Source organism: Chiroxiphia lanceolata, chromosome 3 (genome assembly GCF_009829145.1).
Source record: "Chiroxiphia lanceolata isolate bChiLan1 chromosome 3, bChiLan1.pri, whole genome shotgun sequence".
NCBI classification, from domain to species: domain Eukaryota; kingdom Metazoa; phylum Chordata; class Aves; order Passeriformes; family Pipridae; genus Chiroxiphia; species Chiroxiphia lanceolata.
This window is the reverse complement of record NC_045639.1, coordinates 12,711,997-12,783,353: the sequence shown is the minus strand read 5'-3', so window position 1 is coordinate 12,783,353 and position 71,357 is coordinate 12,711,997. Positions and strand designations below refer to the sequence as shown.

The following is a 71,357-nucleotide window of genomic DNA, read 5'->3' as shown; positions in this document are numbered from 1 at the left end:
CTCCGGTGGGCTGTATTCCGCTGTTCTACAGGACAGAGGAGGAGCTCATCAGGTGGATGCTGCCCACTCCCAGACCCCTGCCCAAGCATCCCTGAGGGTGTGGGGGCTGCACCAGTGGCACTCAGTGTGACTTGCCGCCTTCTTGCCAGCACCCAACTCGTTTACAAACTTTGGGTTGTAAAAGAAAGCCCCTGGTGCTGGAAGAGGGTGTCGGGGGCCCCGGGAAGGCCCAACTGCCACATGCAGGGAAAAGACCCATGCCTGCATAGGGAAAATCCTGCTTTTATCCCCCCATCCCCTAGCCTGGCCTTGGCCAAGAAAAAAATCATAGGCCAAGGCAGAAAAGGGGACTAGAGCAGCCCAAGCCCTTCTGCATGCACAAATGAACACAGGCAGTGCATTGGGGTTTGCAACCCCCACTCTGCTACCTCTGTGGGTTTTTGGTTTTGCTGCACTGGCTCCTCACCACCAGCCCCAGGCGGTAGTGGAGGCTGTCAGCAGGGCTGGGAGCTGAAGCGCTTTCAGGCTGGCAGAGTCCAGAGTGTCCACTCTGGTGCTGCCACACAGTAAAACAAGCCGGGGCAAAATCTTCTCAGCTAGATGTACCCTGAAGCACTTTCAGGCTGGCAAAGTCCAGAGTGTCCACTACAGCTCCCTCACAGTAAAGCGGGCCAGGGCAAAACCAGTTGCTGGATTCGCCCTTCTCCTTGCAGCCTTTCAAATCCACACTACACCCTGGGGCGAGGCACTTTCCTTCTCACATAGATGGACTCTCCTCTTCCACTCTTGCACATCTGTCTTGGGAACCGTAAAGAGTCCAGCAGCTGAGCCCACGCAAAATATCCTAACCTGCAGGAGAATCCTATAAACTTTAGATAAGAGACAGAGTTTGTAAGCTTAAGAGCATTAACCAATCAGCATCCAACATTCAAGGCTGTGAAACAACTCATTAGAAGCGAGAAGATACAACAGTAATTTATGGACTAGGATCAAAAGATGAGTGCTTAAAAGACCATGAAAAGGACTGTAAGTGCAAAAAAAGGACGCTGGATGGCAGTAAAGACCGTGTAATAATTACAGCTTTTTCTCTCCACAAACTTCCCTGGGAGAACTGGAGCTGAAAAATTTTCGCCTTACAAGAACACAACGGGTTTTGGCCTGGCTGGTTTTGCTGTGCGGGAGCTGTAGTGGACACTCCAGACTCTGCCAGCCAGAAGGTGCTTCAGGTTACACGGAGCTGAGAAAAACGTGCAGCGCAGTGTTGGGTGCGTGCAGTTTAAAGGCTGGTGCCTTGCACTTCCCTTCTCAGCTCTCCCAACTATCTTGTTCTGTCTGTCTTGCAGTGTTCTTGTAAAGCGAAAATTTTTCAGCTCCAGTTCTCCCAGGGAAATTTGCGGAGAGAAAAGCTGTTAGGATTCTGTTCCAAACTGCACCCTTACATATGTTGCCAGGAAAAGCCCCAAATCACAAAATCAATAAGGCTGGAAAAGACCTCTAAGATCACAGAGTCTGACTTTTGACCAAACACCACAATATCAACTAGACCATAGCACTAAGTGCTATATCCAACTGTTTCTTAAACACCTCCAGGGATGGTGACTCCACCACATCCCTGGGCAGTCCATCCCAATGTTTAATCACCCTTTTTGTGAAGAAATTCCAACCTAAACCTCCCCTAGCACAGCTAGGGGAATCACCTATGTCCCCTTGTCCTGTCACTTGGTGCCTGAGAGAAGAGGCTGAACCCCACTCAGCTCCAACCTCCTTTCAGGTAGTTGTAGAGAGTGATAACATCACCCCTGAGCCTCCTGTTCTCCAGGCTAAACAACCCCAGCTCCCTCAGCTGCACTTCAAAATCACTGATGAGGCAGGGATCCCAGCATCTTCTAAAGTGACCTTCGTAATCCCACTTAGAACCAAAGAACACGGGACAAACCCTGATGTAAAACCACCAATAATCATGGATAGTATGAAACATCTCTGAGCACGTAGTTGCTCAAGGCACAAAGTCACCTTCCTCAAAACCAAGACTTGGTGACAGAAGACACACTAAGATGGCAACATTCCCTAGAAAAAGGCATCCCCAAGCTAAAAAGGATCCCCAAAACCCCATGTAAACTTCTCCACCTGCTCATCTGCTGGTTCCAGAAGAAAAAACATGGAAGTTAACACATGGAGAGCATCACAGGAAGCAGGAAACCACAGCAATAAAGTATGGGCATGCAACACTCCAAAAAAGCCAGGGGTGAAGCACTGCTCCAGAATAGCTCTGTAAAGTGCCCCAACATACACCAGTCACTGCAGAAGTCAAGAGAAAAGCCATAGAGTGAAACACCTCAAAAAGAGGTGGAAGCCTCTGAAAAGCCAAAGAAATAAAACAAACAGGTCTGAAGGAATACTCCAGGGCCACATGGTGATGCACTCCAAAAAATACCAGGTAAGGAAGGAAACAAAAGAATCAGTGGGCAATGTGCTAAAGAAAGGCAGAGAAGGACTTCTCTGTGAGGCTCTGATGAACGACTCCAATTAAAGTTGGGCAGTAAGGCAAAGGAAACCAACCTAATACGAGATTCCAAAAAGAGCTGGGCCTTGTGGCAAAGGTCTCCTGCAGGGACAGTGCAGCACATCACAGTGTAAAACTCTTCAGGGATGGCACAGTGAAAGACTTTTGTGGGGCATCTTCTCAGGGTGGACAAGGTGAAGGTGGCTCCAGAGGGTCCATGATGTAAGGAGCTGGCTCCTGAGGTGGTCAGGAGCAACAACATGGTGGTCCAGCAGGTCTGGCCCATGGCTTCCAGACTGGCTCACCTGTCTCCTGGCCCTGAGGGCAGCAGCTTCCCTACCCAACACAGCCCCAACATGGTGGGAGCAGGAGGGCTCAGGGCTGAGGCCACACATAGCTCGGTGCAGGAATGGCAAGGCCCAGGCACTACCGGATTTGGTTTCCCTTGGCAGATTTTTCCCCAAGAGGAGCCTCATCACAACAACAAGGGCATGTGAGCCTGAGTCAAAAAACCCAGCATGAGTATTGTAGAGGACACCACATCCACAAAGTCCTCCTGAAAAGTCCATAAAAACAGCTGGAGTGTATTTGGATGCCTATTTGCAGCCACACAAGAACGATTCCCCTGCTGAACTTTAGGACTGTGTCCGGCTCCAGTCAGCTGTCCCAAAACATACTAAAACTTTTTAACTTACTTTCTAGGAGGTTCAGGGAAGTGGTGAACACACTGAAGGCAAGATATTCCAACGATGTCTTTAGAAATCACAGAGACACAGTTACACATCTTTCCTACTGTATGTTACAAGTTTATTTGTGCAAAAATACAGTCAGTCATCAAGACTTCAGCTTTGCTGAGAACTGAACACAATTCCAGTGATATACAGGCATGGAAAGAGGTACTGTTGTAATTGCAACAAATACACCATAACTGCTGTTGAGCCAACCAAGTGGTTCAATACACTTTGAGATACTGTTCTCAAGTGATTTAGACAACCTGTATTTAATTACTGTACCTCAAGAGAACCAACAAAATGATACCTAAAAGGAAAGCTGGGAGCAGAATAATGAAGTTTACAATTGCACTAACTCAAAGGAACATTAAAAAATGGTTTAGGCTTTTCTAATGCCAGTACTTCTTTCAAGCATAGGGAGATGAAGTTTTACCAATCTTTAAAATTGTATTTCAAAATAACTGTAAAACAAATAGTTGAAGAAAAGAAAGAAAAAACAACCAAAACTTTCAGAGCTCCATCCTGTGGGTCCACCACTTAATAAAAAAAGCACCATACCACCCCCAAAACAATACATATGGACAAAAAGGCATTGCTGAATCCCCCGGCCCCACTAAAATCTTCCTGTAGCTCCTACATCACTGAGAAAAAGTTTTCAAACAATTCCTCTCCTCTGTGCAACCATGTTTTAACAGAACCACATTGGACACTCATAGCGTTGTTCCAAGCAGCTATTTTTTGGTCTTAACAAATCTACCTGCTTCTTGCACAAGTGTTTCGACATCCTCATTGTCCTTTTCTTCTGAACTTGGTTCCCAGTCCGAGTCCTCATCAGTAGCTTCACACTCCTCTTCCTCATCATCTATAAAGCTGTCATTGAGGTCATACTCATTGGCTTCACCATCATTGGCACTGTCTTTCTCCACAGCCCTTTTTCCTGTAGGGACAAAAATGTCATGTGTTCCTGAATCATATGTGCAGAACTCAAGAGCCCTCTCAGAGCCCACCAAGTTAAGTCTCTCTCCTTGAGAGGAGAAGGAATCACCTAAACACATCTATCTTCTGATTTACTTCCATGGTTACTTTGATCCTAGATCAAAGACGACTTCTTCATCCATCCACATATACTTAGGGCTACTTTATACTTTCAGTTTTTGGAATCTGACATGGCTTTTAATTCCTACTCATTTCTTTCCTGAGCTTCAGGTGAGAGAAGAGTGTCTTCTATATTACTTGCCTCCTACATTCTCCATTTGGATCCATGCTGGATAGTCTGTGCTTCCTTTCTGAACATGGGTTAAGGAAACAACAAGTGCTGAACACTTTCCTGAGCTGGGGACAGCCTACCTGTGTCCCAGTTCAGTCTGTTATATCTCACTGCTTTCCAGTCTGCTTCCCATCCACCTGCTTCACAACTTACATTTTGTCATCAAATTGCCTTCTGCCTTCACAGCTTTTCACAACAGTCTTTACTGGCAGGAATCATACTTGGAAACCTCTCCTTAGAAGAAATGGATGCCATTCACAGCATGCTCCACAACTTCCTTATAGTTTGTCTTGCAGCAGTCTTTGCATTGTGTGAACGTGTTGGCACACAATCATGTCTTATTCTGCCATTAAGTCACACCTCTGAGATAAGGCCTCCAATTTTTGCATTCTTATCAAGAGATAACCTCTCAATGATATAGGGACAGATAACTTATCTGTCGAGCAGTTATCATCAGCTTTCAAATGGAACTATAAACATGTATTTTTTTCTCAGCTACAGACCCCAGTCCAAATCCTCACGTTTATATTAACCATAAGCACTTTCCAGCAAACTCTTAAAGCTTTAGGTCAGAGTTTCAGGCACTCAAGCTGTGCGTGGCGAACAACCACCACCACTGACACCTTGTGTAGTCAGACCACAGCCTCTCTCAATTACACTTTTTTATTACTGGGAATGCTACTGTTCCAGAATTATTTTCCTTTTATTGCTTGCTAGTTTATTGTTTAACAGACTTCAGTGGAAATTAATCATGGCCATGTCAGCCCATACCAGCAGAATTTCTTGTAAGATTCATCACAGACTATAGTTCTGCAGAATGAGCTATGGCTTCAAGGGGAGGGGCCAAAACAAAGATGCTGAATGCAATAAGAACAAAATCCCACTACTCAGACTAAGCTTATGAGAATAATAAGCCCAAGAGCTGCTTAGCAAAGAAAAGCTCTTCTTCACTTTCACACCACTGTGGGGACATTTTACAAGAGAAACAGGAATTCTGGCACAATACTTATGACTTCTGTATTTTTCCTATAAATGCAGGACTAGCATACTATGTTCTCCCTCCCTGTACACCCATGCTTTTGGATTTCAGCAGGGAACAATGCACTTCCTTCCATGTCTTCCCCATCCACCTCTTTTCATTGTAGTTTAATAAGCACCACAGTCCCCAATACTGCTCATTAAGCTCAATTCTGCCTCTTCCCCAGTGCTGTATTTATAAAGATGACCTTTAAACTTTCTCTGAAAGTATCTCCTTCACGTAGGGAGAAAAAGCTTGCTGACCACTCCTCCCAAAGAGTTCTACTTGGAAGTGAGCTGATCAGCTTGCTAGAAAACCTACAAAGAAGTGTGTAGGAGAATCCTGCATATTCCATGGTCACAGCAGGTCATTCATCTCAGTAGCAACAACACAATGAGGTCATTCAGTTGTGACAATTTAATGACAGCACAACTCTTGACTTTTTTTTTCTTCCTCCCTCACAACTACTCCCCCAGTCATTTGCCTCAGACTGTTTCTCGGAACATTCTCTGCAGGCAATTCGTAAACCCTCTGGTAGCAATTAGACTAAAAATGTTAAAAACCAAACATGTCAAATGTCACGTAGAGCCTCTTCTCTTGGCTGGTGGAGTTTAAATACACATGTAGGGAAATTAATCCTGCTGTGCTTAACAGTGCAGTTGTGCCAAACAGCACAAAATAAAGGTTAATGAAGCCCTGACTGTTTGTGTGACCCTGCTTGGTACAGCTGCCTCAGGTGTGAACCTGCCAAGCACTACACTTTTTACAAGAGAGCCACTCAACATGATATTTAAAAATTTTTAAAAACACAGTAAATATGAACAGCACTTTAATGAATTAATTCCCTTCTTTCCCCTGTGCATGGAATATCAAGTCTTCCCCAGTTCTTACTTGGTAACAAGAGTTGAATTTGACAGATTTAGACTTTCAGATATGCACACAGCCCAGCCTGTTTCATTCCAAAATCTTCATCACTCACTGCTCTTACACTGCTGCCAACAGCTCTGACCACTCTGTAACACATTTATACAAGGGACCTCTGATCAAGATGGGGCTGGTACTTGTATCACAGGATGCACCAAAGCACACAGGTAACAAATACACCTCGGAGTATTCTGGTGCACAGATACAGCCATAGCAAGCATTTGGTGAGAGCCAAAGTGCACACATGTTTGATAAGGAATTGGCATGGGAAAGAAATTTCTCAGCAGGAAGTTTAAAACAACCTCCTGCACCCACCCACAACAGAAATGAAGGCCAAACCACTTTGCCTAGAAAACTAACTACAACTATTTGCACTTTTATTTATTTTCTCTAGAAGGCAGACCTCATTTGAGGAATTCTTTAGGAAATGCCCAGCCACACCTTGGTGATCTCAAGGAAGACAAGCCAGTTCCCACTCCCACTCAACATGCAGCAGTTCCACACCTTCCTGTCTTGCTCAGGCCAGTGAAAGCAAAGACTACATAGCATCACACTTTCAGACTGCTCTTTAAAGCCCACTTTTAAATTATTTTAGAAAGAATAAGAAGCTTCACATTTAGAAGCTGAGACACAAAAGAATCCTGGAAGCAGCCCTAAAGAGTATTTAAAACTAGAGTCTGTGCATCCACAACATATAAACTTCTTTCACTTTAGTCCTAACAAGCCAGTATTTACCCTGAAATATCAATACCTAATTGTAAGAAAAGTTCATATGCACAGATTATCACTTGAAAGTTATTTCAAAGTCAATGGAATGCAGAAGGAATCATGTTCAGAAGTAATCAATCTTTATGGGAAAACCTTAACATATTTTGTATGAAATACTGGATTCTTTTCATCCTACTATGGCCCCTGTGTAAGGAAGGAAGAATTGATTTAGCCACATGTGTCTCCCCTTAAAAAGCTTGTTTGTTTGCTTGCCTGCTTCCAGGGAAGTACAGAGATAATTATCCAGAAAGCCTGGCACAAGTTCAATTGAAGCAGTATCACTTGTAAAAAAAACTAGAAGAGTTTTTACTAAAATAAATAACAACTACTTTCTCCTCAGGTAAGTATTAGCAAGCATCTATAGTACTACTAAATGCCAAAAAACCCACAGCAGACCAGCTGTGCCCCATGCTGATATGCCCATTCAGAACTTTAGAACACACTCACCATTTCTTGAAGTTCGTTGTCGGGTTCCTCTTTCAGTTCCTAAAGAAAGGGAAGTTTTTAGTCAGGACAGAGTGAACCCTGACCTAAGGGTTATGCCATTAAACAAATCCTGCAATGGTTGTGCTGCACTTACAAGTATAAAAGCTACTCTGCTGCCCAAAACCAGCAGAGTTGGGTTGTCTTGAATCAAGACAATCAATGATTCTCTTGAATAATTCCCAAGAGATTATCCAGACGAACTGTTCTCAATGTTATGACCCCTGCCATCTGTAGACAAATGTCGCCAACAAACGTTGGGGGTTTTTAAGAAAGCTGGAGTATTTAAAAGCATTTATATATTTTACACTATTGTTTCCATAACTGCAGTTCCTTCCTTAGTAATTCACAGTAAAATACATTATCATTACAATTCCATAACTGCTCTGCTCTAAACTACTGTTTATTGTATTGGGATTTCATGTGGAAAAAAACCCAGATTCAATAATCTAGAAAAAGCACAAAAAAATGTGAAGTATCTCTTTCAATTCTTTAAGAACAGACAAAATGTAAACAGCACATTCCCCTGTGTTTTTCAACAAGCCAAGTTGCTGGAATATGAAAAGACTACAGAGTGTTAGAATAGGAACTCAAATTCAGTTTTAGGCCTCAAGAGAACATATATGCAAAAATTAGTTCTCACAGTAAGAAAATCACTGGTCACCCCTCAAAAAAAAATACAGAAAGATGACAGATATGGTTGTGATGTTTGTTTTAGAGCATCAAAAAACTTTAAAATTGTAACTTACCCGAAGAAAAAAAATCCCAGGAAAAAAATAATTCAAATACAGAGTAAGATGTAAATTTTATTCTCAAAGTAGATTAAAGCATTTTATTACAACTTTTGGGTATCCATCACTGGATTTGGGTTTTTTTTTTCCCCTCACACTTTGAGCAGTATTGAACAAGTTAGCTTACCTGGAGGCGCAGTGTGCTTGTATTCCAGCTTGTGCTGAGGGTTCTTCCTGCAAAGAAGAAAATAGCAAAAGCTTGATTCATCACCTTGTTCCACACTTAACAAGTCCAGAATTCCCTGGTATTTTATGGATAATTTTCAAGGCATAGCATTTAGATCAGTTGATTATGTTCCCTTCAAGCAGTGGCCAACAGAGGAGGACAACAAAAATAACATGAAAAAACCTTCAAATTATATCTGTTGCTTTATCAAAAGAATTATCAGTTTCATGGGCGCCTCTTTTCCTCTACACCCAGAGAATGAAGCAAATATTAAGAAATTACCAGCTAATACAGCACAGAGGTTGTCTTATCTGGAAGGAGAGACAGTTTGGGGTTTAGATAAAGTATCCATTGTAGTCCTGAAAAGCATGTTGGCAATTTCATTACTGATATAAACCTACATTGCTCAGCCTGAGATGAAAAGTCTCATAGAATTTTATAAGAGAAACACTTTTTTTGCATTAGCTGAATAGAACCATGGCTTTTTCTTAACAGCTGCCCTTGTTTTGTTAAATTCCATGGAGAACATGCTCTTTAGGATCACCACACTTTCCAAGAGAAAAGGTTTCTCTGCAGGAAGAATCTTTATTAACAGCAGCCCTTAGTTTCAACATGGCCCCACAGAAGTCTTATTGCCTCAAAACATATCTTTTTATCCATTGTGGCAATTCCACAGCAGTGAAACTCTCCTAAATAAAAGTGTAAAACCTAGATACTGAAAAACAAATAGAATAAAACAGTATTTCGAGGAAAATCAACAGTGCTTAAAAGAAAACAGCAGTCAGCCATAAACTGGTGTTTATTGTTACCTCAACTGTGCTTTCTAACAACTCAAATACCGATTAAAATAGTTTTTGTACAAAATCTCGACAAACACTTGATCAAAATTTAAACTAAAAGCTACATATCAGGAAGAACACCAGGTAACAATGAATTATATATAAACAATACATTTATATAAAAGAAAAGTATACTGAATGCTGAAAATAGAAGAAGTGTTGACCGTCAAGTCACTGAATAGGTTCCAAGAGTCAAGTTTTCATTTGCCAGCTGAAATTACTAACAAAGCAGTGATTTTTACTGTGTCACTATGCAAAATATGCACAGTCCCAAGTGCTTTAAAGGTAGCAGTCTGACCACGGTACATTTCAGAAGGCTACAGTCAAGGTTTAACATCAAGAATTATTCTCATTATTCTACTGTCATTTTGCAACTGCAGGGGAGAACATTGTTAACCTGTAAACAAGAAGAGCCACTTTGTGCAGTGTTTCTCACCTATAACAAGCTGTTCCATACGGACACTCGGGCCGGTTGTCGTTGTTATCCTGAGATATCATCTCCGTGTCATGATAGTCGTCATCATTAGGGTGACTGAACTGCTGGAAGTGAATGGGATTCTTCCTGCAAAAGACAAATATACACAAAAATCTGACTGTTCTGCTTCGACACAAGAAGCAAAGACAAGAAAGCTGTTACTGAATCAGTAACAGCTCATTTTTCTGTGATTACGTGAAGAGGAGCTTTTAATGTTTAACCTGATGCAGACCGTAGGACCTGCTTTCAGGATAACAGAAGAAAAGTTTTGTCTCAGCTGCAACAGAGGCCAAAATAAGAATTTTCCTATTTGCCATCAGCTTTAAGTTTCAAACCTCCAGCACATACACAATAGCTTTTATCAGAACAACAGATCACCACGCTGACATGAAGCTGAACCATAAGATGCAACAACCGCATGTGTAGTTGAGTCACATCAATGTTGGTGATGAGAGCACATGACCAGCATCCACAATTTCCTGCTCTACAGCACTTGAATCCCAGGTGAGCAAGTAGGGAACACAAATACATGCATCACTGAAAGAACGTTCCTGCTGCTTCCATGCAATAAATTTCCACACACCACACAAGACAAGGCAGCCATAAACAGCATCACTTATAGAAGAGTTTTTCTTTCATAGAACTGCTGCAAGTGATGTTAAAAAGAATACAAAAAAACATGTTGTAACTTCAGGAGAAATTCATGTGACAGATCAAAACATGCTACAAAAAAATACATCAAAATGAACATAGTGGTACAAAAAGCAAATCTACCCTTTCCCCATGATTTCTGTTAGAGATGCTTTTTTTTCTGAGCATAATCTTTAAAAGCAAGAAATGTGAGACATTTTAATAATTTTTTTTTCCAAAAGATATCCACAAAAGACTTCAGTGTTTACCAAAATTATTCCCAGAGTACATAACCTGTAGTTTGTTTGTGCATTTTTCAAAGATCCAGTATCCCTTGGATCTACTTCCATAGCTGACAAGCTTCGTGTCCTAGTCTTTTCTGTTATTTCTGCAAACTCTAGGGTAAATAAAATAATGCTTCACTAGAAACCACTAATAAGTTGCAACTACCAATCTTTTATTCCACAAGTTCTCATGAAACATTACTTCTTATGCCAAATTCAGACTGGCTGCCTATTTCTTTTCCCATTTAAAAATAAATGGGATGAAACCAAGTCATTTTAGAGCCTATTTGCTTTGTTTTCTCAATGAACAGAGCTAACAAACTAGCAATAATAGCAAGAATTCTCAGTCATTTGAAACACAATTCATCTTCTCCAAAGGATACAGCAGCAACTAATGCTCTTTGAAATAATTTTAATCTGTATTCCTACAAGACACATGTAGCATCGCAGTCTCCAAGGAAAGGCCTTGTAGCTGTCAATTAGCCAATTTATTGTATTTTAGGAGATATTCTTTTTCCTTTCAAAAATTTACTTCAAGACCTATACAAACAGCCCTTATTGGAGGACAGGAAAAAAAAAGAAGTAAGGGAAGAGCAACAAAAGGGTCGTGACGCACAAGACCTCGTTACCAGGCTTCAGGAGACTTTGGGCCAGTGGATGGTGCTCCTCAAATTATACATTTTCTGTGAAGCACCTTGAACGTGTCCCATCGCAGAGGCTCAGGACTAATAGAAACATCATATTTTATCTTACCTTTACCTGGATAATTTGTACTTATTCTACTTCTCCGTGTAGTGCAACAATACCCAGCAAAATAAATGGAAGCAGAAAAGTGCATAGCTAATATTAAGCAAATATTTTCCCTTCTTGCAAAAAAACCCCTAAGGCTTCTTCCTTAAAAGTTTTGTTTGAGGTTTTTTTTATCATTTATTTTTAGACATAAGATATTTGAGTTACAAGAGCACATTACCACACTGTAAGCTGCACAAAGTTAAGTTTCATAACAAAGCCTCACTGCACAGGGATTTGTTATTCATTTGATCAAATCAAAACCATCAGGCCTTACTTGCACAAAAAGCAACCAGTTAGAAACCTATTTTAAGAATAAAGTTTTCTGACCATTGCCTTCATATAAACATACTGACACAGTAAGTGCAGCTTTGCTTTCACAGAAGCTCTGAATTTGTATCCTCGCACTTCATGATGCAGGAAACTATGCAAACAAAAACTATGCAAATAAAACTTAAAAAGTTCTTCACCATCAATGCAGTCAACTCAAGCAGAAGTTGGGAAGTATTGCTCAGTGAAATATTTAAGACAGCTATTCATCTATGCAGCCACCAAAAGCAACTTTAAAAGCTTTTTCTAAAGCAACTTTAACTGACCACTTCAGAATCCCTGACTCCTCACAATCCCATGCAGAAGACCCACAGCCATCTCAAGGGCTTATTTTCTCAGCTACTGGAAAAACTGGTAGTGAAAATGTAATTAATTACCAGCACTACTAATAAAGCTGTAGAATTCAAGCCTGCAGTTATGCCATAACTACACATAAGATGTTTCTGAGTTCTAAATTTTAAGTCTTATTAGAAGACAGGACTCAAAAAAAAAAAAAAAAAAAGACAGATGCAGGTCTTTAGCCACTAGACTTACAAGCTTAAGGTGAAAGGAAAAATGCTTTTATAAACAAACAAATAGCAAAGTATTTAGAAGAACACACAAATCTAAAGGTTGGTTGACCATCTCCTGCTCTGACAGGTACAGGAGAGATTTACACACCCCCATTCTGCAGAGAACTGTATCCCAGGCTATGGCAAAAGGAATTGTGGACAAAATTTGTGAGTTCCAATGTGAGAACAAAGTTCAGGTCTTCTGTACCCCTTCTATGTGGCCTTTGATAAGGGGAGTGGTGGTGAATTTACTTCTATTTTTAATTTCCTATTCTTCTAACTTCAGAAAAACAAGCAACAGACAACAAAAAGAGCACACAACAGTATTCAGAGGGTGAGTTCCTTGACAACAAATATAGGCAGCTACAACACGTACAGAGCACTTTGTGTCTCAGTGGTAACAGCAGTTCCTTTCAGTCTGGTAAAGCTTCAGGCCAGCTCAGAAAGAGAATATGACACTGCAGGAAGGTGACAAGAAGATTCCTTGGGGTGAGAGGTTCCATCAAGCTTGGTTCTTTCAAAACCAGTAATTTCAAATTCATAAATGAAGAAACTAAACTATGGGTTACAAAATTATTTCCTAAATGTTTAAGACAGGTATAAAAGATATCTAATCAAATTAATAGATTTAATTCTTAATCTGTGCTCTAACACAGCTCTGCACCAGTGCACAAACAGCTACTTGGGGGCCTTGCATTAAAAGCAAATACAAAGACAGACAACAAAGCACATTTCTATTACTGGAAACAGGCAGGTTCAGTCTCATGACATTACCTGAAGATCAAAGCTGATATTTTTGATACTCCCTATTTACAAATTTCTTTGACTAAGTAGGATTAATATGTGTTATTTCTGAACATTCTTTTTTTCTTATAAAGCAATACTTTCCAAAAGTATTCCTGTCAAATGTTTTACAATCAAGAGAAGAAACCAAGAATCAATGTGCACATGTAGATTCCTACTCTCTGTTACCTGTACCTAAGATTAGGAATATTTCAGCATATCAGAGCATTAAATCACCTTAATACCCATACACGGGAAAACTTGTCTGAGCAAAATTAAACGTAGTTGGAGCAAAACAGAGGCTGCATTTGTAGTACTGAATCATCTAATGAAATTAGACTGAATTGTCTAATGAAACATGTTTTCATCATAATCATTAAGGGAAAAAATGAGATACATGAGAACTGAAGTCACAGGACTCCCTGTTTCCCAGATTAACCGTATCTTTTATGTTTACAATGCACATGAGTTTATCTAGAACTCAAAACTTTGTCCTAAATTTAGTTTTTAGGTCACTGGGCATTTTCTAGTCTCAAGAGCACATCTGGATTTCCATCTTCCCTTCAGTATAAGAACATAGGACACCACAGATCTTTTCTGGGCAGAAATAACTAGCAGAAGGCCAGGTACCCAGCATTGGTGTTCTGGAATTTCGCTGGAACATTTGTATGACAAATCCTCCACTGTGAATTGAGAAGATATGAGTGGGAGAGAAAAAGAGGGAAAAACCCCAATTGTTGCAGTATTTCCAAAGACACTGACCAGTTAAGGGTTAACCTGGAGTTCCTAAGTATGCCTTGTTCTGGGTTTAGGGGGAAATGAAAGCTTAAAAAAAAAAAGCACAGAAAGGTAAAGTTATAATAAAAGAAATTCTTGATTATTTAAGGGTGACAAATAGTACGTATTTTAAACACTCAGATCACAAAGCAGGCAATAAATAATAATAAAAAACAAACAAACAAACAAACAAACAAAAAAAACCAACAAAAAACCCTTCAATAAATACAATCATCTTTCATATAAGTCTCACCTGCTAATAAAATAAGCCTACAGGGTCTATGTTGGGCATTTCAACATTTTACATCTCTTCTCCCTGCTGGTTCCTGGTACTGTACACACAGGTCTTTTATTTCTTTTTAAAATGGACCTTTGTCTCTTACTTCCTACAACACTTCATCTTTTAATTGCTGAAGTACTTCATCCCTTGTTTGGGCTACATTAGCAGATAGCAAGACATCTTGGCTCCTCCTTTTACCCTTCTAAAATTATTGTTCTGCCATTTGTTTCTCATCAGCCCCCTGTTCACCAAAAGATCTTTTTTCAAATTAATACTTGTAATGAGTTTACAGTTTTCTCTTCCACAGAGAAATGATACTAATACATTACTTCTAAATAGCAAGCTAGCCCAAGCTAGTTTTAATTTTGCTTTACCTGTAACAGGCACTTCCGTACATGCAAGGTGTCCTCTTATGCTGGATCTTTTTGGAGCTTTCTGAAGCATCTGCACTTCTGGTTGAATCAGAAATCTCAGTCTCGCAATCCATATTTGCATCAGGCTCAAGAATCCCTTCCTGGGCACCACAATATTGAGAAGTCCCGCCCCAGTGAGCTTGTTGGCTTGTAGAACCAGTGCTCTGCTCTTTGTTTTCTGTTTTCTCAATTCTATTGTCTTTACTGGAGGTTTGACCTACTCTTTTAGAACATTTGCTATGCGGCTGCCTATCGTTTTTTTCCAGAGAACTTCCGGGGTTTTTTGTTCCGGTCTTGCCATTTCCTTCCATATCTCTCGTGGTATTCTCAAGAGGAAATCCAGATGTATTCTGTGGAACAAGGTTACATTTTGAAGGACTTGATAATTTACACTCCAGAATTCAAAGCTTTAAATGTCAAACTGTGCCTTGTCATTCCTGCTTTCAAAATCAGAGAACCATAGAACAGTCCAGGTTGGAAAGGATCTCAAAAGATCATCTGGTCCAGCCTTTAAAATCTTCTAATCCACTTTCCAAGCTCAAGTTCACTGCTAAATAGAGCTGCTGAATGAAAGGCTGGAGTTAAGAAAACAACACACAACAAACTTTAAAGAAAACTTATCCTAAAGCTCCCATTTTTGACCTCAGTTCCCTCACAACATGAACTCCTCTCTCACCACCTCAGTTTATGAACAGTCCAAGGACTTTAATTTGAATTAAATTCCAATCAAAAGTAGTCCTCTTGAAAAAATTAATGGGCATTATATAGAGGAAGATACAGTAGACTCTAGAAGAATGTACACTCCTACAGTAGAATCAATTTTAGTCTGTTAAGTACCAAGATATATGGAATATATATATATTTATCCATATATGGCAGATATATGGGAATTCATGATACACACCTTGAGCTTAAACCCACCCTGATACATCTTAAATGCTTCAGATCGTGACTAAATCATAAAACAGTCTGTCATAGATACCATCAGAGAAATAGTTCAGCTTTGACACATACTGCATTTTAAATTTTGGAACAAATGTACATTTAAAATGAGACATGTGTTGTTTGGAAAAAGAACACAAGACAAGAACACTGTCCTGACAACTGAGACATCACCTGGAAGCATATCTACATTGAAGGCTGAACTACTGTGATACATCACAGAACTATTCTAAGATCTCTGCTCTCTACAGGTTATTATCCAAGTTTCCCCTCCAGTAAATCTATACTTAGTTTACACAGATGTGTTTGGCAGAGCTTGAAAATCAGACGGTGGTTTCCTGTTTGATTTTGTTCCTTTTAATGCAAGCCTCATAAAATTTTATCCAAAAACAGAGACAATTACTTTTGAGCAACAACGTGATTAAGAAAGGGCAAAGTCAGCATTAATATCAGATGATCCTGACAGCAGCACATTTAGTAACTCAACTCACAGACAAAGATAACTCTCAAAATAAGGCTCAGCAAACAACTGCAGCTTAGGAAATCAGCCTTCCTTTGCAAAGGGAGGCACGAATTACCCTAATTTGCCGCTCCCACTTGTGACTCTCTACTACATTCATTGCCTGTATTGTACTTAAAGAGACTAAACACAATTATTAGGATCAGCTACACACCAGGCTGTGATCCAAGGAAAAAAAAGCCACCCGCACTCCAGCACTGGGATAACACGGATGGGCCCTCAGCGCTCTCTGGCGGCTGCTGCCGCTTACAACAACTTTCCCTACAGAACCTTTTCTCAATCGCCTTAAATAGGACAACAGGACTGTGATTTGGGCTTTGATATCAAAATTACCGTCTTTCAGAGCTCTCCATGATTATTAATTTCACTTGCCCTAACCCATTAGTTCTCCTGCAAAGTTACAAATGCAATTTCTTCCACTGCGCTTGAGACTGAAATGATTTATGAAATTATTAGGTGAAAATAAGTAAGGCTTCCTACTTAAAAATCGAAAAATGGAATAATTAATTATGTAGTCACTCACCTTATAATTTGACAAAGAGAAAATAGCACAGCAGCTGTTATTAATGCACCTAATGAACAGCAAAGCTCACCACTTGGAACACTTTCCCAGACTGACCACTGTTACACCAAAACTACTCTGAAGGGTTTGCTCTCCATGAGCAGTTCATTTCAATTAGCTTTAAGATTTAATTAAAAAACCAAACAAAATCAAAACCCCAGTCCTTTTCAGTGCCAAAATCATACCAAATAATACTGCCTTAAGTGTTTTTATCAGATCCTGGAACAGATCCATGCAATTCTAATGCTAGACATTATTAACACCTCTCCAGGCTTTTCACTTAGAGGATACAAGTGAGAGCCTCAGTTTGCTCTCACCAGCATATGCTTTGTTTTTCTTCAGCAGTGATCCTTCTCTTTTCCTCACTTGCAAGTTGTTGTCAGTAAGGATTTGGCTGCCTGTAAACTGCTGTGAGGTCGCACAGACAGTGACCAGCTGGACTGCAGGGTCTGCTCACTCATTGCCACAAATCGTTTGGGATTTCAGGTTATGGGTTGGGGTTTTTTGCCCTTTCCTTTTTTTGACTCAGATTTTGAGACAGTGGCATAAGAACACCCCATGGTACCCTTCCTTTGAAACACAGCAGCTGTTGAGCCACACGCCATCATTATCTGACCATAAAACTTCACCTACTAGAATGGCAATAGCCTGGGCAAAGCCCATCACCTATCCCCTCGTGGTTCTCAGGAAAAGAAACCACACACACCAAGCCACTCCTAGGACTTGTGCTTTGGACCATGTCTTCCTGCCTCTTGCTGCAAAGCTCAAAGTCTAGTATTTCTGTGGAACATTTTGGGTGCGATTCCCAGATTCCGAGGAGGAAATGCAGAAAACCAAGTCACTGAGGGTTTCCGTGATCCTTGCTACAGAGCTGCCCAATGGACTGGTATTTCAAAACAGCAAACCATGAGCAGAACACAGTTATGTTGTAGACCTAACCTTCAACATGACATTGCCAACTACATTCTCATTTTTTGCTCTTTCCCGAGCCAAAAAGTTACCTGAGATGAAGGAACAGGGATGGAAAAGCAGCTCCTTTTCCCTTCATCTTGCTCTTCACCTTCAAAGTGCTCTACAGTTTCTCCAGAAGCTAATCTTTTTTTCTGTTGCACATTTACTTCTGATTTCAATGACTCCATGACACTTTCTCCCCTTCTGTGGCCTTTTTTCTTTCTGTGACCTAAAAATAAAAAGAAATAAAAGGGTACTTTTGGAATGCAATTTTTTCAGTGAAATCCTGACCACATTAGAAATCTATACCTACATCAAAGCAGGACACGGGGCAAATGGCATTAGAAACAGCAGCAGTTGTGGCTCTTTCAACAGCACATTTTACACTTACTGCTTATAGGAGTAAAAAGTATGTTTGAGAATGAAACAGACACTTGAGGGGGAATTTGGAGGAAAACAGAAAATATGTGGCAAAGGATATTCTGGAGCGAATGTATCAGTATGAGTGATAATAACTCACTTTACACCACAGAGGTGTAAGGATGGCTTGCCACAGACCTTTGGTGTCACTGTCCCTTCCGACCACCTGTTTATACAGGCAGACATTAATTAGGGCACAGCAAAATCAGAGTGTGCCCATTTCCCTGGGCAACCACATTGTGGCTGATCATTTCATCGACCAATAACCAATACAGAAAAAGACAGTGAAATAAAGTTCTGTCTCTCTGAAAAAGTTCACATCTCAGGAAACCTCAAGATCTCTGCACTGAAGCAGTATTTTCTGGATATACAGCTGGGAGAGACCCAGGGCCATCCTCCTGATTTTGCTATAGCTTCATCTGCTGCAAAACACACTCAGAAGGAAGATACTTGATGCCATTTTAAAAGACTCCAAAAACTCTCTTCCTTCAAAAAAATGTGCCAGAGTGATGTGTATGAAGCAAGGAATTTTCCCAAATTTTAATGTCTGATTTCAAACCCACAGATCAGTGCTACCTTTCTAGGCAGAAGATAGAAAGGCATAAAAGAGCAGTTTTTTGGATTTCCTCTCTACCTTTCTACATTCCCATCCAAAATCACTCTAAAAAGATGCAAACCACTACACAGTTTTAAGAAAATATTTTTGATTTGCAGAAGAGATTGGCTGCGTTATCAAAGCATCCCATTCTAAGCTGGAAAGACCTCATCTAATAACTTCTTTAACAGCTCCAACAGAGTTTGCATGTAACCCTCAGCTCCCTCACGGTCAGGCCTTCAGATACCTCTCACCCACATAGCTCCAAATCTCAATAGCAGCAGAACCACAACATCCAGTCTTTGTAAAAAACATTACATTCACACATATAACAAATGTTATAGTGCTTGTAGAGAAAAAAACAAACCAAACAAACTCCACTCCCCCAAAAATACAAAACAAAACCACAAACATAAGAAAACATAAGAAAACAATCACACCAGCACAGGACTCAACCAGCTGAAGTCCTCTGGTACATGCAATTTTTACATCTGAAGGAACAAGCCAATGAGGAACAGTCTAGATTTGGAACAGGGAAAAAAGAAAAAAAAAATCAAAACATAAATTTTCTTTTGCTTCTTATAATTTTTTCAAAACTAGCTTTTGAGGAAAGGAATAGGTAGAGGTGTGGATGGCACACGAGTGAGGTGTTTAAAGCCACAGTTGCCCAGGTCAGTGCACACAGACACCTGTATTTACTACAGGAGAGAAGACACTGCACGAAGCACTCCAGTTGGGCTGCTTGGGCATCAAGAACCAAATCCACCACAGCATCCCAGCAGAAACAGCAGCTGGAAAGAGAGACACTAAAGCAGAGCTGCTGCACACAGAGAAGTGGACACACTCACCAGCCACAGTTCATAGCTTTGGACTGATTAACAAAGGAAACTCAGCTGTTCACACCCGAATCATCTCATACCTCGCCACTGAAGGACAAGCAGGGTGGGTGGGGTGTGCTGCCTTCAGCACAGAGAAGGACAGAAATGCCAGGGGAGCTTTGCCAAGTCATTTTCCTTCTCTTCTCTCCCTTCTTTAGTGCTCTAGTTCCACCAACTAAAGTCATCAGGGCAATAAATGCCGTGAAGTAAGTTCGTCTAATGGCAGCTTAAGTAAGAAGCTCCCAGAAACAAAGTTGGACATGCTATAAAATTTTCTTGAGGTTTTGCCAGTGCAGCACCCTTGTGTGTCCTGCTGACAGTGACTGAACACAGCAGCAGCAGTTCAGTAATTTCCTTTTCCTGGAAGAACAGGAAGTAATGCAACACTATTTTAGCCTCATGTTGTTAAGAAAGTATTATACTGTGAACAACTGCTCCTCCAAGCAAGTTACTTTGGACTAAATGATCAAGTTTGATTCATTCATGGTTAAAAAACTAACACCCAGCACCACTCAAAAAACCTCCTACTTTAAAAATCTGTGAAATTAGAATCTAAATTTAGAAGGGCAAAACATCACTAACTTAAGTGTGGAGAAGGACTGGAATTAAAGGTACAGAAATTACCTAGAATTTACACATGAAATAGAAAACTTTATAAGAAAGGGCTACAGAATATCCGATGCTCAGATGTCCAAAGGGAGTTTATTATCTGGTATTAAAAAAAAAAAAAGAACAGAAAGAAAATCAACTGATGAGAAAGAGCTCTATTGCACCCGTAGGACTGATGACAAAGGAGACAACATAAGTTGCTCTCCATCAGCTGCCCTGCACAAAGGATGGAAAGAAGTAACAAATCAACACTTTCAACCACCATCATTGTAATGGAAGAAAATTACATCAAAGCACAGAAATGCATATTGGAATGCAATTGTACCACACTGTAAACCTACCTGCTGTCATTATAGGCTCAGACACCCTCTGCACCAGAAGATCTCCTTCCAGCATCCAAGATGGAAGAACTCTCTTTCTCTGAATAGATTTTGACTGTTCACTGTCATTATCATCAGAAAGAGGAACCTGAAACAATATTTGCCTTTAATATTTAAAAGGTACTGTTTAGTACCTTTATCCAGTTACAAAAGAGGGGAGGAAACTAGATCACAGTTTCTACACAGTTGCAGCCTGGGTGACCACTTACTTTTTTTTTTATAGTTCCTATTCACTCAGAAAAACAAAATCTATAGAAACCCTCTTGCAGCAGAAAATCCCCTCTCCTTAGACCTTTGGAATAAATATCTAAAAGGCTACAAACTGAAAATTTCATAGAAGAGCTTCACCAGCACCTTGCTCTAGAGTTTCCACATATAGACATAAGAGAAAGAGCAGGTTTAACAAATGCCTCTTTGTCCAAAAAATCCCAAACAATACAAACAAAAACCCCATAAAGAGAAAAGTCTTGCTAAGAATTGTAGGAATGCTAGTGGCATTCCTGCAATTCCCTTCTCCAGAATGCAACCAGACTCTAAATCCTGTCTGCAAAAACAATGTAAATACATCAAAGTCACATTCATTATTTACTGAAAGCAGCACTATCACATTGAACCTCTACTTACTGACAGACAAGTAAGTGTCCACCCCAGGGATCTCAGCTACAGCAAAGGCTGACATTTCACTTGTCGTGTGTAGTTGTTACCTGCTGTACCCCAGTATTGACCAATGTGTTGCTTTAGCACTGGATACACAACAGATGGTGTTTAACAAAAATCCCACCAGCTCCCCACACTATTTATCAGACTGTCTGAAAACCACTGGACTTGGCAGTGTTCTAAAAAAAAAGAAAAGATGCTCACTTTGAAAACTGTTTTACTGGACAGCCAGGGAAACACTGGGGAGTTGTTTATCCATGTGTTTGTATGGATCTTGACAACACAACTCCATCCCAGCTGACAATCCAAATGAAACAGGCTGCCAGGACACTACAAACAGATATTACTTATAGCCAGTCCAAGACACCCAGAGTCCAACTCCAGGCTCTCCTCTCTCCTCTTTCAGAGGCTTTTGGGCTGGTTGGAACAGTCATTCATTCCCCCAGGCCTTCACAGATACTCAGGGGCAGTTACTGATACGGACCAGAGAGCAGAACTGGACTTTGTTCTGTCGTACTCAGCTCCAGTATCGAGTCCAAAACACTCCTGTAACACATTTATGTACTTGCACAGCACACAGTCCCAACCAATAAAGCAACAAATGTTGAGTAATCAATTTTGACTGCAGTAATTTACCTCTCAGGGGGGAAAAAGGGGTATAGAAAGCACAACACCTTTGTAATTTTCAACACACACAAATAATGAATTTCATTAAAAAATTAAGTACCCACCAGATTTCTAGAGGCAGCATCATAATTTCTCATTTTTGCAGCTCTCTTTACCTCAGAGCTGGAACACGATGGTTCCATTAACAGTGGAATACAGGACATCTCAACAGCATGAACAGTTGGTGCTTCTTCTGCATCAGCCTCCTGAGTTTTTTCTGACAAAGCAAAATATATTTTAGGTACTCACACATCACAAATATAAACACGCACTTTTGACTCAAACACAAAAGTCTGTCACTAATAAATGCACTTTGAAACTGAACATCAACATCCTATTACACCAACTTACAGAGGAAATAAACATGCCTTTCTTTTACCTCACACCTGAAGTATTTTGAACAAAAGACTCTAATCGCTGCTGGCCCCACTGCTGTGGTAGTTTGGGGCTTAAGGACAGAATTCACAGTGGTCACTCCCATGACAAAACTTTGAGAAAGCTGAAATTACAGCTCAGAATTTGTTTTACTGTAAATCTGTGCAATTCCCCAAACTCTGGTTCTACACTAAATGTCAGGCAATGATTTTAAGATCTGGTTTTCAGGGTCAGATGCTCAATTAATCCAGCACCTTCTGGCAAGTTCTCACTACAGGCTACAAGTCTGCAGCTCTCAGTTGCCACCAGCTTACTTGGATGCTGGTTTCAAAAGCCCAGTTCAGAGCTACCACACCCAAAATGCTTTTTAAGTTGTGAAAATGCACCCAAACTGCAATTGTTTTTCCTTCAAGACTTTGCCCTTCCACTACTCAATTCACTGCCACAAAGCATTAGGGAAAAACAAGTCTTAATTGCTGCTGTATTCTCTGCACAGCCACACTGGGGAGTCACTGCCACCTGTTCCTCAGCTCTCTGCACTCCAGGGAAGGCACCAGCTGAACTTTCTCTTCATTGCCTCATGAAGAGAAGCATGAGAGGCCAAGAGAAGACAGGCCAGGCTCTGCCCAAAAAGGCCCCTCCAGGGGCTGCTCGGGAGGTTTTGGCTCTCCAGGGGCTCACAGAATCACCGAAAGGTTCAGGATGGAAGGGACCGCAGTGGGTCATCTGGTCCAACCCCCCTGCTCAAGCAGTGTTATCCCAGATGACGGGCACATGGCACAGGATTGCATCCAGACAGTTCTGGGATATCTCCAGTGAAGGAGACTCCACAACCTCTCTGGGAAACCTGTTCCACTCATACAGTAAAGATGAACTCACACCGTGAGTTCTTCCTCACTTTCAGGTGCAACTTCCTGCGCATCAGTTTCCGCCCGTTGCCTCTTGTAATATTGCTCTGCGCCACCGAGCAGAGCCCGGCTCCATCCTCTTGGCACTCCCCCTACAGTTATTTATACACATTAATGAGGTCCCCTCCCAGCCGTCTCTTCTCGAGGCTGAACAGCCCCAGCTCCCTCATCCCTTCACCCTAAGAGAGATGCCCCATTCCCCCAACCATCCTCGCTGCCCTCCGCTGGTCCCGAGCGCCCCCCGCCACGGACGCGGCGGTGCCCCGAGCCCGGACACGGGGCCGCGGTGCTGCCCCTCTAAACCCCAGCGGACACGACCCACCCCGGCCCTGCGAGGGGGTGTCGCTACCTCGGGCCCGCGGCTCCGCGGGGCCGGGACGGGGCCGATCCCGATAGGAGCCGCCGCCGCCGCCTCCTGATGACGCGCGGCCGCCCCGTGACGCGGCGAGGCGCCGGCTCCGCGGGTCCGAAACCGCGGAGATTCGCCCCCAAAGAGGCGAGCCAGTACCCTCCCCACCCGGACGGCAGGGACATGGCAAGGGGACACCCAGCCCCGGGCGCTGCCGCCCACGGCAGCCCCAACACACCGCGACAGCGGCCGCGGTGACGCCGCCCCGCCCCGGGGCCGCGGGGATGGACGCGGAGAGCGCCGGCGGCCGAGACAGCGCTGCAGGAGCAGGACCGGGAGGAGGAGGAGGAGGAGGACAGGGGGACTTCGTGTCCGCCCTCCCTCCCGAGGTGAGCTCCCGGATTTTCGGCGGCCTGGACGTGGAGAGCCTGTGCCACGCGTCCGCGGCGTGCAAGGGCTGGCACCGCGTCATCGAGGGCAACGAGCGGCTGTGGCGGCACCACTGCCTGGCCGTGCGGGCCGTCTGCCGGCGAGAGATCGACTGCGACCGCGGGAACGGCTACTCCTGGAAGGTAAATCCCACCTCGGGGACGCGGCGAGGCTTCCAGCGTGGGCGGTGGGACTGTGGAAGGAAATGACATCGGCGCGTCTCGCCCCATCCCAGGGTGATGGGAGCAGCGCTGTGGTGACAGCGCGGCTCCGTAGCCGGACAGCTGGTAAAATGGACTGAGAAGGAAGGCAAGGCTGTTCTTTTTCCTACTCAGGCTGGCCTTTTTCCTACCTGGGCTGTCCTTTTTCTTGCCCAGGACCGCACCAGTGACATCCCGGTTATTCCTCACCCTTCCCTGCACAGCCTCAGCGCTGACCCTCGTCCCAGCAAAGCCGTAACAGGGGACAAAGCCCATGCAGACAGGGCTGGGAGGGAGAAGATAACATAACCCTGGCTAAGCAGTGTGTGCTCTCTGGTTGTATTTCGTGGGAATAGGTGTGCTTCCTGGAAAATCATCCTGGATAGCTCTGCCTCGATACAACTTGAGTGACACGCATCCAGGAGAAAAAAAAATTTGGGGTATAGAAAAGAAAACAAGCAGGAGCTTTTAAAGGCTGTCTCGAAAATCTCCCCTAACACAGTCCCAGTTACAGTTGGTCTGAGGAGTTAGGGGCAGGTTCAGCTCCAGAACATGCTGGATGATTTCTCAGTGTTGAATCCGGCCTGGAAGCTGAGGTAGATCAGGAAAGGATCTGCTAACAGGTTCCACAGGGTACTCTGGGCCAGGTGATTCCCCCACCTTCAACTGAGCTGGTGTGTTTAAGAGCGGGGGGGCAGTGAAAGGGTGAAAAGAGGGAGAAACAGCAGCAAAAGAAACCAAGGAAGCCACAGTTCTGGGCTCTGACATTTCAGTAGAGTTGCTGCACTGTGAGGCAGTGGTTGCCCTTTTGGTGTAGAGATCTTAATACTCTTGCACAGCAATTTCTGGAACTCCCTACACTGATTGTCTGTTTTATCTGGAGGGGATTTGAAATAGAAGCAACAAACACGCCAAGTCAGCATTTTCTTGCAATAAAAGGTTGACGGAAGAAAAGAATCCAACCAGCCTCCAGAGTTAAAGGTCACAGATAACCTAAACAGGAAGAGAAAGTGAAAGGTGTCTCTTTTAAAGAGTAAGATGAGTTCCTGGTTTAGGTTTTTCATCTCGACCATCAAAGAATTGAGGCAGGAATTGATTTTCCACCCAACTTTGAACAGAAAAGTTGGAAGTAGATCAAGGTCTGCTACTCAGCAGCGCTGCACCTTCCTGGGCTTAGTGTCTAGAGATCCAAAGGCACATTCCAAATCCTTTTTCTAGGCTTACTCTTCCAAGGCAAAACTTACCTGTATTGAATGCTGCTTAAATTGTTTCATTTCCAAGATCTGAGCAATTTGTTTTTCCACCAGATCACATTATTGAGGAACTACTGGAAAAGCAAAGTGAAGCAAGAATGGCTGAGTGGGAAATACAGCAACATTCCTTCGCAACACAGCTTGCCAGAGAAAAGCATGTATCCCATGGACGTCGACACATGGGGAGAAATCTTGGAAGCAGAACTTGAAAGATGAGAAACCAGTGCTGATTCTTGCAACTCAAAAACCTTTTGCCAATGACACACAAACTGTTTGGCAGTTGTCAAACTGATTTTGAGTGATTTTTAACTGATTTTGAACTGATGATGAGCGTTTCTCAAAAGAAGTTACGGGTGTCTTTTTTTTTATTTGCACTTTATCATATTAATTTTATGTAAAATTCTAAATAAGACTAATGTTCAGTTGTAATTTATATTTATAAATTTAATGCTCTGCTGTATTGTCAAAAATATGTTGATTGTACTTTCAATTTGCACTTTTTCTTTTGGAAGAGATGACTTTTATTTAAAAAAAGAAAGGTATGTTTGACTTGAAGTATCCTACTAGCAGCACATGAGAACCCACAAAGGAACTCTGGGTTACCTCAGTATCAGCTGAACATTCCCAGTGACCATCTCAAGGGACAAAGTCCTCAGAAGGATCTCTGAACTTGCACCCCAGTTTTTGGCACCAACTTGAAAAACTGCTGCTGGTAAAAGAGGATGTACCTGTCACGTTATCTAACATAAAAGTGACCACAGATTCAACTTATTACAATTCTCTTTGAGTATCATCTTTCACTACCTTTTTGCACTAAAGTAATTGGGGAAAATGTTGGGAAGGTCTCTGTTGCTCAAGGTATTCCTGCACAATTCAGTCACCAGTGTGGCACCAGTTTTCTATAGGAAGACTTCTACCATGGTTATGAAACTTAGTTATTTAAGCCTTACAGAATATCTGGTGAAAATATCTGGTATATTTACTCCCCTTTATTGCAGGTGTCTGGGCTCACAGGCTGTTTGTTGTAGGTGCTCATATCTACAGACCAAGCAAAAGACATAACAGCCAGGTGAAACAGGTAGATCCTTTTTCTAGTTTAGAGCATTCAACAGATTTCCTCAAAACTGATCCATGTCCCTCAGCTTCCTGTGTGTTCCCCATTAGAACAGGTCTTCAGTAAATAAGCACTAGTACCTTTTCTGAATCATGAATAACATATTTAAGTGAGAGCTTTCTCATCAACAGCAGTGCGTAACATGGTGCAACTATTGGATAATGTTTTTTACACATCTTTTGCAATCTATTCTTTGTAGATAAGTGTTAGTTCTAGGAGCAGGACCCCATTGCACTAGGTTTTAAAGATCTCCTTTTAGTGCCCAAAGAGTTGATACTGTTCTTGTGGGACAGTTACTGCATTAGCCAAAATGGATGCAGTACCCAAAATTCACTGAAGCTTCCGCTGTCACCCTGCTACCAAACATGACTGAGGTGTAACTCACAGCAAAGAACCATTGCTAAGTATAGGTGCGATGCAAAGCTCAGTGAATTGCAAACACTACTTCCTCTATTATTAGCTATTTTGCTCTAAGATTATATCTAGTTAGCTCAAATTAAAAAAGAAAAAAAAACACACCAAAACCTGCACCCAGGCACATCAGTTTTTCACCAAAGTTGCTGCCTTGCTCCCTGCTCACAGCATTTATCACCCCAACTTTAAGAGCACTAGAAGTGAAAAAAGTGCATATGAATTCATAAAGAAAATAACACTAGCAGTACATTTTCACCACCTCAAAAGTACCAAATTTTTTTAGTCATAAGATAGGGAAAGTGCATTATAACAGATCTAGTCCCTCACCCTTCTCACCCAGCCTCCTTTGTTGCCTTCAGTCTCTTAACTCCCAGACGTTTATCCCCTATTCCTGCTCCTTCCATGCTCCTCAGCTGTCAGTTCTCATATATATCCCCTCAGGATACAGTTTTTACATAGAATAAGTATTCTGGCATAAATCCTACCACAGTTATTTCACTGTGCACTTAGCTGTAGCTTCTCCCCCTTCTCATATGAGCATAGGAATCTGCAGTATCTGTTGTACCTCTACCTCTGTTCAGATCAGGTGGCTGTGCCTCTTTAAACACGAGGAATTAAACACTCGGCTGTGTGATTAGACAAGGCCTGGATCTTTAAACCTGCAGTAAGAGTGTTGTAAGTTTCCCATGGAAAATCTATTACTGAAAAAAACCCGCAAGTGTTTACGTACAAGTTCTCATAAAAACAAAGGTTATTTCCCCTCCCCACCTTGACTCTTTCCTTTAAGGGTTTTAATTCCCCCTGGAGATGTCATTACATCAATTCCTCTCTACCCCTGCACCACCTACTCAGCCTCTCTGCTCCTCTGCAGGATGGATGGGTCCTCTTCCCTTTAAAAGACACCCCAGCGGCATCCATTGCTCCAGACAGTGGCACTCCCTACACCAGCAGGTTTGGGCTCAGCTCTTTCCCCTCCTACCTGCCAACACCAGCCACTGAAATGCCAGCAATAGGAAGATTGTAGCAGTGCCTAAATTAGCACTCATACGTGGGTATCCTTCCCTAGAGAGCATCCTCACCCCACCTGCACCCCAGGGCACACACCAGCTGCCCTCACACCTCGGTGCCTGGTGAAACCTTTTTTCCGCTCCAGTGCCCACCTCTTACCCACATGTTTTTGAGGAAGTGGAAAGTTCTACTTTAGCAAACCCCACTGACCTTCCCACTGCATTGACACGCCACTTCTATCCTCCCACTCAGAGACCCTGTCAGCTGCAGGAAGGTCCCTGAAGCATCCATTGCCCAGGCTTCCCATCAGCCACCTGACCTTCCTGCTTCCCCAGCTTTCCTAGGACAGAGAGGCCCTTTGGAAAAAGCATGTGAAGCTTGTGTGGTGCAGAACAAATAGCAGATGTCCTCTTCCCACACACCCCAACTGTGCAACATGGGCTTAAACCAGCCAGGCTTCTGTGGGGAAAATAGGTTTCCCTGCTGCACAGAATGTCCTGAGCTGCTGCACGCAGCTGGACGTCAAAAAGGCCAGCGCTGAAGTCAGCATGAGGTCAGTATTTTGTTTCTGCATCTCCAAAACCACTTGTGTTATAACCTTCTTTGCAACTACTCAGTATTGCAGTGCTCTATTTCTGAAACAAGGAGCCACAGTGTGGCTTTATTTCATCACGGTGCAGGATGTGGCTTTGGGCCATTGCCATAAAAAACTAAATGAAAAAGCAAGCATGAGATATTTAATCACCACAGACTTTTCTTCATTAGACCACTCAAATTTCAAGGGTAATTTTCTCAAGTGTTTGTGCCAATAGGCAGATACATGCAGATAGGTACGTCCCTATCCTGGTCATCTTTGGAAGGTTCCAAGTAACAAAGTTATTGCAACTGAAGACAGAATAGTTGGGCTCAGGACTGGGATCAGCTACTTCAGCTCACCAGGGCTGACAGAAGGCAAGAAAAGCATACAGCTGGGAGGATTTGGGTGGTGGGGGAGGTTTTTTCATTTTCTCTCCAAATGAACTTGGGTTGAGGCATATCAGATTCCCAAGAGCGTGCTGACACTTTGCAGTTGTTTTTCACCATATCGCTCATTCAGAAAAGTCTGTCTCAAAAACCACAGAAGAATTCACCTGCTGCACTTAATACCACAAGTCAGCAGCAGCTTCTGATCAGCAGAACACTCCGAATTGGGGGTTGGGGGCAGGTTCAGGCCTCAGTGCTAAGGGCAAGACCTACTTCTGCTATACTGGTAAACCAAAAAACCCAAGCTACAGCTGTGGGTAGAAAGGGAAGGAGGAGAGAGATGATGGTCAGCAAACTCAGAGATCCCACAGGATCTACCAGAATGAAACCCGAGAGGACAATTCAATGTATGGCCACAGTGAGCTGCAGCCTCCCCTAACTCCTCAGAATCACCCTGTCCAGCACCACCACCCATGTCCAGCAACTGTGGATTTACAAAGCCAGATGGGAATAAAAACCAGCCTGCTAGAGCATGCAAATTAGGTACAACATTAGCTTTTTTTGACCCACATTTAAAAATGTTGTGAGCACAGCACATGCTCATTTTGATGCACTGTCCTTAACAGGCAGAGGAGCTGCTGTGTGCCAATACAGAGTGTAACTGCACAGGCTGTTTTGTTGCTGAGACACCAGGCACTTCAAGCTGTACACAAAGGCTTCTCCAGATGCCACAGGACACCAGTGGCCATGAGATAATGTATCAGCCATAGCACTGAACATTGCTTTTAAAGATCTTGGTTGTGTCAGAAATTAAAAATAAAAGACCCTAAAATGCTGCCAGCTGCCTATGGGAGGATTCAACTTGAAGACTGAATTGAAAGTTGAGCAAGTTGGGAACAGAGAGAAAACTTCCAGCAAACAAACTAGTCACCTTAAGCTTTTAATCATTATAGGGGGAAAAAAGAAAAATTGAAAAAGGCAAAATGATTTTTTGCAGCAGTATCTTACAGCTAATAAGTGAGATATAACAGTACTCCATGAGAACTTTACTCATCTGTTCAATTGAAGGAATATTTTCAATAGCTTCTACTACTTTTCTGTCACAATGCTAGAGAACAAGAGCACTGAACAAATGTAGCTAGGAGATCCTAACACCTAGATTTCACCAGGTACAGGATGCAGTATTTGACAGCATGGCCAATAATAGAAATGTGTCTCAAGTTTCCTTTAGTGTAGCTGACCAAATTAAATCAGCTTTTCTAATGCACCTTTATTTTTGAACACCCTAGTCTGTAATTTTATCACTAAATTAGACTGCTCTTTAAAGTCATTCCAACATATGTACTTAGAGATAACAACACTGGGGACTGCCCAAATAGGGAGGTTATAACGACACCCAACACACATAAAGGAACCCCACACGTAAGCATGAGGAGATGAGAACAGGTTTTTGCTGTTCTAAGGGGGTAACTAAAGATCACACAGTATCTTGTAGCCATTCTAAAATGTCACTAGGCATTCATGTTTACTTATCTGAGATCCACTTTATGATGCCTAATAAGCAGAGACAGAAGCTCTCTTTTAGGATGTTTAGGTCGAAATAGTTTTAGGCGTGCGGAAGGAGGAGAAAGGGGAAATTGAAAATGTAACTTGGGAAAGAAAGCCTTCCTTTAAGCAAAAATATTAATTAAAAAAAAAACCAAACCACCCCCAAACCACAAACTAACATTATTTTACAACTTATATAGTTCCTTTTATTGTTCAGAAGCCTGCATAAGGGGGTTATAAGTCTGATATAAACAATTCTTCCTGTTACTCAAAAATACCTCATAATGTTGATTTTGCTACTGTACTTTAACCATCATATACTTGGGAAACACAGCAATTTGAGCTTTTAAAAGCAGGACACCTACATACACATAGCAGAAGCAGTGAAGGAGAACAGTGGTTTCTTGGTTTTCTTTTGATATGCTTTGCTGCTTAAGGAAGGATTTTTATGCTTTTCCTTTTTATGTGGAAGAAGGCACATGAAAAGACTGATTTATATAATTGATACTCTATTAGTCTGCAATAGGTTGTTCTACAATATTTAATAAAGAGAAAGGGGCTAATGGCAACACTCTATACAAGTTCTCAATGTCCTTTTGACATCGGAGTCCAAGGACATAGGAAGATTGGGGTGTCTAGTTGTTTGGGGGTTTTTAATGACACTAGTCAATCCCCAGTTCCTTCTCCTCTCCCTTGATCACTCTGGTTTACCAATATTCAAGATTTTGGTGAAAGACACACTGCATGCAAATTTTAAAAAACAGTAACAATCTCTCTCCCTTTCAACTGCTGGAATCAAAATTCCATCAGTTCCATCAGCATTTCCCTTTGATTCTTTTCCTCCTTCCTTCTCAGCCATCTTTTAGCAAGTGGATGAAACAGAGGGAAAGGTATTGCCATCTTAAAAGAAAGGCAGAGTCTATGTAGGGGAGTAAAGAGTTTTACTATAGCCCAGTGGAAGTCCAATGAAATAAAAAAAAAAAGCAGCATTTTACTCATCTTTCATACAGTCTTACTCTCCCTTTCACCAAACTGGGAGGAAACAAAAATTAAGCAACCTACAAGAGCCAGAAACAAAGCGTGGAAAGCCGCAGTTTTGGTTCTAAATGCAAAGCAGGAAGTCTGCGTTCTAATCCAGAAAAAAACCCCAACCTTATTTTGAAGCCAAATGAGAAGCTCTATTTCAAGAAGTTTCATGAGTAACAACAAAAGAAGAACTTGTTTTCAGTCAGAGTTCACAGTGAGCACAAGAAAAATCTCTATACATCAATGAGAAGACCACAGATCAGAAGTGAAAATAATGTACACTTTCCAAAACACAAACTGAAGGCACCCACAGAAATACCAACAACCTGAAGAACACTGTTATCTAATCATTTTGCTTTTTGAAGTTCCTCCTGTAGTCTCCTCCAGTTTTAAAAAGTACAAGCTGAAAAAGAACAACAAAAAACCTTAACCCATCCTCACACCACTGCCCTCCCAAAAAACTCCCACCCTACTAAAATGTTTCTGGCCCCCACTAAAAAGGTCATTTCAGGAAATCTTTCTGGAATTTTAATGCTACCTAAGCCTGAATTCAGAACAAATAGAGGCACATTGCAAACAATTAAAAGCACTTATCAAGAGCCCTGTGGAGCAAGTTGTTTAAACTTAAAATAACTTATCAAGTATTTGAGAACAAATTAGGGGAAAAAAAGAAATAATTAGCATTTAACATTTGTAATAAAGTGATCTCTAAAACAAAGACAGAAGTAGTACTACTGCACTGAAGAGTTATCTGCAATATTGCAAGAAGAAATGAAAACAACAATTTTGTCTAAAATACAAGTTTGACAGTAAATGTTTGATCATACCTTGTTTTTTCCTCTTTATGAACACACTTTGATTATTACTCAATAAACTGTTCTATTGCTGAAGTATATTTTTAGTAGACCTTTAACACTGTTAACTATTCTTTCAAATAGAAAGTGAAGACAGAACATTGCAAAGAACAGCACCAATATAACTACATTTAGCAGCAAAATAATACTGGCCTTACCTTTCAGAAGAATACTGCAGGGCAGGGAAAGTTCACAGCTCTTGGAAACCTCTGCCAGAGACTATTAAGCCAGAACTACCTCCATATGTGGTGTTTGCTGGATTATAAGAAGCAGTAACACCTGTGGCTGAAAGCTTGTTGGGCTGTTGCAGTCCCCATGGTTGTTATTTTTTCAGTGCATGTGTGTGTGGTTTGCTTTGTCCTGTTTTCTTTTAAACGAGGGAATTAGGAGTGCTGTGTCTACATGGGTGTTTTTATGGGTGTGTGGTTAATAAAGGTTCCCAAAAACCTGACCTTAACTGCAGTAAGCACATAGTTGATATTCCAGGAGAGGGAAAGCTGCTCCCTCCAAGATGTGATAAGTCAAACATTAACTTAAGAGGATATTTATAGTAGATTATATCATACAAGTCTTTCAGTAAGAGAAGATTATAAATATAGTCCTTATCCAGAATGGTTTATTTTGCTGTTCTCTGTGAAAGAAAGGCTTAATTCGTATGATAAGTAAGATGAAAGTAAAGTAAAAATGAAACTGATGTTGCTGTAAAAATTGCTGAGGGTGTAGTAAAAGTGTGATTTAAATAGTTAGAGGGTGAAAGTTAGATGAAGCATGACACATGTAGGTCTACTCTTTTGTTTTTCTCCATTTAATCATTTGTTCCTTGCACTAGGCCTGCTATCTCTTCTCTTGTGCTGCTATTCAGGTTATGTGCCTCTTCCCTTCCATGCCTTCTAAATAACTAGGCTGGCCTCATCACCTCTGACAGACTTGTAGGTGCGTTTTAATACTGAATTCCCATGGCCAAGATCTTCCCCCTGCTGCCAAGAAGCAGAGGCACCCTGCAAACCTTTGTTCAAAAGCACTGCCTGTGAGATTAGAGACCCTATCAATATAGTCTGGTACAAACATCAGAGCTCTTCCATAAATACACTGATGAGCATCCTCTGCCTGAGAAAACACCATTCACAGGTGGGCAGGGCACGAGGAAAAAGAACAAGGCTATAGACTGTTAAAACATTTTAGTTTTATTAAAAAGTGGCAGTCACATCCTTCCTTTGGTAAGCTGGACAAAGTTTCTGTTGTTTGCTTGTGAGGGGTGGGGTTTTTTCTATTTTCCTGTGCCCTTGGGTATTTTTGGGTTAGTGAGCTCTGAAAGCAGAAATAGGCAGTGACAAGCAGCAATTATCAAGAAAGCAGGCCAGGAAAGCAGTGTATCTTTTCACCATGAGTCTTCCTTCCTCAGAAGGACACACCAGGCTTCAGCCACCCTGTCAACTTGCATAAGCAACAGGAAATCCCTGCCAGAAGCTGATTTCCACCAGCTGTCTTAGATGGACATGATGATCCACTGTCTCCCAGCCTACTGTCCCTGAAAGGCTGTGTTTTCTTTGGGATAAATAACACAAGGCAACAGAGCTTCAGGCTCATTAGTTCAGCTACAGGTATGATTAAGCAGAATTGAAGAGAAACTTTAGCTCCAGGTTTATTATTAGACTGGAGAGATCCAAATAAGAATTTTTAAGGATAAGGTACCTTATTAGGTCTGCAAATGGAGGTTTAGAAGTTTTGAAGTTACACTTGGAAAAGTCTACTTGCAAAATCTGACATTAACTTGACTTTCAACTCCTGCTTGGAGTTTAAGACTGAGAAGTTTGTTTGATATACAGTCAGATAAAAATACAAGGATAGATCAGGTAAACTGATCCTGTCAAATAATAACATTTATTTCAGTTACAGCAAGCACAAGGTTCCTCTTAAGGTATAGAATCAAGGACTGAGTTTGTTGCTGAAGGTTAAAAAATAAAAAGCTGGTCAAACCCACTTCAATCAGTAGTTCAAGTAACCAGGTCATGGATCGTTTCCATTTTCCTGGAAGATTCTTAATTCAAGTATATGGACATGACATGGACAAGTATATACATGATACCTTAGCAACTGCTTTGCAGACCTAAACAAAGGGATACAATGGTACTACTGCAGATTCTTGTGGAGAAATTTAGCAAAGATCAAAGTTGGGTGATATAGAAGTTGAAGTGAATTTGCTTCATGTTTGAAATATTGTGGGAAGAGACTTTTCCTCATACTGCTGTCATTGGGCTGTACTTACTTTCCCCACGGTGATTCCGTAGTTGCTTGTGTTCTTCCCTCCCTCAATGCTGACAGATTATAAAGGTGTCCAGATTATAAAGGACACAGATCAGGTGTCCAAGTGAGTTGATTTCTTTCCTTTAATCTATGACATTACTTGTACAGGTGAACAAGCAGGAAAAAGATCTGGTAAGGGAGAAAGTGTAAAGCTTGTCTGAGGAAGAATTTGAAATGCATGAAAATCCTGAAACACAATACAGGCTGAATGGAGGGTGACTAATTGAGCTCCTGAGAGGCAGTGACATGATTCTGTCCCCTGTTAATGGTGAAATTCTCACTCTCAGCTGTGGCAGCAGGGAAAGATACTTCGTACAACCTTTTCAAGATAGGCTGATTAAGCAGCACACACTAATGTTCTACTTTATAATTTAGTAAAATATTACCATAACACAAGTGGAAAAATGTTAGTTTGTTAGTGCCCACTGTAGAATGGAAAATTCCTACCTGTCCTCATCCCCAACCCCCACGAGCCTTAGAACACCTCTCTGGATGATATTGCTTTCTCTCACTGAAATGCTGAAATTCTTGTTCTGTTTTGAGTAACCAATTTTAGTTGTCTGTCTTCCCACTGGCAGGTCATCTTCATTTTCCAGTCCTAGCAACTGTCTGGATTGCTTTGATCCACTCTGAACGCTCTGAGGATGAGGCTGCTTGCATATAATAGTGGGTTTCATTTGCTGTGATGATTTCAAAGAGAATGTTGTCAACATCGTACTTCTTGGCTACAAGGAAGAAATAAAAAAATCAGCTATGAGAGAATAAAGTCTTGTACTTAAAATGTTTCCTCCTTTAAACACTGTAAGGGGATGTCCTTCCTTTCTGCAGCTGAGCCTGATCAGGCCTTCACAAAGATTGGGTCCAAGATTGCAAGACTGAGCCAAGAGATAGATCTCTGTCTCAGAGAAACCACCCACGAATTCTGCACATTTCAAATTCAGGAGTCTCTTGTTAGGTGTTCTCAAATCATGGAAGGATCTGCAATCCTGCAGACAAGTCACGTTCCCCTCCCACGATCAAGCTTGGCTTACTTTGTCTAAAGGCCAGTTATCCTAACACAGGGATGGCATCTTCCTTTTGACAAGCCTTCCCCAAAGAATTGACAAAACACAAAATTCCCTGTTGCTGCCTTTACCACAGTATCCTACCCAGTAATTCAGACAGAAGAGTTATTAGAATTACCACTTATTAGAATTACCAAATCATTGTACATATATTGCTTTTGAGTGAAAAACACTTGTGATTTCAGGCAGATTGAAAGAATGTACCAAAAACTTATTACACAGCTCATTTGATATGGTTCCTTACTGTCTGGCATATCTTCCACTGCTGTCACCACGCAGCCTCTCAAGTGAATTGCTCCCAGTGGTTCTTCTCCCTGAGGAGGACATGAAATCAAAATGAAATGCAACACTTCTGAAACCGTTCACATGTTCATATCTGGCTACAGTTCCAGAACAGAAACAAAACCATTTTAATCAGTATGTTGCCCGGGAAAACAGGAGGTTCTCAGTCTGTGTGTGACACAGAGGGCAAGGGGTGTGGAAGACTTGCAAATAAATAGGGAATCACTTTGGGAATTTAGAATTCAAGATCTGCAGAGCATGGGAACAGGAAGGTCAGACACTCCTCAGCGTTGATTCTCCAGTGTGTCTAGGCTACCTTTACCAAGAAGGACAGCACAGCATAAAGCATCTGTAACCCACAAGAACACTGCTGCTGCACAGTGCAGGATGAGATAAAACTTGTGGGCTGAATCAACCCAAATGCCAGTTTTTGAGGGGCACTCTTTGCCCATAGGACTGCTTCATCCTTTCTTAGGGCAGGATTTGGCCTGTTAGAATTACACAAGGAATGGAACACCCTGTCTCAGCCTGACACAGCATATTTGCTCAATATTTGCTCAAATATAAACTGCAAAATTACTGTATTGAGGTCATTTGCACTGAGTTTGTTTTGATCAAATGAGAGTACACACTAATTCTAATTAATCACAGATAAGAGGTGAGAGTACAGTTCAGTATTACTTGTCCCCAGGTCTGAGTGGCATTTGCCACAGTGACTTGGAAGCCCAGAAGCCATCCTTCACTCTGCTTTTTCAGAGGATGTCTAGCCCATAGGAGCACAGACAATCCCACTGTCCTACCCGGTATTCCCTGTCACACATTCCCACATAAATACTCCATTCAGATATTTCTACAAGGGACTGGCTTTAAAACAAACAGGGAAATAAATCAAATATGTCTTACTCCAGCAGGATCATAGTAGTGAAGATATGCAGGATCATCTCTTAAAACAAACTTTCTCACTTTCCAGTTCTTCCTCCGATGTCCCTAGGAAAATTCCAGAATAGGAATGTCATTTACTGCTTTGCCTGCATACAGAGTTTACCCACACAAGAGAACATGCAAAAACAAAAGGGAAAAAACCTGAATATTTTGGACAGGAAATACTCACCAGACTAGGACTTGAACCTGTCTTTGCTACCTTCCAATGTTTTGCACAACAACTGGACTATCACACTGTTCTCTTTTTATTTTTTTTGTACAAAGCAGAAGAGCTTCAACATGGGAGATTCCCCTAAATACATCACATAGTCTGATAGTTATGACATTCACATGACGTCTGTGAGAACTGGGTTTAAATGCCTGCCAGAAAACAGAGCTGCTAAGTGCCTTGCAGGAAGGTACCTTGAACTACTGGTAAGAATGAGCTGAAAGTCCTTCTCTCTCTGCAAAGATAACAACAAAAAAATGCTTCTCTAGCTTAAGCACCCTGGAGGGCTCATGGCTGAGAAGCTCAAGCAGAAATAACACCACTCTCTGCTATGGACGTGGTGCCCAATTGCCTGTTTTCAAGGCTGAAAGGATGGGTGTGGAAAGTCTAGATCTGCTGAAACCATTCTTAGCAGAAGCAGTGACCCACAACATACTGAGGGTGACCGAATGCAGATTAACACTGGTGGAAGATTGCCATGAATCACTTCCTCTCAGCATTTCAAAATACCAGTTTCTCCATTAGCTACACTGTTTACAAGGAAGCTCTTGCTAACTAGGAAGATGTGAATGTGACAGAGTAAAAGAACAGCAAGATGTGGGTCTAATTTCTTCCATTGCTTTTGAGTAATCTGATTGAGCAAGAGAAATACATGTGAGCACCATCAAAAGGTTCTTAAGCCCTCGAGGACTATTCTAACAACGAAGGTTCAGATTCAATATTAGGAAATATTTTTTTAGAGAGAGAGTGCTCAAAGAGTGCAATAAGTCAGGTCAGTCCTGAAGTGGTCAGGCAGTTGTACAGATGATTGTTGTAGAGTCCCTTCCACCTGAACCATTCTATTCATTGAAGCATCCTGGTTTTGCCTTCAGTTCACTAATATCTGCTTGCAATGGCCTTGGAAAGTAAAACATTTACCATGACATTCACTGACTGCTTAAAGTTTTGCTGGAAAGGAAGGTATACAGTTATTTTCTGTCTTACACATCAAATGTGCTTCAAAGCAACTCCTTTGCTCAGGTATGCTGAAAAAGCCTGTGAAAACTGGCAACTGAATACAGTTGTGTGTCCAGAGAGACACAGGAGTGGCAGCCTTTTTACCTAAGTTCAATTTTGCATTGTACCAATGAATTGTCACATCTGCATTAGCACTCTTTCCTAATTAAAGCTATCAATTGTTTTATTTTGTGGTAAGAGTAATAAACCTTGCAATGCTGGGCAAGGCTCCTGCTGCCATGCTACAGCAAGTGTTCTTTGTGCAAAGGCAAGAGGGAAAGAGATGAAACTTGTCAACTGTGGAGATGACATAGGGTAGTTTCTCTTCTTTCTAAAGTTTCTGGGTGTAAAAGAGTAATCTTGTACCCACGTAGCATCATCCTAGTGACAGGATGGAACACAGGCAATACTGACCTGTTTCAGCAAACATCCTTGTTTGACAATTGTGCCTCTGAATTCCTCTTTCAGGACCACATCATCATCACTGGAATATCCCTCGCAGAAAAACCCACTGTCTGGCTGCAAGGGCACAAGAGAAAATTCAGAAGTTACACAGCAGCTGAATGCTTATGTACATGTACCAGTATGACTGCTCTTTGGCTTCCCTTCACCCTGTTTTTTTGCCATCCAAAAAAAAAAAAAAGAAAAAGAAAAAAGAAGAAAAGAAAAAAAAAATCAACCCTTATACTGGAAAAACCTCCCAGTGAAGTTGAGGAGCAATCCAAATCGCCATGGCACCATTTTGGTGTGAGGTAGGACTACAATTCTATGACACCAGCTCAGACATTGACCTGCTCACACCACCTTGGTATTGAATCGAACTAGAAACAGCCCAAAAGCAAGCAGAGCACACATGGGCTGCCATCACAAACTGTGGTGGCCAAAAGGCTGCCTTCACCAGCAGTGTCTCTGCTTCCATTGCTGCACACCTAAAGTCTCCCTATCACAGATATATTCTAGGAAAATAACTGAAGTAAAGGAAGAGTCATTTTGTTGAAGTCAAGTGATTCTATGTGGTAATTTAAATAGAATTGTAGTATCAATTTACCTGGTTTTACTTGACAGAAGGCATACTTTTTTGTTAGCATTAAGTCAATAAGCCAAAGGTCTTTAAAACAGTATTCGACTGTGATTGTGACATTGCAAGTTCTTCAAATCAACCCACAGAATATGAAGCAATAAATGGAAAAGGTTGGGTATGATAACTAGGACAGGTGTTACTGGGGGTTATTAAAAACTTTTGCTTCTTTGCTCATAGGCAAACTGTGTGTGTGTGCACACTCACACGGAGTCAGATTTAATGGCTCTGCACAAAAATGGGTTTGTAGCTTGTGTCACTCTGTGAAGTCCCATGATAATGAATAACTCTTCCCTTCCACTGAATCATCAGGGAAACCAATGGTTAAATTCTGGCCACCAGTGCAATTACCAGGAACAGAGTCTAAGTTAAAAAGAACTCAGCTTGGTCTCAGCACTCAATTCACACTTAGAAAGGTGTTAGGAAAAAAAAAATCTCAGATACAACTATTAAAGTGAGCCAGCTCATTTTGAACATCACAAACACAATTAACATGGATCTCGCCTTTTCTGAACAATCTTTCCTCCAGGATTTAAGAAGCCCAACAGGAAGCCTGAGAAAAGCAAAGAAAAGTCTGAGACAATAAAAAAACCCACAGAATGCAATGCTCACAAAGTAATAGTAGGCATCACTGAGATCTAAGAAGGGGGTGTCTGACAGCCCCTCAGCAGCAGCCTTGGATGTATCCCCAGCAGGCTGGAGGTAACCTTCACTCAGGAGGGAAGAGGCGAGCAGGAGACCTTCTCTGCGGTTTCGGACGGAGTTGCTGGACACCAGCCAGTCAATCACACAGGTGCCTGGTTACAAAGCAACAAAATATCAGTCGCAAACCAAGACAGACATGAAGAAGCCTAAAAATACAGAGGCAACAAGCCTACTCTATCTATGCATCAATCTCCTGAGAAAGGTTCTTAGTGGCAACACAGGGAGCTAATCTGGGAAGGTTCCTGGGTCATCCAGCGAGGTACAGCCTCATTAAAGTTGGGAAAGACCTCCCAGATGATCTGTCCGACCATTAACTCTGCACTGCCACGTCCACCACTAAACCATGTCCCCAAGTGCTGCATCTACATGTTTTTTTGAACACCCACAGATTTGACTTGGAGCAGAACAGGAATTACAATGTGACACTGTTTGGTGATGAAAAATTCAGAATGGAATAATTCTTCCGGAGTTCAGTGTTTCACACAACAATCTACTGAAACGATTTACTTCAATCTTCCTGACACTGGTTAAATTCCATTGCTTACCATGGTCATAACTGAACACTTTATCAAGATTCATCTTTTGAGCACTTCCTGGGTTGGTCAAGAAAATATCTGCCAGACTTTCTTCCCAACTTCTGTGTTCTACAGAGCTTAGAGCTGTTTTATCTATCTTTAGCTTCTCAGTGCTGTGCTCCCTTTATTGTATGGAAAAGAGGGACAAGAGCTCCTTACCTGTAAAGCAATGATTGTACACTCTTTTATCTTTTTCCAACTTCAACTCCTTTATTCCCTTTTCGGGATCTTTCATTGAGATGTACAAAGCGCTGTGTGTAAAAAGAACCACAGAAACTGTTAGCAAATAAAAAGGTTTTGCCGGTTTGTAGAACGTCATTGTCATTCACGGGGTCTTTGTGTTTGGTTGGCACATGGCTCCCTGTAGAGCTGGGGCATGACTTGTTTTCATCTCCTGAAAAATTCAAGTTGAAAAGCCTGGAGGTATCACTACATCACTGTCACAGCTGTGGGAGCAGAGGGTGGAGGGCACAAATGGCTCACCACATCCCCCTATTTTGAGAATGCAACTGCTTGTGGTGACTGTACTGTGAAGAGAGGAACACCGACTGCTGAGGCACGTTCCCAGGGTCCCACGGCCTCAGTGCAAGTAGGAGAGTTCACTGCTGTGCTCTGTGTTTTCCCCAAAGGTCCTGAGCTGAGCAGAAAACCTGTCACTGTGACATTCCCAAAGCCTTCATGCTCTCAGAGGCCACAGGTAACATCCGTGAAGGACAAATATTAAATGTCACAGGCTAAGTTCTTTGGCCTGATCCTCTGATGAAACCTGTGAAGCCAGATTTACTTGGATCTTGGCCCTGTAGAGTTTTACTGTCTTTTAGGGAGCACTGCAGGTTTGTTGGTATCTTGGTATTTACTTCTCAGAGGCAGAAAATAAGTTGTCCTTCCTTTTTTAAAGTACTAACAGATGGCTTCCTGTGTGTGCCCTTTATCTTGTTTCTCCCTTTGCCAGTTCCATGTTCTCTGGCAGGCACTGCACTTCCCTTACCATCCAAAAACTAGGCCAACATCAGCATTTCTCTGGAAAACAAACAAAGGGTCTAAAATATTTTTTGAATAAATTATATATTGTATAAAAATGCCTCTCCTGGAAGAATCACACTTTGGCTGGGGGGTCTCCGCTTGCACTGCAGTGTGCCCAGAAATCTCCTTATCAGCAAAATCCTTTGATAAATAAGCGTGTTCTGGGTAAACAGTGACATTTTAAAAATGAGCTTCCCAGTTCTGATTGCTGGGTCATTTCTGCCACACTGCACACACTGAAATTTTAGTCTTTCAGAAATCATGAGGTATCATGGACGGACATGCTTATGGCTCTTCCAGACCAAAGTCTGCCAGCTGCCTGCAAAGGGAAGTACACAGGGGAGCAGAGCTACAAGAACAAACCTCAGGTTGATTGTTTCAGGCAGTCTGATAGATTTTCTTGTGGATTTTCTGGCAAACCTTTGGCCCCCATCTATGCAGCGAATTGCTTTCTTGATATCCCGCACCCAGGCATCTCTCTCCTCCAGGTAGGCAGCTTGAAAAAAGTGGTCCTGCTGCTTGGCTGCAGTGAGCTTGAAGACAAACTGAAATGATAAATTACGTGTTTTTTTTAAACAGTGTTACTTTGGTGTAGCCAGTTGGTCATGATTAACCAAGTACCCCCATGACACACAGCCTACCTGTGCCTAAGGGACTATAGAAAGTGCTTTAGAGCCACAGCTAAACTATAAAAACTCTGAAGAAAAATATGAACAAGCACTGCAGGTAACTGAATCTTTTTGTTATTTCCATGGGAGTGATCCTGACGCTGCCAGTACAGCCAAGGTGAGTGGCATTGATATAGCTGCTGACTGTAACTTTTGCTGGGAAGTTCAACACAGCTGAAAGGCTGAAGCACTAAGCCCTTGCAGAGTTACAAAGGGTGTAAATTTGTCTTAGTGTTTAAAGACATGTGAACAGTCTGAAGGAGCAAAAATACCCCACATCATGTCGCTCAGCTACTGACTCACAAAGAGAGAAAAGGTCACAGTCACACTGGAGAGTAGCTGAGTACGTTTGCAGACTAGAAAACATTTAAGGGCTTAGTAGAGAGACGGTACATGCAACCCTTGGCTAGATCTTGGGATCACTGCCTATAAACACACTAGCAACAATGAAAAGACTGTATTTCCCAAAAATGAGAAAAGATCTTTTAAAGGTAGTGGTAAAGAGAAAAAAATAACACCAACCTGAAAAAAAACCCCAAACAAATGAAAAAACTACCCTATAAAGTTCACACTTATTGAACTCATTTCCATCCGGTGATCTTTTTGGATGGAAAATCTAGATCTAATTTCTAATTACTCAGGCAAGAAGGTTTCCACTTCTAAAATATAGTTCCCCCGTAAGTGAAACTAATTTGTTATGTACTTGTGCTAGAAAACCAACCCACTGAATGAGTCTACTGAAGCCCATGTTTGTAAATGGTACATTTCTGAACATCCCTAACATGCATCTTCCAGATTATGGCCAACAGGAAAAATTCTGACACCCTGAAATTGTGCATAAGTCCAACTGACCTTCATGGAAGAGATTTCAAACTTACAAAGCAGTGGATAGTCAAAAACCCAATTCAGATTGGATTTTTTTTCAGACCATTTTTTGTCTGACACTGCTCAGATTTCCAGCAACACCCATCTTTTCTATTATGCAGTAATACATAGTGAAAAACAATGTTCATGAAAAAAGCAAGCAGATCTCTCTAAATCCCAATATCCAAGTCATGCTAACCCACCAGATTAACAGAATGAAATGTGAAAGTACTAAGACATCTTTTACCAGAAGAAAAATTAGCCTTCTCAAGAGGCTGAGAAATAACGTACAGTGAAACGCTAAAGGAGAGTTTTAACTTCCAGTACACAGAGGAGACTGGGAAAGCCCTTTCTCTTGACTTTAGCTTCTAGAAAGCTAGGCCACTAAGCTGGACTTTCAGGCTTCCTCTGAAGCTGGTGGAGTCTCCTATCCTAGAAGTGACCACACCTCTCTCTGATGATACATATCTGTTTGTACTTTTGAGAAAATTAAACCATACAGGATAACTCTATCCAAAGAAAAGCCATGGGGGAAACAGAAAAAGCTGAAGTATAGCAGAATTAATATTATGTTAAGCAATGATAAAACATCAAATCAAAAATAGTGAACAGTGGCGAATGCATTTTGAAATATAATCTCAAAACATGGAGTTGCGGCCTCTTCTGGACAGGCTTTGTCTCTGCTTAACAAATCCAGCACTGCTTCTTTTCCCCTCAGCACCTACATTCTGCAGCTGATTTACTAAACAAAGCATGTTGGTGATGTGCTCTGAGCTTTCAAGTGAGGCCCTGATGCAGGTACACAAGCTGATTCATAAAACTGAAATCTAACCAGAGAAATATAAAAGTCAGCTCCTGGCCCAATAGTCCATGCTCCAAACTGGGCCCAAGTGAGACTAGACTTAAAGCTCACCTAATGAGAATTATCCCACTTTTTGCCCTACAGAACTCCTGTCCTAAAAATATACTTTCATTTTTAGCCATATGAAATCAATGTATGGAAACCACCTAAGAACCAGAATTATTCCCATAAGAGGAATAACTGTATGCTTTGACCACATAACCAATGAGAAGCCAGGATGGAATGCAGAGGCACTGGATTCAGCTGTACAGTAAAGCTGCAAACTGTAAGATGCAAAAATGAAGATACTTTGTTTTCAAGAAATACATGCAGAAATTTAGGTTTAATCATGTCAGGCAGTAACCACTCTCAAGAACAATCCCAGCAATGGCTTTGCTCATGTGAATGAGCATGTTGAAGTTTTGACTGTTTGAGTGATGCAAATTTTAAGAGAAAATACATCCCCAGGGCTATTGGTCTACGGACTTCTGAAAAATGTCACCAACTCCATAAGGAGGATCTGCTCTGACACCTGCTGAAGTTGTTTGGATTGTTCTCACTGACTTCAGCAAATCCTTCATCAGATGTTACTTATGAAAAGGTGTTTTGGGTGCTTCAACCCCTGGGTCTCAGATTCTTCCTTTTGTCTTTATTCTCCCTCAGAAAAGACCCCCAGCAACTAAAATGAAACATAAAGTAAAGCTCATTAGGTTAACTTATAATGTCAAATGAAGCATAATGTTAAACTCATTGCAGCCAAAGGAATGATCCTCAAAGACTTTGTCCCTTTTCCATACAGATGAAATGCATCTTCTGCAGACTGGTACATCAGCAGCCCTTTGGGCAGGTGAGGATCTCTCTCTCTTTGCCTTCAGCAGACACGGGATACTTCAGACCCCTCTGCCTATTTTACAGAATGCACATATGCTGGTGAATCATTTTTCCTTTGTTGTTAAGTGTGTTACTGTTAGTGACATTTCCAAGCAACTATTATGGACCAATACTGATGGCAGTGCCTTTCTGGGAGTTAAAGGAAAAAAACAAAACCTCAGACAAAATTGTTTGGAAATGAATGGTTTGTGAGAAAAACTTAATTTCTCCCATTAAAATGTAGGATATGTGATACTCTTGAACACAGTACCCTTCTCCCCACGGCTCATACCTCATGTATAGAGTAAGGAGTGCTGTGCTGAGGGTTGTTAATTAGATAATTAGCACAGGATTAACAGCAATCTTTATTCTCTGCGCCATCCTTTTCTTGTACTACCTCAGTATAACTTAAGAGTCCCTTTCTGTCAATGGATGAGACTCAGTAAGAATCAAGGTGGGGTTTTTCATATAAATGTGAGTTCTGCACAAAGAAAAAAAAAAAAGAAATAAGTTGAAGAAAGAAAAGAGAGCAAAAGGAAAGCCAGCAGGTTAAAATCTGACACGACTGACTCCACTTATCACAAAACCTAAAGACTGGTCTAATTCTCCTCTCTTAACTTAAATGAGAAGTGAAGTTTGCTGTTTCATGCAGTCTCCCAGACTTTTTTCCCTATTTTTCTAATGCTCTCAGAGACTTCTATCTTCAATAAGGCACCCCTATGGAAAATTGCTTTAAACTGCAATTGGATAATTTTCCAGATTCTGGGGGACCCCTTTGTCAGAGGAATTCCTGGGGATGTAATACCTATTTGATGAAATCAAGTTGACGAAATAACAAATTACTGACTAAAGGTATGATTCTTTGCTCATACTAGAAATCCTGTTTTACCAACAACTATTTTTCAGGAAGCCTATAATAAAATATGTGTGTCACAGCATTTATCTCCTTCCTGTCTAAGCAAGCCAGTTGTTGCTCTTTGACAATAAATGCTTCCACTGCTCATGAAATGGTTTCCCACAGTTTTATTCTATGGCAGTTTGATTTACATTTAACACAGGAATTTGTTGACATTCAGCTGCAAAGTGTCCTCACACCAATAAAAATTAGCTCTACTCTCTGACAGACCCAGAGATTGAAAAAAAAAATCCAAAATAATAAAAAAACCCCAACACTTTCTGAATTAGACCTCTTGAATTGCCTTCAAGTCAAGTACTACACAAGTCCAAGCCTGCTTGTGACTTTCTGAGACAAGTGAGAGTCACCACTGGGATGAGTGCAAGGAATTTGTGACTACCAGCCTTTTGCCCCCTCAGTGCCTCCAGGGGCATAAATATACTGTCAAACCTTGTCACAAAATAAGTACTTACCATTCTTCTGCCAAAATCTTGGCATGGGCTATTTATAGAACTCCCTTTCAGTGGGATCATCCCTTTGGGAGTGTTGTCAGCCTTCCTTTTGTAGAATTCAATTCCATCTTCTAAGAGCACCACCCACATCGGCTTCCAGGTATTAAACATGCTGCCCTGCAACAATAAATCACTGTGCATATTATGTTCAATTAATCAGTCTTCACATGGTATCTAATGAAGATATGACCTCCCAGGAAGTGTCTGGCTGACGCTGAAGTAACTAGAGTCAGTGTCTCAAGGGAAACATACCACAACCACACCCATCTTACATGAAGATAAATGTTATTATCCATCTGACCACCACTAATTTCCCCTTGCAGTCACTCCAGACACGAGTTTTTCCAAAATTGCATTGCAGATGTTTCTCATCAGTATCAATTAGCCCCAGCCACTGTGTTCAAGATGATGTAGTGGCATTGCTGTGAACAACCCTCAAAATTTCTAAATGTGAACTCTCACATTAGGACTGCAAGCATACTGTGCTGTATTTAGGACTTGATGCTACAATACAGTCAGTCACTGAGGCTTGGCTGTCTGATAAGAAAGCACACATCCCAGAGGATTTCTAGCCATTTAAGAACAAACTGTAAGAGTAATGAATAGTTTAAGGGCCTGAGGCTTCAGTCCTCCGACTGCAGTGGTGAGGAATGGAAAGGCTTCATTTCACCTTTTAAAGCTTTTGCTTCCTATTCCTGAAACACAGCTGTTAGGTGCAAGAAATACAGAAATAAAGACAAGTCTGGACTCTACATAGAGTGAAACACACAGCAAAACTCTCAGAGACTGAAACAACCTGTTTCTCTCTGTTGAGCACAATTAACTGCTAGAATTGCTAAGACTTTTGCACTCCAGCCACACAACCTCTGGTCCTGCCTGCAGCCAGCTTCAACAGCAGTCACAATCCCAGATACCCAGGTGACTTAGTGCTCAGCCAAATGAACACTTAAATATTCTGCAAACCAACAGTTCCCCTGAAGACTTAAACAAAGCACAACTAGCATTGGTGGGTCCCAAAACAGAGACTATTCATCAAAAATATTAGCTCCCCTTGCTCTTTCTGTTACAAAGAGAGACCCAAGTTTATCCTCCCTCTGCCACATCACTATTCACAACATCCCTGTCCTACTCAAACCATGGTGTCTGAGCAATGTTAAAGCTGGAGGTAGAAGCCAGGCAGCCACTGTTGTGCTGTGAAAACAGCTTGTTATGATTTCTTAAAACTGAGAGCTGGGCGGAGTTATTTACATTTGCATTTTCTATTTCTGCAGGAGTCAATGGGATAGAGACATACCAAGTCATTTTTGATTTATTCTTCAAACGAACCTGTTGCTTATCACATCCTTTTTTTCTACTCTACCTTCCATGAGAAGGCTTTTTCACTCTGAATCAGACCTTACATTCAATTACAGGGTAGGGATGGAAAATCATCAGCCAAGATCTTATTAAAAGCAGGACCTGGACCTTCCTCCAGCCTCTGCAGCCCTCACTGGAAGCACAAGATGCCCTACAAAAAAAATTACTGTTCTGGGTGTTCTCTCAGAACTCAGCTGAAGGGAGAAACAACAAAAAGGAGTTTCATCTGAGTTTCATCTGCTAAAAAAATCAATTAAAATTATAAGAACTGTTGCAAATTCCTTTTGTTTGTGGGTTTACCACAGGTTACAATATTTCTGCTCATAACCAGACAAGTCCAGTACTTCCTGAAGGCTGGACTCTGACACACTGTACCAGTGGAAGCCACTGCCAATTTCAATAACAATTAAGGTTTTATCCTATGGGCTGTACCACAAAAGACTACAGAGCAGTGGGGCAGCAACTGCCTTCCCAAAGAAGTGATGTGCCCATGACCCCACGCACTGTCTCCAGGCCAAGGTGATCCACCCTCTCTGATCTCACTATTCTTCCTTGACGTTTAACTCAGTTAAGTGCAATAAAGTAGGCTGTGGCTATTTCCAGCTGTTACCTGTTTTGCCAAACTTTCACATCATGTTACCTTACACCTCCCCAGCCTGTTCAGAGTTAGTTTTCTCTTCCACTCAGTCCAAAACTGGCCACTTACCTTCTTTACCAAGTAGCCTTCCCTTATGCGCGTCGGTTCTCGCTCCATGTCTTGGGCAATCCTGCTCTCTAACAGTTAAAGTTCCTCTGGCAGCACAGTCTGTGGGCCGGGGCGTTTTTACAGTACAGCTGTGTCATTTCACAAGTTCCTCTGACTGCTAATCACAAGCCCATTTCCTCTTACAGACCGAGAGAGATAGGGAAATGCAAGAAGCACGTGTGTATTTATAGCCTGCCTCTGACAGCGCAGGCAGCAGCCTGACAAAACGCTCCATCGTATCAAACACAGCCAGCCTTGTTGACAGAATCCTGGGAAATTAAATAAGCACTTTGGTGCTTAGGCCCACTCTGCAAATACATGAACTCTACCAAAACAAAAACAGAGTACTTACTGTGCTGCTGCTCAGTGTGCGCCCAAAGTATCTCAGAGACAGGTTTCCAACTCACCAGTGCTCTCACGTCATCCTCTCCTCAAAATCTCATTCCCAGCAGGTGAGCATGTGGAGTCTGCCAGCAAGTTGGAGGGTCCTCGCCTGGTTAGTGAGGATGCACCCTCTGCTGACACAGGAAATTTGTTTGTCAGACTTGATCAGTTTTGGAGGTCGATGCTGAGGCCTCCCAGAGAGGTCAGCTGTCAAACAGGCATAAATGGATTAGATCAGAGCACTACATAAAGCACCGACCGCAAAGTGCCACTTTCTACAAGCATCTCTTACTTGCTGCAGAGCTCCTTTGGCTACATTTGGGAAAAGACAAGGCAAATCCATAATTTTTTTATATATATATCAGTCACAATCCCTCTTCCCCATACAGAAGGGAGTGGGGATGTATGGGAGCCAATAAGGAAAATGCTTCATTGGCAAGAGCCAAATCACTTTTGCAGCTAAGCCCATTCAGATGAGGGTTGAGCCCAGGGTGACTCCATCTGTCACCTCTGCCACTTGTAAAGACCCCCAAACAGGGACTTTTTTCAGACAGAAATTCCGGTTGTCCATTTGCCTCTGTTTGTCTCAGCCTTTACTCAGAAGTACATAGAAGTCTGACAAGCTCTGTGATAGAGGATCAGAGGGTTAGCAGAGCCCTCAGAGAGGGCTTTTCTAGACATTCCTCACTGATGCCTATGTAGTGGTTCTCCCACAGTTGAGACTCCACTCCTTCCTTGGTTATCTGTATTAGTGCTTTACTATACCAACCACTGGATGTTTCTCCCCACTGTCTGAATGGAGATTTTCCTTTCCAGACCTTTCTCGACTTGTTGTTGCTCAAATTACACTTCCAGTCTTTCTGCAGGCAGAGCACCTGTCTCCACCACCTATCTCAGGGGAAACACTTTGAAGTGCATTCTATCCAAAGCACACCTTTTTGTGATGATTTCATGTACCCCTACATTGTTTGGGGTTTCTAAAACCTACAATCTCAGTAAATTGTTCCTTTGCTCATGTAAATCATGATATTGTGAGGATCTGACTGCTTAAAGGCCCTGTTGCTGACCTAACCAATCATCCATTAGGCACTTTGCAAATCAAGGACTTTATATATGCTTTCCAATTCTCTGGCTGTCAAGTGTACTTAAAGTCAACAAACAGATTTTAAAATTATTAGAGACAGAAACTCACACAGAGCTAATAAAACTTCATGCTCTTCGGAGCTAAAAGTAAAAATTTACCATTAAAAAGTGATCAAAAAAGCTTGTGTCACATTTAAAGTAGAGAATTTGCCTACCAGGTCCAGACCTTGGAATGAAGATGCATTCCCAGAGAGGAGATGATCTAGCTATATTCTGACTTATATATGAAGGCTCCCTTCATTGCCCATAAGCCTTAAAATGATGTTTGATGGACTGAGGAGATTGGAGACTCCTCCTGTATAATGCTACTAGCTCCTTTTGCTTAAGAAGGTGAATTATTTCCTTCATCTTCCCTTTCATTTCAGTGGTTCCATCCTTGGGAAAAGGTACTTTTTTTTTTTTTCCTGATTAGATAACCCAAAAATACAGGTCACAGGCAACAATTCAAATTAAATACACCTTTCACGGTGTGGCTGGAAGCCTAAATATCCCTTTATTAGCTGCCTTGAGGCCATAATGCTACAGAGCCTGGAGCAAGGATTAGAGACCAAGAATGGGATCACAGTTAACTCCTTCTTCTGTCTCTAGTTTGCTTCACCCTTCAGGCCTGAGGAAAAGAAACCACTTCCCCAGCTGGAAGGACTTATGGTGAGCAAAGTCAAAAGAATATGCTGACATTTTCCTCCCTGCGGGCATTCTTTCCCCAGGTTTTCCTGTTCACCTGCTCCTGCTGACTCAGTATTTGTGCTGAGTTGGGATGACTCAGGCTCACAGGATGCAGGGAGAGCCCTGCACTGATGATATGAAATGACCAGGGATCCTCTCCAATAGAACATCTATATGACCTTATACTAGAAAGGGGTTTAATGCAAACAGAAAAGGTTACTGACTCCTCAATTTCACAAAAGTTCCATTTCTCATTTACCTGCATGAAAAGCCCTTGGAGGTGTGAAATATAATTTTAAACACAGCCAAAGACTCAAGAATTTATCATTAACTACCTAAGCAACTCAGTGTCAAAGCACAAAATCACCTCCATCCAATATTAGCTGAAAGCAACCACTTTTATAACACTTTGCTCTATGCTGTTTCTATTTCATCTTCAAAGCTCAGCTCGTCCTTTCGCCGTTCTACCTTACACATCTGGAACAATCCTTTTCTTTAACGCTGAGGTTTGGTTTCATTTGTCACACACCACCTCAGGGGAGTCAGCACTTACCTCCCCCGAGGCAGAAACATGCTGACAGCTAAATCACTCATGTGAGGCAAAATGGTCCTTAACCACGCGGTGGCCATGGCGGGTACGAGGGACAGCCTGGACTGTGGATGCAGATCGTCTTTGTCCAGCCCTTCCTGAAAAGCAGCACCAGGCATAAGATAAAGGAAGAGCTGTATTTCTTCTAGCTCTCCACAGAGGGGAGGAAGAGCTTTGTCTGGCAGAAAGACAAAGTAACCTGCAACGTGGAAAACTGCTGTAATTTACCTTGCTCTCCCAATTTCTGTCTGAAGTAGGTAAAGGTGTGTAATGTTGGATCAGCAGCATTTGTCACAAAAGCACAATCTGCAACAGAGCTGAGTACCTTAGCTCAGTTTACTGGTGAGCAATCTGTTCTTGTACAGGAGATCTTGCTGCCATATTTCTTCAGAATATTCTGCTTTGTTTCTGCTACTTCACAATCCAAGCTCCCGTAAGCATTAAAAAAAAAAAAAAAAAGTGATCAAACACATTTATCTGAGCAAGGGATCTATCTGAGAGACCTGTGAGTGTTTATATAGAAAATTGAAGCCATATCTTTTGCAAATAAATATGACAGCTGCAAGGAAGGCAGGCACTTCCTCAGTTTGTTACATCAGCTTCACTGCTCTCTCCATGAGCCCTTGCAGAGCTGGTTCAAACATGTTTGTTGTACTGTAAATGCCATAAGCTCACCCCATCTGTAACAGAGCACATGAACTCTCCATAAATATGCAGCACTACAGCAGATCAAGCTGCATTTCCAGGGGAAATTATAACAAATGCTATATGTTCAAAATTATTGTCTGCACAGGAAAAATAATATACACAAGTGATTTGCAAAGAAGATAAAGAGTGTCCAGCTGATAGTTCAGTAAAGCTCTTTCTCACTTCTGCACGGAGACAGAGGGCTCAAAAGAACCACAGTATGAAATTAAGAGCTGACAGGTGCAAATCTCAGCACAATTCCCTTTACAGGGAATCACACATATGGCTATTTTTAGTAAATGAAATATTGTGGCTTTGCATCCCCTACTTGAAAAGAAACCCCAAATTGCAGCATTTCCAAATTTAGTGTTATATTAAGGAATTAATCAAAGAGGGTATAGCCCATGTCACCTTAGAATCTAAATGCTGTGGTTTGACTGCCTTAAATGAACCATCGTGATCTGACCTCAAGGCACATTTTATTTATTCAATGATTGTGGAACTGCGCAGCAGGATTAGTGTATTAGCAAGAAGGTCTACCTGCGTAAATGCTAATACTGAAAAGCTTATTCGGTCGACATATTATCATATCTAGAGAGATCACACTCAGTGGGTGCACTCAAGAGACCAAACTGATTTCTCCAGAATGTTTTCTAGACAGCTTGGACCGGCACAAAACACAGGTCAGGGCTTATCTACGTATTATCTCTGACCTTTCATTGAATGCATCCAACCTCACCTCTACCCTACAGTAGTTCCTCATCAGTGATAAGTGCAGGTGATATTGACACAGCAGGGAAGGTCCAAGCACAAGAAAGAGGTCTTGGAGGACGTAGCTGCACTGTGAGAAGATTTTCCTAGTTTTAGGAAGACACAGAGAGATGAGAACTGCTGGCTACAGCTCACTCAAAAAACATTCCCTTCAAAACCACTGAGGAGTTTACCAGGGCACAGGTGAGTGCTGCAATCTTCCTGCTCCGAGGGGGGGGAATTAGCTTAATATACCTTGCTGACACCACACAACAGGCTGGGAAATGTCAGGTGCCAGAGGAACAAAAAGTAGATTTGAAGGACTGAAAAAGCAAAAAACCCTAACATTTCCCCCCCCACCACCCCAAAAAAAAAAAAAAAGCACAAACCAGAAAAAGCAGTTTTGTAGTTTATAAAGACATTAAATATTCCAACCCCACCCCTCAAATGCAGGTGTAGAGAACAGAGGAACAGACACAAATGTATCTCTTTCCTGGAAGTAAGTTACTGCTGTGGCTTAGGAGAAATAGGACCTCCTCCTAAGTCTATGATACGTAATCTATTTAGAATTTTGTAAAAGTCAGCACATTTACTCTTCGTCCACGACTCCTTCTTCCTGCAAGTATTTTCCTCCCTACAGAATATCAAACAATTAATATCAAGTAACCATGTAGGAGCCTGGGGGCTGGAACCCACAGAAAATCCCCAGGGGGATTGGAAGCACATGGGTTTCGACAGCCAGTGCACATCCCACAGCATCAGGCACCTCCATGGGGATGGGCTGAGGTCAAGCCAGGTGATCAGTCTGCAGGTCAGGATCCAGGGCATCCACAGCTGGATATGTCTGTAGCAGAGCTGGAGACCAGCAGCCCTAAGCATAATTCAGGAAGAAGCTAAACCTCAGGACTGAGCTAGAATAGGGCCCATGGACAGCCCCAGGTGAGGCTGGTCAGGGCTGTTAAGGTGGGCAGCAACAAAACGAACCTTGCAGAAATACTTACCAAAGGCAATCCCTCCCCTTGATCTACACTAATAAGGAGCATCTGGTAGGATCGGATAAGTAAATGCAGTAACACATGTGAAGTTATTGGATCCATAAAAAGAAAGGTCTTGCCTAAATTTAAAGTTCCTTCTTCATAAGCGTTCTACTCTCGCCATGTTTCACTTTCACATGGTAGAGCAGTTGCTCAGCCTACACATACACAATCCATAATATGATGCTTTTTTTAGTTGTCCCTCATGTTTTCCCCTTTTCCCCAACAGTGGTCTGGAATAAACTCACAGCCTGAGCTGTGTCCATAGAAAGATGATCATTCAGGCAGAAATAATAAGGGGAAAAAACCTCGTTATAGATCTGACCTCTCATGTACTTGGGAAACTAATTGCAATCAATGTCTTCAGCTACACACAATTTACTACAACATGATACGTCTGGCCCATGAGGCAAGTAAAGCTGATCCCTGGCAATGGCCATCACTCTTCACACACCACTTCAAGTGACACTATCAGGTTCCCCACGTGTGAGGCCCCTGTGATTTTGTAGTGAATAACATTTAAACTTACAGAAGCGGGAATTGCTGCAAGCACAACTTCCAGGAAGCCACAAAGTGTAGTAGTTTCCACAGAATGTAACAAAATACGAGAATTCTCTGAGAGTCAGGAAATAAGGAGAAATGCACACGGAGACACTTTTTTTTTTTTTTTTTTTTGTGTGGAGATGCAGAGTTCTGAGAGGCAGAGATCATGTCCTGCCCCTATCTTTGCAGAAACCTGTCTGGCTGAACACATTATGAAGCCTATGTTTAGCTGGATACCTAAGTAAGGCAAACACAGTAGGATTTTTTTTTTTTCAGAGGCTTTCAGCAGAATGTATTATTTTACTTAGTGTTCATAAGAAAATTAATTCACTAAGTAACTTACATGCACAAGGGAATGCAGCTGGGCAATACTATATCTTCCATTTGGCTTAGCAATGCATTTCACCACCATGTGTACATCCTAGCCTTAGAAAAGCAAATACATCAGGTACAGTGCAACATGTAGCTGTGAAATTCTCCTAACAAAATAATTAACTCTGGCACGGGACTTGGGCCACGGATATATTTTTTGCTTGGACATTATGGCAGCCATAAGGATGCTGTAGTTTTAACAGCAAACAAGAACAAAGGCAAAAATGGGAAAGATGCACACACGTGCTCCTGGGTTAAAAGAAATCTCTAACTGTTGGATGGGAATGAGACAGACAGAGAGTTGAATTATTGCACAACTTTCAGTTGCAGAGATCTTTGTCCTTGAACAAATGGTACCAGCTATAGGTAAAGACTAGCATTAAAGATATGAGATTCTCATCTGATACTGTAATTACAGTGGGATTTTTTTTCCCCCTCCTCATTTGAATAAGAAGATTGCAAATTAAGTGATTAAAAAAATCCCAGCAGAAGCCCTGACCTGCTGATGTTGAGGCAGCAAGACACTGACCCTCAGTCCGGGGCATGGTGACTCTGACAGTCAAGAAAGTGACCCTTAGTCCAGGCATGGTGACTCAACAAAACCCTTTTGCCGCACAGGGAGAGAGAAGAGCCATAGAACTACAGAACCACGTCTTTGCTCTCCGCCCTCCCCTCTCTCTCGGGCAGCTCCGGCTCCCGCGTATCGCTGCGCAGATGCTTCAGCAGGGCTCTGTCAGCCCAGAGGGCTCGATCAGCCCTCGGAACGCGTTTCCCTGGTTGATTTCGGGAGGGGGTTCATCCGGATGAGGGGATCTGCGGGATGATTTGGGGGCTCCCTTCGGCCGGAGGAGCGCTCGGGGCTCTCCCCGCCCGCGCCGCTGTCCGCGCCCGTGGTGCTGAACGGGCCCCTCGCGTTTCCTCCGCGACCAACCGCGGGATTAAGGCTGCAGTAATCGGGGCCGGATTAACTCCCTGGAAACCGCCTGCAATCCGAGCAGCTGTAAATGTCCCCCAAACCGGGATATGGGACGGGGCGGGGAGGGGTGGGGTGGGGGGGTGGTGAGGGCATCCACCGCCCAGATGCTGCGCCGCGATTAGTGGGAGAGAAAAAAAAAAAAAAATAAATCTAGTATCTCATCCGCTGCTTTTGGGAAGGGCTGGGCTGGCTGGGATCCGGCAGCCCCTCCTCTTCCTCCTCCCTCCTCCTCTTCCTCTCCTTCGCTCCCGTCCAAGCCGCCTTTTCCGCGGAGGGGGCGAGACGCGCGCAGAGCCCGCAGCCCCCCCTCCGGCCGCAAGCGATGGGCGACATCCCCGGCCTCGTGAAAATCAGCGTCTCCCTCAAAATCCAGCCCAACGACGGGGCCGTGTACTTCAAGGTGGACGGGCAGCGCTTCGGCCAGAACCGCACCATCAAGCTGCTGACCGGGGCCAAGTACAAGATCGAGGTGTCCCTCCGGCCCGGCACCGTCCAGGCCACGTAAGTGCGGCCGCCCTGCCCGGGGCGGCTCCCCCGACCCTGCCCTGCCCTGTCCTGCCCTCCCTCTCCTCCCCTTTATTTTTAGAGGTTTAATGTTTTTTCCTGGCAGGCTGACAGCGCGGGATTGCCGTGATTTCTGCCTCCCCGCCCTTTTTGCCTTGGTGGCCCCGTTTCTGTGTTCCCGGCCAGCTGTTCCCGATGTTTGCATGGCTGGCTCGGGAAGGAGGGAGGGAGGGAGGGAGGCTGCGTTTTGGAGTCGCTTCCTTCCCCCTCTCTCCCCACCTTCTCCCGGAGATTTTTTCGAGTCCAGTTCCTTTTCTCCCTCCTTCCCCGCGGTTTTTCCTGGAGGAAGAAGTCCCTGCAGCATGCCCAAGCCTCGCTGCAGCGTGGCAAAGCAGGGACTGGGACCAGATGGGGAACCAGCTCTGGGTGGAGGGGCAGCCCTGCGGAAGAGATTCGACTGACCTCTCCCCAGCTACTGGAAATCAGATCCCTCCTGCCTTTCCTTGCTACTCCTTCCCTGTGTGCCTACAGAGCCCAGACATTTTTCAAGAGCCCCAGTGAGTCAGCAGCACATGCAGGTCTGCTAAAAATCCCTGAAGCATCCCCCAGCACAGAGGCTGCCAGGCTGCAAGCCCACGTGCTGGCTCCAAGCTGCCAGGGAAGGGGACATACAGGGCTGAAAGGCTGGATCCTGTCTCTTTGCAGGACGATGGGCATCGGGGGTGTCAATGTCCCCCTGGAGGAGACATCGCGGGATGCACAAGTGGCCTCTTACACAGGAATCTACGACACAGAAGGGGTGCCCCACACCAAGAGTGGGGAGAGACAGCCCATCCAGGTCAACATGGAGGTATGTACACCTCCCAGCCTGGCATGGGAGGGCAATGGAGGGCAGCAGGGGGTTGACTCCCAGAGAGAGTGTGGAGGTGAAATATTCCAGGGCAAAGTCTGATCGCAGCTGCAGCCTCCTCTTGCTTTGTGTCAGTCAGGCTGCTGACCAGAATGTAGTCCTGCTTCCTTCTCTCCCCAGAGAGCAGGAAGGGCCAGGGAGGAGCAGGGGATTTTCTAGAGACCTGCAAAGCCCTTTGGGGTCCTGCGGCAGAAAGAATTATGAGCTGAACCTCTCACCTCTTCTGAAGGACTTAACCAACTCCCACCAAGTTCCCTGGCTAGAAATCCAATTCCTTGGCATACAGGGACCCCTCTTCCTGCCAGCACTACCATTTATTTTGATGCAGAGCATGCCCCAAGCACAAGGGGTGACTATTCTCCCCTTCCACCTGTCATCTGCAGGATGCCTTAGGACCTGCCAGAGACTGAAAATGTGTGAGAACAAGCCCCCACAAGGGAGAAGACAAAGGCCGTCTTCTCCCTTTTCCCATGTGCTTCCATTATCTGCATCCACAAACCTAAGTTCTTATTCAAGTGGCTCCTCACCCCAATCTTAAAGAGAGGCTCCATGGCCCCAAAGTGAGATGACAAAGGCTCCAGCCCATAAGGCAGCAGAGCTGACAGAGGACAGGAAGAGCAGCAGGCAGATTTCCACAGTACTCTTTGTGTGGTATGCTCAGCATGCAGAGGGAGATTTGTTTTGGTTTGGTGGTTTGTTTTTTTCCCTCTCCTGATTACAGTTTTGAGGGATTTCTACTGTTTATTTCATGTCTTCTGTACCAAAAAGGGTAATCAGGGCAGTAAACCATCTTCACCTGAAGCTCTCTTAAGGGTCTGTTCCCACTTACATAAGTTTAGGACCTTGCCAAGACCACCACTTTTCTGGAACCATAACTTAGCATAGAAATCCCCTTCTGAATAAGAACTGTAACATCTCTGTTTGGTGTTTCTAATAATTACAGTGTGCCTAGCTAAATTTTGGAGACCCACATCACATTAACAGTTACTACTTCATAGTCTTAGGTTAAAAGACTACCTTAAAGTATCTGTACACATTAATCACTTTTCTACACAGCCACTTCTTTTTAACACCCAAGAAAACCAAACACGTGGTATTACTTCACAACAAGTTTAAAAGGGCTGCTGGATGTCATTGTTGAGCATTGCAGTTATATTTCCTAGTGTCTTTATATCAGGAGGTGGAAGGGCAACATTCCCAAAAAACCATCTGCTTTGACTAAGGTATCCCTATTTTGATAGTCACCTTTATCCTTAAGTGCAGCACTGATGTGAACTCTGAAAATCTGGAAGTTTAACTTTTCTTATGGAGAAAACTGAGTCCAATCACAACTGAAACGTAAGGAGGGTCTGATTTTCAGATACAAGCTCTCAGATGGTTTGTTGAAGAATAACAATGAGTAGCCACAATATTTGCCCAAAGAGTTGTTTTTACAGATCAAATCCTGGGATATTGACCATGAAGTTAATAGGATTTTCAAGCATTAAGCAGGTTCTCAATCCCTTGTAGGATCTGATCTTGATAGATAGGTTCCTCAGTACAGACTTAGATGTCCACAATTGATACTTCTAAGTATTAAATAAAGGCAACTCAACAGGGATTTACATGTTTAACTCATCATTTAGCTGCTTAGCCAAGCAGAGCCGTAACAGATTTAGGGAACCAACCTCAGATACCCCAGTCTGAAAACTGCTTTGAATGCTTACTTCCTGAATCTTCAAAACTGGGCTTGTTGTAAACAGCTTTAAATATTCCTGTTTCCTTCAACTATGAGGAACTTCTGCCTTTACTTCCTTTTCTAGAGCAGACAGGATCCTGATGCATCATAGGGAGGTAAGGACATTATTTAAGGCAAAAAAACTGAATTCACATTAGAAATAGATTATGAAGTCTGTCCTGTAGTCAAAATATGGTCTGATATTGGCAATCTAGTGTCTGAATGATTGAAGGTCCATAGAGATCCATAAGAATATATTTCCCTTTCGCTTTAAAACTTTAAACAAATAATTCTTTCTGTTCCTGCTTTAACTAGCTAGTAGATATCTGATCTGTGACAGCCAGAGTTTATACATTGAAAACAACAATCCTGATTCGGAATTGTTTCTGTTACCTGAGTGCTCAAGTATGCACATTATCCAGTAACTGCTAAACTCTCTGGCAGATGGTGTAAACTAAATCAGAAACCTCTCTTTGGGCCTCATTTTAGTCTTAATCAGACTGAGATTGAATAAAGAAACCAGACCTCTATCCCCCTATTTAGCCATCAAATCATCCCAGCAGGCAAATGCCAAGGGAGTGATTAAATAACTATTCAAACCTATAGCACTGGATGACAGAGAAGAGCAGACAGGGAGCTACACTTCTAGGTCTGACCTGTGAAGAGTGAGGCCATCCCTCCTCCCTGGGGAAGGATATACAGGCCCAGTGGAGTAGCCAGGATTCAGCTGCAGGACCACAGGAATTCAGAGGAGCTCTGATGATGAAGAACGTTCATCATACTACAGAGCTTCTGTATCTGCTAAATACTGGGCTGGTAGGAGGCACATGGTAGAAGAAAAGCTTTGGAATTAATTCTTTCCTTCTCCTGGAAATCCACAGCAGTCAAACTACTCATGGTAGCTCAACAAATTGGGTCATTGAAGGAAGATGGAATTTGTTTTCTTCCTCTGTCTTGTTGAAATTCAGATCCTCCATACATTAATGAAATTAATACTGCTCTTGTGTTGTATCACCTTCTACAAATGTTATTAGAAATGCCTTTTTTTCTTCAGTTTCCACACTGAGTGTGTGCATAGTAATAGCCAATGTGCTTAACCTTTACTATCTTGCATTATGAGTGCATCGGGACTATCAAAGATGATCAATGAAAAAAAGTCCTTACTTAGGGTTTTAGTTGATGGGAGAGATAAAATAGGTTGTACATCTGATTCTCTCTTTGTCAGAGGAAGTGGCAGAAATATTTCAGTTACTCTTTAAGGTAATTTTTGGAACTAGTGCCAAATAAAACCTTTCACTTACACCACACAGCAATTCCTGCTGTTGTCAAGGCTAAATTTATCTTACCACAGTAGGCTGAGGGAAGATTTAAAGCAATGTCCATTACACAGCAGCAGCAGCTTACAAACTACATCTTGAATTAGAGAAAGGAAACAAACCAAATTTGTCCTTTTGAGAGAACTGGATACAGCAGGTTTTTCTTGGAACTCAGGAAGAGTCCCTGTGTGAAAGGGCTTTCATATTGACTTTGCAAGTGTGATTGTAGCAGGCAGATGATAAAAGGTCAGCTCTCAGGCACATGATGGGAATGGAAAACAGTCAAGTGAAGAAGCTGTCATTAAAGTGAGTGATGGAAATATTTAAAGGGAAAAAATGTAAAGAACAGTGCTGTTCAGTAGCAGTGAATTCACCATCTACTATAATCTAACAACAGAACACTATCCACAAGCCATCCCACTGGGACCAAGAGCAATACACACATACAGGCTTCCCACCCCCACTTCAGATTCTCTGCAGCGTCTCGAGGCATAGGAACTCAAATTTTCCATCACCATTAAAACTGAAATCATAATCTATCCTTCAAGGCCTCACTGAGGTTTTTGTGATGTTGTACAGGTGTCTAGCAGTGGTTTAAAGAAAAAAGCACCCTTTATTTTACAGAACTTGCTGTAGGCATAGTCTCATTCACTTCGAAGCTGCAAGAACAGTCAGACAACTTGCAGTCATCTCACTACTTCTTCACTGTATTAGACACTCACATGCTAAGCACACTAGTTATCTCCTTCCTATCTTCTCTTACTCAGCTGCACTATCACAGTCCAACCAGCAGTTATAGAAATGCACAAAGAGCTTCTCTTACCTAAGTGTCACATAAAACATGGAATAGACTCATAGGGAAGGAGTAAGTGGTGCAATCGCAGCACATTTCAGTCAAGGCACTGCAAACACAAGGCTCCAAAGTACAAAGGTATCAAAGGTTTCAGAAGGAGCGAAAGAAGGAATCTTCCCAGTCCTAACTGCAGCCTCTAGGTATGGTATAAAGGTAAAGTGGTGGGTGGTCTGTGTCACTGCAGATCACTGGTACATGATCTACAGAATATACAAGCCACTTTGAGGTCATTGGGCCAATTACTGCTGTGCCATTTTAAGAAAGGTTATAGCGCTGTTTTCTGCTGTTAGTAACATTTATCTATATGAGAACTGGAATATTTTTACTCCCTTGCCTTGCACAGATGTAAGTGCAAGAGGACAGTACATGCAGAATCTGATCCTTCATGTTTTATGTATACCTAAGCATAAAAGACTTTCTGATTTCTAAAGCAGGCTTTACAGATCTTTGATTTATTGATTTGAGGAACAATAACCCCTATATCAGCTGTTTTATATTCTGTTTCACAAGTGTTGTTTCTCCTTAAGAGAGAGAAACCAAGAAAAGAATCATCTCACTAACACTAATATTCCCTCTTCCTTGCAGTTCAATGACATTGGTGTTTTTGAAACAGTCTGGCAAGTCAAATTCTACAACTACCACAAACGGGATCATTGCCAGTGGGGGAACAGCTTTGGCAGCATTGAGTATGAATGCAAACCAAACGAAACACGCAGCCTCATGTGGATCAACAAAGAGACCTTCCACTGAAGAGATGGGAAACCAATACTGCTGGACAATCTCCCTAAAGAAAAATCTACCTTTTTAAACCAGCAAGAAGCCTTAACAAAGGCATACTGAAAGGTTGCTTTGTCCATAAGGTTCCAACAACTACATTGTATATACAGGTGGTGCCACTAAAATATTTGCCTATTACTGTGTTTTAAGTTTACCATGGCATCTGCAACATTCTTTATCTGTCACCCTGAGAATACTGAAAAGTTTATGGTAAAGAATATCTGATATCTGGGTAGAAAGTCATACCACCATAATACTGTTGTAAGTATTTGGATTATTCCCCATAGATGTAACAACTTTTGTGAAGTGTTTTGCTTTATTGCTTAGGATTTGGATCAACATCACATTGGTGATTTCTGTATTTACATTTGTGTTTGCTCCTAAATCGGTGTGTTCCTTCAAGAATTTTGTTGTACATGTCATCCCAGTGGACAGCAAAAAATTCAAAATATGGATACTTGTAGGTTTAGCTAAATGGCAGCTAATGCACTGTTGGTATTGTGCTTTCACACCAAGGAATTTGGAAACTCATTCTCCCTTTTGTTAAGTGCTGTAAGATATTCTGTGAAGTTTGCTAATTTACCAAATCTCTCAAAATAGATTCTTTGTTGTTAAGTTTCCCAGCCTCTGAAATAGCTTTAGGAAATGGTTTAAAGATGTGATGAAGGAAAAGCAATAAATCAATTGTGGTATCAAAGACATCTAACAACATGGCTAAGATCTATCTTAAGATCATATAATATTCTTGAGAGATACAGAAGCCATACCTAGTTTAGTTCTTTAAGTTCTGATGGTAAACTCAGTTTTCGTTTTAATGACACATTGCTCAAATCAGTAAAATCCTACAAATTCACATTTTCAAGCCTGACCACACCAAAATTGACAAGATTTCTGACCAACAAACACCCAGCAGTGTGAAGGGTGCAGATCCCAGTGCACAATTTACACATGCACTGCACTCTTTCAAATAAAGATAAGCATGTAAGCGTTTGCATGGTTATAACTAAAGGTGCTACATAAACACTAGATCAGTGTTTAACACAAACAGGCAACACAAAACAAATGTATGTTTTCTTTCAGTAAAGAAAGTAAAGTAAGAAAACAACTACACTTGTCCCTCCCCCAGCTTGGGTTGAAGTAAGCTGTCCGCCAGTTCTTGCATATCTGTTTTTCCCTTTGTGAATAATTTGTAAATTGTGTATGTAAATGGTAACCATGACTTTTGATCTTTGTAATAAAGGACTTAAACAATTTCTTCTCTACTATGACCACCTAAATGAGATGAAAATACTGTATTAAAAAAGTCAGTGGCTTTAGAGAGTCAAACAGCAGCGATTACGTAGCCAGTGCTTTCTAAGAATCCAGTTCAAAGTACCTCCGGTTGTTCACCCAAAGCTCCTATTTCTAATTAATGCAATAACACTCAATAGAGTTTATTAACATGCAGCTCGTTGTACTAACATAGTGTGGAAAGCAGAGATTTAGGGCAAAAGCAAAAAAGCAAAGAAATATTTTATTCCATTGAATCGAAAAGCTTGACTGGTGGCAGGTTTCTACAAAGGAGCCTGACAGTAGTGCTGATGGAATACCCCACTGGAATGGTGAGCTATCCAGCTGCATCTCCACTCCAAGGCAACATTACATAGGCAAATTTTATTGAAATTAAATTCTAGAAATAATCTTCTGCATTAACTTCTTTCCTAGACTCTTCTTAGGAAGAATTCTTCAAAATGAAAAAACTGAAAAAATTGAAATGAAATCTGCACTTCAGACAGAAGTGCTATTGCCAGCACTTTAGCAGAAGTTTCCAGATAAAGTGCTTTAATGATTCCAGACTTCCAGTTGTCAATCAGTTCTATCTCTGCACTGCTAGAAAAGTGATTTTACTCTGCAACAATTGGCATATTTTGGTTTATTTTGTTTGTCCATATGAATGGAAAAGCACATTGGCAAGAAATACATATCATACATAGCTAGCAGACAAACTTCTGTCCCAGTAAAATCAAAACATTTAAGATGGACCTTTACTTTGAGCTCAGTTTCCATGAAATCCTTGGCCTGTTCTAGCTCTCCAGCATTTAAGAAATGCTACAATAAATAAGTCCAGCCTATCCTGGCACAGTCGGACTGTTATTCTCAGTTAGCTGGAAGCACGCCCTTCCCAAGGCAAATGCTCATTCCCATATTAATGGCAAATAGGGATCACTTTTCTCACATCCCGGCAAGTCCTGTAGCAATTCAGCTCAGAGGGTGGTCAAGAAAGAGTCTGCAGATGGTGAGTTGCTTTTAAAAGGAAGGAGAGAACAGCAAGAGAAACTGTGTCTTGCAGGGTCCATGTCCTGAGGCTGAATATCACTGCCCAGGATTGCAGCACCCCCATTACAGACAATGGCAGTGAGAACGGATGAGGACTGGTTAATGGCAGATTCAGGGAAGGTGTATCAGGAATTTATCAGCTGTCATATCACTCTCCCCTAGATGAGGTTTAAGCATACAGAAATGTGATTTGCATTACTCTTAAACAGAAGATTGTTCACATCCACACCCCCAGTGCTGATATTCCACACACGTAAAGCAAAATAATCCCATCAATGTCCCCTTGCTCATCAAGGGCTTTGCTAACAAAGCAAACATTTGCTCCTAGTAAAGGAGACCCAAGACTTTAGGAGTTCCCTGGAAAGTAATGTTTTGGATTTCTTTCATCCAGGACAACTCTGTTAAATATTCATAAAGCTTGAGTCACTAAAAAACTGTTGCTGTGACAGTTTGATGCATTATTCAATCATCAGCATTTAATATCCAGACAAGTTTGTTCTTTACACAGCTTTTTCTAATTAATACTTCCATTTCTGCACAAAACTCCAAAATTCAGGACACAATACACTAAGCTTAAATATATATGTCAGAAAGTGCTGACAATGTGTCAATCCAGCTGAAACCACTGAACACTCATAGCTGGAGGTTTTATACCTGACAGACTTCATGATTTTTTTCTCATGAAGTGTCCAGCTGTCATTTTCATAAGAAAAAATTGAAACAAATATTCCAAATCTTGTTGTCACTTTTTCATCTATGTTTAGAGGTAGCAAGTTAGCACTTTCAGAATGCTGACTAACAGAATTTGAGAGCAAGTTATTAGTCATGGTTGTTACAGTTGTAATCCTGCATAGGGCTTGTATGAGATCATTAGAGTTTGCACAAGGTTTAGAGCAGCTACTACAGGCTTTGGTATTTCCTACCATCTGACTGTTTATGAGAAAGAGATATTACTGCTCGAGTCTCCATGCCCTACTAACACATGGTAGGGAGGTTTCACTGGCTTCAGCTGAGGCTCTGTCCATTGGCTTGCAGGTGCAGTGACCCTCAATGATTCCAGACTAGTAGAGTTCCAGAAAACCTCATTTATAACATTCTTTGTATATAAGATGTGAGCAGAACTTCTGTACAATGAAGAGGTAAGTTTTGTAATACAAGGCTTTCGCATGCCAGCAGAGGTTCTTTCTCACTTGGTTAAGAGCATCTCCCTAACTTGCTTTGTAAAATTTTGACGTGTGGGTTATGCATCCTATTCCTCTAAAGTCTCCATGCAAAGCTTTGATGAAATAAGGGTGTGGCACGTTGTAAATGCTAACTTCTTTCTGAGATGTGAAACAAGAGCTGTGACTTTCAAAATTCAAAGCATTGAACATTGCCTTAATATCTATGTCAACCCTGAAGCACAAAGAAGCAGTATAATGAGTTTACAACATTCATGTTTTCCCTTAGGTCCTCAAAGCAATGATTGGAAAGTCCCCTTAGTGGAACTAGTCCAGATCTTTGGCTAGGAGAGGCAGGCACTCCTGCCTACAGGCCTTCCCTGCTGCACGCTTGGCAGCTTTCACCAGCATTCCTTGGACTGCTTCCTTTCCTCCTCTTCCTGACACCAGCTTTTAAGACTTCAAATCCCTGTGAGCCTTGGCTTTCAGCCTTAGGAACACAAGGCTGCATCAACCCAGGAAGAACCAAACCAGTCCTCTCTGCCTTTTTTCTCTGTCTCTACCATAGGGTTTTGTGAGTTCTCCCACTGCAATCATTGGAGTTTATAATCTTTTGACCTGCAGTGAGTTGAACAATTCAGGTATAAGTACAAAGATACAAACAGATCTTCATTGGAGACAAGGCTCAAAAGCAATGACAACTTTTTCTTCAATTTTGATGCCAAAAATATTAAATTTAACAAAATAACTCATAGCAGCACATCTGCATTGACCAAGTGTATGGCTTTGATATTCTGTTTTCCCTCATTCAAACTTGAGCCTCACTGCTGCCATCCATATACACATGCTTCGTATACCATCTGTAACATCTTTGTTTTCCTCTACCAGAGAATAGACACTTCTAATCCCTTTATCCCAAGTACCAAGGAACAGCCTGGTATTCAATCCAGTAACTTCTGCAGCCTTTGAACAATCCTGAGAGAAGCAATACTGAATTCTCAGTTGATAATGATGAAGACAAGAACCATTTGACTGTGCTGGAGGTAACCTGGACCTTCTGCTCATTCTCAGCATGGTAAAGACAAGGTCAGGAGCTTCCTGCTGTTATAGGAGTGACTGTGACAACACCGTCAGTAATATCTACATTAAGCTACAGCGTATGTGCTACAGGGACTAAATGTTCTCAGAAGCTTGAACTGAATCTTTATGAGTTTAATGTGAACCACAGAAGGTCTGCAGAGAAGTGGCAGCAATGTGCAATATCACAACATACAGTCTTTTCTGACTGTGATGGATGGCACACTCTAAGTTACTATGCCAACAGATTCACCTAAGGTACTTCCACACTTCAGACTTATTGTGGAGAACAAACTGTGGCCAATTCTATGTATAGAATATATAGTCCAAAGTTGGTGTGCTTTTTTTGTTTGTTTGCTGGCTTGGGTTGTTTTTTTGTTTTGGTTTTTTTTTTAATTAACTATATAATTTTTAGTTCTGGCTTCTGAGACATCTACAGGTAAGCTGAATAAATGCAAGAAGTACCAGGGTATGAAAATAAAACTGAAGTCATACCTATTCTCTGTGGAAAATATGTGACTGAACTCCACAGCTTTGAAAGCATTAAAACAGAAACAAACAAACAAAAAGGTTTCATGCATCTACACTGTTTAAGAGGTTTTTAACATTTTGTTTATCTGAACAAGGCAATAGCCAGATATAAATGTCCTAATCACTCCATTTTCAAATGCACAGTGCTTGAACTGAACTTTGCTATCCTCGAGGTGGATGGCTAAGAAAGTAAAAGTCCAAATGCACTCCAAATGCAGTCCAAATACACTCCTGCACTTCCACCCAAACATATGGAGTTAATAGGAGAGAAAAATTTGCCTTAATATGCTAAATTGTGAATGAACTGCCCTTGCTTAAAACAGAACTGTAAGAACTTACACCTAACCATTTTAATACAAATTAAGTATATCTCACTGAGGAAATACTTAGAGGGAGGTTGTTTATTTTAAATACAGTGAAAAAGATTTCCTCTACAGATCATTTGCCCTACCATAGACAAAATATTTATTTTTTTCCAGGGATCAAGAAAAAAACATTTTGTGCTTGCAAACAGGTAGAGAATCAATTACATAATGCGGCGAAGGTCCCTCACTCAGCACCCTTTTTGGTGAATGAATCCACTGGAGACAGACTTTGTCCAGGCAGAACTCTCTTGAAACTTTATTACTCCATTTATATACAGAATAAGGTTCTGAGCTATCCAGCCAGGTCAGGTGTTACTTATCTGCACACATTCCACACACACACTCTCGTGGCTGCCTTCAGCCACAAGGAACAATCATGCGATTCTTTTCCCACACACACTAATCTTAGCTCTGGCTCTCTCAGGACCACAATATTTTTGCTTTATATTTATATTTTCTATCATCCAGATGGTTGGTGTTGTCTTGTTTAGCTGCTCCTAAAACATAATGAGCTTACAGAGCTGAAAAATTTCTTGCAGGTTTTTTATTTTAATAAAAAACTTTATCAATTCTTGCTTCTTTCTTCTTCAGCCCTGCAATGCCAGCAGCAGTAGCCCTCAAGCATAAATAAGGAAGCAAAGAAGGAATGCTGCCATATACTTAGCTCCAGAACTGAGATTTGATGCAAACAGCACAAGATTATTAGCCACTTTAGAGTCCTCCTATAGCCTTTATTCTCGGAGAACTAGGACAGCTAAGTGCATGATTTTTTCCATACACTCTATTCTACAAATCCGTGAGGGATCACACATTATTTGAGACACCAGCTCCTATCCAAATATCTAAAGGGAAAACGTTGGAGGGGCATGAGCTTGGAGTCATGGTATAAGACAGAGACAGGAAAATATTGGTGCATTCAAAGATGTTGAGGTTTTGGCCCACAGGCAGTGTGGGAAACACTCACTAGGAGCCTTCATATCAAAATATAACAGTGCCAGAGAACTCCCCCAAAAAATCTCTTCTGGTAGTCTCCATCTCAGTCACCTTTAATACTTCTTCTTGGTCCTGCTAGAAAGACTGCTCCTAACCTTAAAAATCTCCTACAGAACTTCCCGTGGTTTTTATTGGTAAGTAGCTTCAAGCTTCTGGCTCACTAAGCTCAGTGTCAGTAACTTTCCACAGATTTCATACTAATCTCAAACCTCTCATCTTTCACTAGAACATTCTCCAGGCAGTCAGCGGTTGCTAGTGAATCCTGTCATTGCTTACCTACCATCCCCCAGTGTCCTCTCTCTTATCTTTCATCTGTGATGGAGAGACAGAAAAGGTTTTCTCTTCTCTCCACATGCGCTGCTGTTCAGTCTATTACTCATTTGCCCTGAAGGCTCTGCAGTGAGAAGCTATTTACAGAATTTCTAAGGCCTCCAGTCATTCAATAACTCTTAATGCAATAATCTAAGAGGGTGGGAGAAGCAGCACTATATTCCATAGTATGGAATAAGCAAGGAAGCCCTTAAGCCTCCTACACAGAGGGCATACCAGCTGAGCACATCCATATCCTGTGGAGCATCACCACTCACGGGACACTAGGAAGTACCCTCCGTAGACACTGGCACAGCTCAGCCAAGCAGGATTCATTGCTGAACAAGATTCAGGCTTTTATATTTTCTTTTATACCAGAGAACTTCAATTGAGGAGAAAAAGATGTGGAATCAGTTTTAGTTCATCTCTTTCTTACCTTCTAGGTTTTTATTAAAAACTCATAGCAATGAAAAATTAAATGATATAATGGTCTTTAGGATGCTGTGAAAAAAGTATGCTGACTATCATATCTCAGAACAGCTTTGAATTACCTCCTGTGTAACCCCTTTGATGCAGAATTCCTGGAGGAAGACAAGGCTTTAGTGCAATCCTCATCAGGTAATCCAAAACAGTGCTTTAAATTACTGCAAAAGCACCAGAACATCCCTCTGCAATTCTGTTTCATCCATGGTCTACAAATTTTCAAACAAGGCTTCATTTAAAGTGAGCAGGTACAAATTATTAGTCATCACAGTCAAGAGTAAATGCTGAGCTCTTGTAAGTTTTCTCTGTATTTTTATCATCATTTCAATTCCCACAGCTCCAGTAAAAGAAAATTAACTGTGGAGGACTCAGGGGTTCGAAGCAATGTTCTTCCAGCAATTGCTTCACAGAAATCACTGCCATGTGAATACTAAAAACATAGTAAAATTTTAATTTACTTTTGTTCCTGGTAGTACATCACAATGAACCGTGGAACTTACGGAGGTTAATTTCCTGTCCATCTCCTGTGGATTCCCTGGTGTTTTAATATTACTGTTCAAGTCATGATGCACTTCCTCTGTCATTATGGAAACTAATTTCATTCACTGTACTCTGTTCAGATATGCAATTTCATAAAACTCAAATCAAGTCAGCCTTTCTTTTGATTTTCGTGAAAAACATTTAACAGTGGTTGTGGAGGGGTGAAGAGAAAGGAGAAGAACAAGACAAAGTGTGCTCAACAAAAGCTTCAATTTCCTAAGAAACCAGACAAAAACTGCCAGAATTAAAAAAAAAAGGAGCAATCAGAAATACTCCAGGCAATCACTAGATGGAGCTACTAAGAGGAAATACAGACTTGTAGAATCATTTAGGTTGGAAAAGACCTTTAAGATCGAGTCCAACCATTGACTCAGCACTGCCAAGTGCACCACTCAACCGCGTCCCCAAGTGCCACATCCACGCGTCTTTTAAATCCCTCCAGGGATGGTGACTCATACGTGCCATGAAGGAACTTTAAAATCCCAGGAGCTGTAAGCCACATGAAAAAGCCTCCCCATCCCATTTGTAACTGCACAGGCCACTTCTCCTCCCACGCAAACACACTGCAGTCTCATAGAACCCGGCGCAAGTGCTGATATGCAAAAGGGACTTCCCTTTGCTGTGGATGAGTTTCTTTTAATCCAAACTGGCACCTGAAGAGCAGCAGCCAGCAAGTGCTCTGTGGTCCAGAAGGAGATCCAGGGAGCTCCCACGGCACTGAACCTCACTAATAGGGCATTTCTGCCAGTATCCCTCATGACCCTGACTCGAGCCTTCATTTCATGCAGCCTCCTGGGGATTTCTGCTTCCCCACAAGTCCAGGAGCTTGCATTTCTTGACATGCACGATCATAAGGACTGTTCTCCCAAAGTATAGAACTTTGACAGTTCTTATAAATGAGGATACTGCTTCCTTAATAGTGTAACAATTCCCCACTTCCAAGATAACTCCAAACCGTATTGAAATAAGCAGATACACCGCCATAACATTTCTAAAGACAGAACCAAATCTCACTTCACCATCACATACCACCGTCAAATCACACAGTTCTGTAACCAAAGTATTGTCCCTGCTGCTGTGTGCCACGAGCTAGAACTCAGGCAGCTCTGAACAGGATGGCAATTTCTCATTTTGCCAGTGAACAGGATCCCAATACCCAATCTCAGTGCAGCAGTTTTCTGCAGCGGGTCAGTGCACTCTGTGCTGTCTCAGTCCTCTCTATCTGGCAATGAATTCGAGTTGGAAAATTAAAACTCCACTGTAATGCTAAAGATCTGACTCCCTCCCTCCCCCCCCCGAGTGCTTCATTCTCAGGGGAATAACATTAGCATTTATGGAAGTAAATGCCTCAAGGTTTTGCTAATGTGCTAATGAGCTAGAGCCTTCCACCTTCAGATCACAAGCATGAATCATATTCAGCTCAAAGGTAAAAATACTGTTTCTAGCAGGAATTTGATATTGAGTTCTAGTTGCAGCTCCTCCATCACAATTTCATCTTTATGCTTTCTGTGCAGTTGTATTTTCCAAGTCAGACAGGGCTTGGAGCTCAGCAGAGCCTTTTGCCAAGGACCACCAATCACAGCAAGATTCAAAATCGTTTTGACACAGATCTTCAGAACAGAATATCAAACTTAAAGAAGGGAAAAATAAAAATAATTTTAAAAAATGTAACTTAGGTTCTACAAGCTGGAATTCACAGAAGTGACCAAAATACTGAGGTTTTTCATCAAAGAGCTACAGAAAGCAAAATCTGTATAAATGTCAGCTGCTTTAGACCCCTTTTAACACTGAAGATTCCACTTTGGCCATGTTATATTATTTAAACTATCCAATTTTGCTTACACACAGCCAACAGTTATAAATGAGATAAATTTTTAGAAAGAAGTCATAAAAATGTGAAAAATTTACTTCAGGAAAAAGAATAAGAGGAAGCAGGGGCTTCAATCCCAGTATTTGTAACCCCCTATTGTGCTTGTGACCCTTTTTCCTCCTAATTTAAAATCACAGCATC

At 41.9% G+C, this 71,357-nt stretch overlaps 3 protein-coding genes across 5 annotated transcripts in view; 1 reads left to right on the top strand and 2 right to left on the bottom strand.

Annotated features, from left to right (window-relative positions):
* The window catches only part of APLF (aprataxin and PNKP like factor), a 24,711-nt gene extending 598 nt beyond the window's left edge, over positions 1 to 24,113 (bottom strand). The window contains exons 1-10 of one of the 2 annotated variants that reach the window (XM_032684099.1): positions 23,615 to 24,113; positions 22,048 to 22,199; positions 20,621 to 20,747; positions 17,828 to 18,006; positions 14,764 to 15,152; positions 9,927 to 10,052; positions 8,613 to 8,659; positions 7,659 to 7,697; positions 3,992 to 4,171; positions 1 to 26 (exon numbers count right to left, since the gene is read on the bottom strand). The exon at positions 1 to 26 is cut by the window's left edge and continues 151 nt beyond it. In XM_032684099.1, the coding sequence (XP_032539990.1) occupies positions 1 to 26; positions 3,992 to 4,171; positions 7,659 to 7,697; positions 8,613 to 8,659; positions 9,927 to 10,052; positions 14,764 to 15,152; positions 17,828 to 18,006; positions 20,621 to 20,747; positions 22,048 to 22,199; positions 23,615 to 24,086 (1,737 nt within the window). In that variant the 5' untranslated portion in view covers positions 24,087 to 24,113. Of the gene's footprint in view, positions 27 to 3,288; positions 4,172 to 7,658; positions 7,698 to 8,612; positions 8,660 to 9,926; positions 10,053 to 14,763; positions 15,153 to 17,827; positions 18,007 to 20,620; positions 20,748 to 22,047; positions 22,200 to 23,614 lie in introns of those variants that run through there. The other variant, XM_032684100.1, reaches the window with a different exon arrangement.
* Positions 24,114 to 33,506: 9,393 nt separating this feature from the next.
* On the bottom strand, positions 33,507 to 48,823 carry PLEK (pleckstrin). 2 transcript variants are annotated; one of them, XM_032684400.1, is made up of 9 exons: positions 48,759 to 48,823; positions 46,212 to 46,367; positions 41,964 to 42,145; positions 40,737 to 40,828; positions 39,910 to 40,094; positions 38,634 to 38,738; positions 36,977 to 37,060; positions 36,036 to 36,105; positions 33,507 to 35,452 (listed from the first exon to the last, which is right to left on the bottom strand). In XM_032684400.1, exons 2-9 carry the CDS (start codon positions 46,359 to 46,361, stop codon positions 35,313 to 35,315), a joined length of 1,008 nt encoding a protein of 335 aa, XP_032540291.1. In that variant the 5' UTR covers positions 46,362 to 46,367; positions 48,759 to 48,823; the 3' UTR covers positions 33,507 to 35,312. The 2 variants fall into 2 exon arrangements, with proteins under 2 accessions (XP_032540291.1, XP_032540290.1); XM_032684399.1 differs by lacking the exon at positions 48,759 to 48,823 and adding an exon at positions 48,313 to 48,485 and having other exon boundaries at positions 33,508 to 35,452.
* A 6,889-nt stretch (positions 48,824 to 55,712) lies between these two features.
* On the top strand, positions 55,713 to 62,825 carry CNRIP1 (cannabinoid receptor interacting protein 1). Its single transcript, XM_032684421.1, has 3 exons — positions 55,713 to 55,996; positions 56,705 to 56,849; positions 61,381 to 62,825. The coding sequence occupies exons 1-3, from the start codon at positions 55,818 to 55,820 to the stop codon at positions 61,543 to 61,545; spliced, it is 489 nt and encodes a 162-aa protein (XP_032540312.1). The 5' UTR covers positions 55,713 to 55,817; the 3' UTR covers positions 61,546 to 62,825.
* The last annotated feature ends 8,532 nt before the right edge of the window (positions 62,826 to 71,357 follow it).

Coding starts and splice junctions, on each gene's coding strand:
- PLEK (XM_032684399.1), bottom strand. CDS start 48,360: ATGGAGCGAGAACCGACGCGCATAAGGGAAGGCTACTTGGTAAAGAAG. Junction 42,146..46,211: donor AAGATTTTGGCAGAAGAATG/GTAAGTACTTAT, acceptor TTATCATTTCAG/TTTGTCTTCAAGCTCACTGC. Junction 40,829..41,963: donor CCTGAAACAATCAACCTGAG/GTTTGTTCTTGT, acceptor TTTTACACACAG/CGCTTTGTACATCTCAATGA.
- CNRIP1 (XM_032684421.1), top strand. CDS start 55,818: ATGGGCGACATCCCCGGCCTCGTGAAAATCAGCGTCTCCCTCAAAATC. Junction 55,997..56,704: donor CCCGGCACCGTCCAGGCCAC/GTAAGTGCGGCC, acceptor GTCTCTTTGCAG/GACGATGGGCATCGGGGGTG. Junction 56,850..61,380: donor CCATCCAGGTCAACATGGAG/GTATGTACACCT, acceptor TCTTCCTTGCAG/TTCAATGACATTGGTGTTTT.